Raw genomic sequence first — 72089 nt, forward strand, 5'->3', positions numbered from 1 at the left:
TGGACGACTATATTCGGATATCGGAAAGGTTCCGAGTGATTCGGGTATTTTTCGGAGTACTGGAGAGTTACGGGAATTCGCCGGGGAGTATATGGGCCTTATTGGGCTTTAGGGGAAAGAGAGAGGAGAGACTGTGCGCCACCCAAGGCCTAGTCCGAATTGGACTAGGGGGAGGGGCTGCGCCCCCTCCTTCCTTTTCTTCTCTTTCCCCTTTCCTTGACTCCTACTCCTACTACTTGGAAGGGGGGGGATCCTACTCCCGGTGGGAGTAGGACTCCTCCTAGGGCACGCCATAGAGAGGGCCGGCCCTCCCCCTCCTCCACTCCTTTATATACGGGGAGGGGGGCACCCCTTGGAGACACAACAATTGATCGTTTGATCTTTTAGCCGTGTGCGGTGCCCCCCTCCACCATAGTCCACCTCGATAATACTGTAGCGGTGCTTAGGCGAAGCCCTGGGTTGGTAGAACATCATCATCGTCACCACGTCGTCGTGCTGACGAAACTCTCCCTCAACACTCGGCTGGATTGGAGTTCGAGGGACGTCATCGGGCTGAACGTGTGCTGAACTCGGAGGTGCGGTGCGTTCGGTACTTGATCGGTCGGATCAGGAACACGTACGACTACATCAACCGCGTTGTGCTAACGCTTCCGCTTTCGGTCTACGAGGGTACGTGGACAACACTCTCCCCTCTCGTTGCTATGCATCACCATGATCTTGCTTGTGCGTAGGATTTTTTTTGAAATTACTACGTTCCCCAACAGTGGCATCCGAGCCTGGTTTTATGCGTTGATGTTATATGCACGAGTAGAACACAAGTGAGTTGTGGGCGATATAAGTCATACTGCTTACCAGCATGTCATACTTTGGTTCGGCGATATTGTTGGATGAAGCGGCCCGGACAGACATTACGCGTACGCTTACGCGAGACTGGTTCTTCCGACGTGATTTGCACAGAGGTGGCTGGCGGGTGTCAGTTTCTCCAACTTTAGTTGAACCGAGTGTGGCTACGCCCGGTCCTTGCGAAGGTTAAAACAACACCAACTTGACAAACTATCGTTGTGGTTTTGATGCGTAGGTAAGAACGGTTCTTGCTCAGCCCATAGCAGTCACGTAAAACTTGCAACAACAACATAGAGGACGTCTAACTTGTTTTTGCAGGGCATGTTGTGATGTGATATGGTCAAGATGTGATGAGATATAAGTTGTTGTATGAGATGATCATGTTTTGTTGAAGTTATCGGCAACTGGCAAAAGTTTTATGGTTTGTCTCTTTATTGCATAAGATCCAAGCGCCAAATAATTGCTTTACTTTATCGCTATGCGATAGCAATAGTTGCAAGAGCAATAGTTGGCGAGACGACCATGTGACGACACATTGATATAGATCAAGATGATGGAGATCATGGTGTCATGCCGGTGACGATGGAGATCATGACGATGCTTTGGAGATGGAGATCAAAGGCACACGATGATGATGGCCATATCATGTCACATATTATGATTGCATGTGATGTTTATCTTTTATACATCTTATCTTGCTTTGATTGACGTAGCATTATAAGATGATCTCTCACTAAATTATCAAGGTATAAGTGTTCTCCCTGAGTATGCACCGTTGCGAAAGTACTTCGTGCTGAGACACCACGTGATGATCGGGTGTGATAGGCTCTACGCTCAAATACAGCGGGTGCAAAACAGTTGCACGCGCGGAATACTCAGGTTAAACTTGACGAGCCTAGCATATAACAGATATGGCCTCGGAACACTGAGACCGAAAGGTCGAGCGTGAGTCATATAGTAGATATGATCAACATAAATGATGTTCACCATTGAAACTACTCCATCTCACGTGATGATCGGACATGGTTTAGTTGATATGGATCACGTGATCACTTAGATGATTAGAGGGATGTCTATCTAAGTGGGAGTTCTTAAGTAATATGATTAATTGAACTTTAATTTATCATGAACTTAGTCCTGGTAGTATTAGCATATCTATGTTGTAGATCAATAGCTCGCGATGTTGCTCCCCGTTTAATTTTTATATGTTCCTAGAGAAAACTAAGTTGAACGATGTTAGTAGCAATGATGCGGATTGGATCCGTGATCTGAGGTTTATCCTCATTGCTGCACAGAAGAATTATGTCCTTGATGCACTGCTAGGTGACAGACCTATTGCAGGAGTAGATGCAGACGTTATGAACGTTTGGCTAGCTCAATATGACGACTACTTGATAGTTTAGTGCACCAAGCTTAACGGCTTAGAATCGGGACTTCAAAGATGTTTTGAACATCATGGACCATATGAGATGTTCCAGGAGTTGAAGTTAATATTTCAAGCAAATACCCGAGTTGAGAGATATGAAGTCTCCAACAAGTTCTATAGCTAAAAGATGGAGGAGAATAGCTCAAGTAGTGAGCATGTGCTCAGATTGTCTGGGTACTACAATCGCTTGAATCAAGTGGGAGTTAATCTTCCAGATAAAATAGTGATTGACAGAATTCTCTAGTCACCATCACCAAGTTAGTAGAACTTCATGATGAACTATAATATGCAAGGGATGACGAAAGTAATTCCCGAGCTCTTCGCGATGCTGAGATCGGCGAAGGTAGAAATCAAGAAAAGAGCATCAAGTGTTGATGGTTAACAAGACCACTAGTTTCAAGAAAAGGGCAAAGGGAAGAAGGGGAACTTCAAGAAGAACGGCAAGCAAGTTGCTGCTCAAGTGAAGAAGCCCAAGTCTGGACCTAAGCCTGAGACTGAGTGCTTCTACTGCAAAGGAACTAGTCGCTGGAAGCGGAACTACCCCAAGTATTTGGCGGATAAGAAGGATGGCAAGGTGAACAAAGGTATATTTGATATACAGATTATTGATGTGTATTTTACTAGTGTTCATAGAAACCCCTCGGTATTTGATACTGGTCCAGTTGCTAAAAAGTAGTAACTCGAAACGGGAGTTGCATAATGAACAGAAACTAGTTAAGGATGAAGTGACGATGTGAGTTGGAAGTGGTTCCAAGATTGATATGATCATCATCGCACACTCCCTATACTTTCGGGATAAGTGTTGAACCTAAATAAGTGTTATTTGGTGTTTGCGTTGAGCATGAATATGATTTGGTCATGTTTATTGCAATACGGTTATTCATTAAAGTCAGAGAATAATTGTTGTTCTATTTACATGAATAAAACCTTATATGGTTACACACCCAATGAAAATGGTTCGTTGGATCTCGATCGTAGTGATACACATATTCATAATATTGAAGCCAAAAGAAGCAAAGTTAATAATGATAGTGCAACTTATTTGTGGCACTGCCGTTTAGGTCATATTGGTGTAAAGCGCATGAAGAAACTCTATGCTGATGGGATTTTGGAATCACTTGATTATGAATCACTTGATGCTTGCGAACCATGCCTTATGGGAAAGATGACTAAAACTCCGTTCTCCGGAACAATGGAGCAAGCAACTGGCTTATTGGAAATAATACATACTGATGTATGCGATCCGATGAGTGTTGAGGCTCGCGGCGGGTATCGTTATTTTCTGACCTTCACAGATGATTTGAGCAGATATGGGTATATCTACTTGATGAAACATAAGTCTGAAACATTTTAAAAGTTCAAAGAATTTCAGAGTGAAGTGGAAAATCATCGTGACAAGAAAATAAAGTTTCTATGATCTGATCGCGGAGACAAATATTTGAGTTACGAGTTTGGTCTTCAATTAAAACAATGTGGAATAGTTTCACAAATTCGTGCCACCTGGAACACCACAGCATAATGGTGTGTCCGAACGTCATAACCGTACTTTATTGGATATAGTGCAATCTATGATGTCTCTTACCGATTTACCACTATCGTTCTGGGGTTATGCATTAGAGACAGCTGCATTCACATTAAATAGGGCACCGTCTAATCCGTTGAGACGACACCGTGTGAACTATGGTTTGGCAAGAAACCTAAGCTGTCATTTCTTAAAGTTTGGGGTTGCGATGCTTATGTGAAAAAGTTTCATCCTGATAAGCTCAAACCCAAATCGGAAAAGTGTGTCTTCATAGGATACCCAAAAGTTACTGTTGGGTACACCTTCTATCACAGATCCGAAGGCAAGATATTCGTTGCTAAGAATGGATCCTTTCTAGAGAAGGAGTTTCTCTCGAAAGAAGTGAGTGGGAGGAAAGTACAACTTGATGAGGTAACTGTACCTGCTCCCTTATTGGAAAGTAGTTCATAACAGAAATCTGTTCCTGTGACTCCTACACCAATTAGTGAGGAAGCTAATGATGATGATCATGTAACTTCAGATCAAGTTACTACCGAACCTCGTAGGCCAACCAGAGTACGATCCGCCCCAGAGTGATACGGTAATCCTGTTCTGGAAGTCATGTTACTAGGCCATGATGAACCTACGAACTATGAGGAAGCGATGATGAGCCCAGATTCCGCAAAATGGTTTGAGGCCATGAAATCTGAGATGGGATCCATGTATGAGAACAAATTATGGACTTTGATTGACTTGACCAATGATCGGCAAGCCATTGAGATTAAATGGATCTTCGAGAGGAAGACGAACACTTATAGTAGTGTTACTATCTACAAAGCTAGAATTGTCGCAAAAGGTTTTCGACAAGTTCAAGGTGTTGACTACGATGAGAGTTTCTCACTCGTATCTATGCTTAAGTCTGTCCGAATCATGTTAGCAATTGCCGCATTTTATGAAATCTGGCAAATGGATAAACAAAACTGCATTCCTTAATGGATTTATTAAAGAAGAGTTGTATATGATGCAACCAGAAGGTTTTTTCGATCCTAAAGGTGTTAACAAAATGTGCAAGCTCCAGCGATCCATCTATGGACTGGTGCAAGCATCTCGGAGTTGGAATATACGCTTTGATGAGTTGATCAAAGCATATAGTTTTATACAGAATTGCGGTGAAGCCTGTATTTACAAGAAAGTGAGTGGGAGCACTACAACATTTCTGATAAGTATATGTGAATGATATATTGTTGATCGGAAATAATGTAGAATTATTCTGCAAAGCATAAAGGGGTGTTTGAAAGGAGTTTTTCGAAGAAAGACCTCGGTGAAGCTGCTTACATATTGAGCATCAAGATCTATAGAGATAGATCAAAACGCTTGATAAGTTTTTTCAATGAGTACATACCTTGAAAAGATTTTGAAGTAGTTCAAAATGGAACAGTCAAAGAAAGAGTTCTTGCCTGTGTTACAAGGTGTGAAATTGAGTAAGACTCAAAACCCGACCACGGCAGAAGATAGAAAGATAATGAAAGTCATTCCCTATGCCTCAACCATAGGTTCTACAAAGTATGCCATGCTGTGTACCAGATCTATTGTATACCCTACCACTGAGTTTGGCAAGGGAGTACAATAGTGATCTAGGTGTAGATCACTGGACAACGGTCAAAATTATCCTTAGTGGAATAAGGATATGTTTCTCGATTATGGAGGTGACAAAAGGTTCATCATAAAGGGTTACGTCGATGCATGTTTTTGACACTGATCTAGATGACTCTAAGTCTCAATCTAGATACATATTGAAAGTGGGAGCTATTAGCTAGAGTAGCTCCGTGCAGAGCATTGTAGACATAGAATTTGCAAAATACTTATGGATCTGAATGTGACATACCCGTTGACTAAAATTATCTCACAAGCAAAACATAATCACACCTTAGTACTCTTTGGGTGTTAATCACATAGCGATGTGAACTAGATTATTGACTCTAGTAAACCCTTTGGGTGTTGGTCACATGACGATGTGAACTATGGGTGTTAATCACATGGTGATGTGAATTATTGGTGTTAAATCATATGGCGATGTGAACTAGATTATTGACTCTAGTGCAAGTGGGAGACTGAAGGAAATATGCCCTAGAGGCAATAATAAAGTTATTATTTATTTCCTTATATCATGATAAATGGTTATTATTCATGCTAGAATTGTATTAACCGGAAACATGATACATGTGTGAATACATAGACAAACAGAGTGTCACTAGTATGCCTCTACTTCACTAGCTCGTTAATTAAAGATGGTTATGTTTCCTAACCATAGACATGAGTTGTCATTTGATTAATGGGATCACATCATTAGGAGAATGATGTGATTGACTTGACCCATTCCGTTAGCTTAGCACTTGATCGTTTAGTATGTTGCTATTGCTTTCTTCATGACTTATACATGTTCCTATGACTATGAGATTATGCAACTCCCGTTTACCGGAGGAACACTTTGTGTGCTACCAAACGTCACAACGTAACTGGGTGATTATAAAGGTGCTCTACAGGTGTCTCGAAGGTACTTGTTGGGTTGGCGTATTTCGAGATTAGGGTTTGTCACTCTGATTGTCGGAGAGCTATCTCTGGGCCCACTCAGTAATGCACATCACTATAAGCCTTGCAAGCATTGTAACTAATGAGTTAGTTGTGGGATGATGTACTACGGAACGAGTAAAGAGACTTGCCGGTAACGAGATTGAACTAGGTATTGAGATACCGACGATCGAATCTCAGGCAAGTAACATACCGATGACAAAGGGAACAACGTATGTTGTTATGCGGTTTGACCGATAAAGATCTTCGTAGAATATGTGGGAGCCAATATGAGCATCCAGGTTCCGCTATTGGTTATTGACCGGAGACGTGTCTCGGTCATGTCTACATAGTTCTCGAACCCGTAGGGTCCGCACGCTTAAAGTTCGATGACGGTTATATTATGAGTTTATGTGTTTTGATGTACCGAAGGTAGTTCGGAGTCCCGGATGAGATCAGGGACATGACGAGGAGTCTCGAAATGGTCGATACGTAAAGATCGATATATTGGACGACTATATTCGGACATCGGAAAGGTTCCAAGTGATTCGGGTATTTTTCGGAGTACCGGAGAGTTACGGGAATTCGCCGGGGAGTATATGGGCCTTATTGGGCTTTAGGGGAAAGAGAGAGGAGAGGCTGCACGCCCCCCAAGGCCTAGTCCGAATTGGACTAGGGGGAGGGGCTGCACCCCCTCCTTCCTTCTCTTCTCTTTCCCCTTTCCTTGACTCCTACTCCTACTACTTGGAAGGGGGGGGGAATCCTACTCCCGGTGGGAGTAGGACTCCTCCTAGGGCGCGCCATAGAGAGGGCCGGCCCTCCCCCTCCTCCACTCCTTTATATACGGGGAGGGGGGCACCCCTTGGAGACATAACAATTGATCGTTTGATCTTTTAGCCGTGTGCGGTGCCCCCCTCCACCATAGTCCACCTCGATAATACTATAGCGGTGCTTAGGCGAAGCCCTGCGTCGGTAGAACATCATCATCGTCACCACGCCGTCGTGCTGACGAAACTCTCCCTCAACACTCGGCTGGATCGGAGTTCGAGGGACATCATCGGGCGGAACGTGTGCTGAACTCGGAGGTGCCGTGCATTCGGTACTTGATCGGTCGGATCATGAAGACGTACGACTATATCAACCGCGTTGTGCTAACGCTTCCGCTTTCGGTCTACGAGGGTACGTGGACAACACTCTCCCCTCTCGTTGCTATGCATCACCATGATCTTGCGTGTGCGTAGGATTTTTTTTGAAATTACTACGTTCCCCAACATCTAATTGGCCAAACCAAACCGATAGTTCGAAGAGAAATAGAAAGATATCTTAATCATGCATAAAAGAGTTCAGAGAAGACTCAAATAATATTCGTAGATAATCTGATCATAAATCCACAATTCATCGGATCTCAACAAACACACTGTAAAAAAGTATTACATCGAATAGATCTCCAAGAACATCGAGGAGATCATTTTATTGAAGATCAAAGAGAGAGAAGAAGCCATCTAGCTACTAGCTATGGACCTGTAGGTCTGTGGTAAACTACTCATGCATCATCGGAAGGGCAACAAGGTTGATGTAGAGGCCCTCCGTGACCGAATCCCCCTTCGGCAAATCATCGAAAAAAGCCCCAAGATGGGATCTCACCGGAATAGAGGCTTGCGACGGCGGAAAAGTAATTTAGTGGATGCCTCTGTTGGTTTGGGAATATTTGGGAATTTATAGTGCAAAGATTAGGGTTGGGAGACCTCCGAGGGGCACACAAGCCCTCAGGGCGCGCCTGGCAGGCTTGTGGCCTCCTCAGGAACCTTCTGGCCCTCTCTCCAAGTCACGTATGTGTCTTCTGGTCCAAGAAAAATCACCGCAAAAGTTTTATTCCGCTTGGACTCCGTTTGGTATTCCTTTTCTGTAAACTCAAAAACAAGGAAAAAACAGAAACTGACACTGGGCTCTAGGTTAATAGATTAGTCTGAAAAATAATATAAAATAGCATATAAAACATCCAAAACAGATAATATAATAGCATGGAACAATCAAAAATTATAGATACATTGGAGACATATCACAAATCCAATGCGCCGACCCAAACGGACAGCGATTTTGTCCCTTTGGGTTGGCGGCCCGCTCGGCGTCCGCCCTGTTTACGTTTTGGGTCGGCGGTGCGCCCAACGCGCCGACCCATATTTACCGGCGTGGCCGGCTGGCCGCCATTTTTCAACAAATATGCACATATTTTGCATAGTTTCACAAGTAAACAAAAATAGCATAGCTTTTCACAACCAAATAAAGCATAGTTTCACAACCAAATAAATTTAGCATAGTTTTACAAGCCGAATAAAAATTAAATTGTCTCAAATACATTTGAAAAAAATACATCTATTGGTTGCCAACATGAGCCCACATATGTTCAACCAAATCATTTTGCAGCTGCATGTGGGTTTCCCAATCATGCATTTCATGATGAAATTGGTGAACTGTGCAAACGTTGCTGCTCCTCCATGCTCAGGCACAATATTCTCACCCTGAAATTAAAACCCTTGATCGTAGATATGTTCCGGGTGCCCATCCTCTACGATCATATTGTGCATGATCACACAGGTAGTCATCACCTCCCACAACTTCTTGGTGCTCCAAGTCCTAGCAGGATACCAAACGATGCCCCGTCGATATTGCAGAACACCAAAGGCATGCTCGACATCCTTCCTAGCATTCTCTTGCTCTTGGGAAAATCTTTTTCTCTTCTCTCGGACAGGGTTGGGGATTGTCCTCACAATATTGGTCCATTGAGGATAGATACCGTCACCTAGGTAGTATCCTTTGTCGTAGTTGTGACCGTTGATGGTAACATTCACTGGCGGGCTGTTACCTTTGGCAAGCCTTGCAAAGACCGGCGAGCATAGAAGCACGTTGATATCATTGTGCGATCCGGCCTTGCCAAAGAAAGATTGCCTGATCCAAAGATCTTGTGAGGCCACAGCCTCAAGTATGACAGGGCAAACCCTGACATGGCCCTTATACCGCCCTTGCCAAGCAGAAGGGTAGTTCTTCCACTCCCAGTGCATGCAGTCTATGTTGCCAAGCATCCCTGGGAAGCCCCTGCTAGCACCCATCGCCAACAAACGGGCCGTGTCTTGAGCAGTCGGCTCTCTCAAGTACTCAGGGCCAAACGCAGCAATCACAGCCTTGCAGAACCTATACATGGAGTCTAGGCATGTAGACTCGCTCATACAGACGTACTCATCAATGAGATCACCGGACACTCCGTATGCAAGCATCCGGATGGGTGCAGTGCATTTCTAATAAGATGAGAAGCCAATCTTTCCAAGGGCATCCTCTTTGCACTCAAAATAATTGTCGTATCTGACAACCCCCCCTCTAATATGGTTGAAAAGATGCCTACCCATACGAAAATGCCGCCGGAATTTCTGATGTTTGAACAACGGGTTGGTTGTGTCAAAGTAGTCCTTCCAAAGAAGGAAATGGCCGCTCTCTCGGTTGCGATTCAACGCCGGAAGGTGCCCCGGGATCGAGCCACGGAACAACGGCCGCTGCGCGTTAAGGTGGTGATGGGCCAACACGACAGCCAAGATCTCTTCCTCATCATCGGACGAGGAATCGTCAGAGTCGCAAAGGAAATTGTGGAAAAAGAACTCGTCAGCGGAGTCCATTTTGTACCTTGGCAAATTGTCGACCAACTTGCGGGCATCGACGAAGAAGCTGGCCGACAAAGAGACGCGCGCCTCCCTTGGGCCAGGTGGCTAGCCTAGTGGCGTCCGATGAGCGTGCTGGCGTCAGGACAACGGGCGTTGTCGGACGAAGGAGCTGTTCGGGGCGGGGAGCCGGCTTTCTGCTCACAGCCACGTCGGGGGGTGGGGGTGAGAAGCTCCGGTGCCCCGGCGGCGAGGCAGTGGTGGCGGCGACGTGGGAGGTGGCAGCATTGGGGGGAGGTGTGTCGACACCGCCTGCTAGCAGAGGCACCGAAAATGGGCGGCGGCAGCGGCGATGGGGCGGAGGCGGGCGAGGGTTCGCTGTCGATATGAGGTGGGAGAGGATGGCCAATGTGCCACCGACTGGCGGGCCAGGAGGAGGAGTAGGGGCGCCGCGTGCATCCGCTTGGAATCCGCGCTGACGCAAATGAGGCTCAAAATTGGGCTGGGAATGGGTCGGCAGGCGGACGAAAAGCGGACGTGCGTTCGTTTGGGTCGGCGCGTTGGGCCGACTTTTTCTGTCCGTTGCGACCCAAACGGACGCGCGCGGACGGAATGGGTCGGCTTGTTGGAGTTGCTCTTAGTTATGCCAAAATTTATATTCGATCTGGACAACTGTTCTGGGACGTGCAGAGTGGTCAAAAAACTCTTTCCCTTTTTCCGCCAAGGAACATGCAAAAAAATGCTCCAAACAACAAGTCAAAAAGTAGGAAACCACTGGAAAGATTGTGCCGAGAACTTTTTTTTTAAAGGAGGTGCTTGCCTGGCCTTAAAATGAGACCCTTACAAATCCGACAGTCTTGCCCAGCGGCCAGGACCAAAGTACCAAAGTACAAAGCGAAACAAACAAGTGCCAATGCGAGAAAAAGGGTACAAGACCGTAGACGGATACATAGCGGCGCATCGCTAGTAAAGGCTAAGTGACCAACGTTTGCTCTCGAGGTAGCAGGGGCGCCATGCAGAAGTCTGGCATCTGTGCCCTATGATGCGCATCGAAGCTCAGTGCACCTTGCCCGCACCCTTCTGACGAGATCCTCCACGAGCCCTTTATCCCGTCGCTTTGCCAGAATCTTCCATAGCTGCAGGAAAGACACCATTTTATATAACATATTAGCCGGATGTCTGATAAAAACTCCCTCTATTAGTGCTTTATTTCGGGTGGTCCAAAGAGACCATGATAGGGCCCCAAATCCTAGCCATGTCATCCTCTTATCCCTCCCGGAAGTTGAGTCCGCGAGCCAGTAAAATTTTGAGAACCCACTTGGGTTCCACGTGGAACCAGTTGCCGAGCGCACTGCACTCCACATAAATCGAGCCATAATGCAGCGGAAAAGAATATGATCCCGGTCTTCACTCTCGCCACACCACACACATCTGCCATCTCCCGGGCCATGTCGTTTTTGGACCTGATCCCAGCTTGTGATTTTGTTACGGGCGACTTTCCATAAGAAGATCTTGATTTTGGATGGCAATCATGCTCCCACAACCCCGACATGTCGCATGGGGTTGAATTTTGAAAATCTCCTTGTACAAGGACCCTGTGGAGAATTGACCCGGTGACTCGAGTCGCCAAACGACCTCATCCTTTTCATGACTCACGTTGTACCCTCTCAGCTTATTCCGCAGCTCTTCCCACTCAGGATTTTCTGTGTTTCCTAATGGACGCCGAAAACGTGGAGACCATTGTCCCTGCCGCCAACATTCTGCCACTTTGGCATTCTGGTTTTCAGCAATCGCAAATAGTGCCGGAAAGCCATCCCGGAGACGCCTATCCTCACACCAGATGTCCAACCAAAAGGACGTGGCCTTGCCATTGTGCACATGAAATTTAGTCCCTAGCCTAAGAAGAGGCTAACGCCTCTTTCTTGATTGTCCATTAGCAAATTTTTTATGGCGGACTGTTCACATAGCTTTTAATATTACTCCTCCGAACACTATCAACACGTTATTTGGGATGTGGCTTGACGGGATAGATTCCGAAACAGCGAGACACATTCGTGTAGGAGTATGTGTTTTATTATGGGCAGTCTGGAACTGCAGAAATGATTTGGTTTTTAACAGAACAACAAATACTCATTTTTTGCAGGTTATCTTCCGAGCCACTGCGTTGATCCGTATGTGGTCGCTACTCACTCCGACGAAGGCCAGGGAGCGTGTGGTTACTGGATCTATCCGATGGAAGATGGTAGCTCGGACTATTTTCAACCGGTTTGGATGACGGTTATGTAATAGGATAGGCAATTAGTTTTCCTATCTTTCTTTTGCCAGCCGGTTGTGGCTTTACTTTTACTTTTCTGCTCTTTGTGAGCATTTTTGGTTCGTTTGTTTGAGACTTCAAGACCTGTGTCGAACTTATTTGCTTATTCATAAATGTGACCGTATGCATCGTTCTGATGTAGAGGCCAGAGATCTCCTCCTTTTTGAAAAAAAAGCCTAAAAAGAGGTTGTACTTTCTTAACATCCCTCACGAATTGTGACAGTTTAGTGTTCCTCCTAAATTCCACCCCTTCTTCATCCATGTACTTTTGTCTGAATATATCTAACCAAAGGCCACCCTGGCCGGTTAGAATTTTTCACGCCCACTTAGTCACGAGGCACCAGTTCATTACTTTAGAGTTACAGCCACTCCCGAGAACTCCGAAAACACAAACATCCATCTCATACTCCACATCATTCGCAGCTTGATCAGTAGGAGCCGAGTTGGGTGATCTTGCCGCCGAGCTGCCTCTGCGCGTAGGCGAAGAGCCGGCCGGCCTCCTCCCTGCCGACGGCGCCGTCGCGGTTGGCGTCCGCGGCCTGCACCCCTTCCCGCGCCTTCCAGGACGCGAACCACAGGTTGAGGCTCCGCAGGGCGCGCTGCAGCTCCTCCCGGCTGATCCGGCCGTCGTGGTCCGCGTCGAACTGCCCCAGCCACGCCCAGAACTCCTCCGCCGTCACCTCTCCCTGCGGCAGCGCACGGTACCGCATGAACGCCATCGATCCTCCTCCCGCCGGAACCGGGCACGATGTGCTAGCCTTGGTCGATTAGCTGCCCTGGTTGCTGCTTCTCTCTGTGTGAGTGCGAGTGTGAGGCTGTGAGCTGGGTGATGACTGATGAGGATGTTGAGCGGCCGCTCACGGTGCTATATATACGGTGGAGCCTGAACAGTTACCGCACGTTTTTCACAACTCCATGGACGCGCCTTGTAGTTGTCGTTGTGCTTCACTTGGGTGATTTGGGGTTTAAGAAATGAGTGGATCAGTACAGGGGATTTGGCTGGGGAATAATCAGCGGTGTAGCTTAAAAGTTTATTCTTTAGAGAACGGTTAGGCGAGTGGCACATTGTTAATCTGGAACTGTGGGAGCTAAGGGGTTGTACGATCAAATGTTGAGAATCGACATAACACTTGCCAAAAATATAGCAAGCATACTTGGACGTTGGCTATACTTTCTGGGATGCCCAATTCGATGGGGCTACAAACATCTGAAAAATAAGAGTTGAACACTTCAACCTGCTTGGCTAAACCCTTTTCAAACTTCAATCGGTAATGTAAAAGAGAACTTTTCGCGTTCAGTACTTAATTTAAGAAAGTACTACTTGTTAGAACACTAAAAGGTTAATTGAGCATATTTTCTTGGAGAAGGACACGGACATAGTTTTGTGACAAGTTTTTTGTTGTTGTTGCGAAAAATGCCCATAGAAAGAGGTTGCTTGTTTCCTAGCTAAATTATCATGTGTAAGGATGGGCGAAATTTCAGGTGACCGTTTGATTGATTGTCACAGTTATGTGTTGCCACACTTCTCTACTCAAAACTTGGCTTTTTGGCAAAGTTATAGCTTTGAACCAACCATGCCATAAAAGCTGAGTAGAAGCGTACTTGAGCTATAGGTGGCAGCTGGAAACAGAACATTAAATTTAATGGTCAGCAACCTCAAATATTTTAGGCAATCCACTTATCTCTAGTCATAAGGCAGCTAAGATATAGATAGCTTTTATGAGAAATGATAGGTTATGATAAATTCATTTAGATAGCTCAAGGCTCATGTCTTCCCCGAGAAGATAGTCTTTCTCTTCTGAATTATATGCATAATTATTCGCAAAAAAATAAATTATTTGCATAATAAAAAGTAATATATAAGTATCAAGAAGATACCAACTAATCAAATATTTACGACAACATGATATCAAGAGCTCGTCAAGGCATCGAGGATGCATACATGATTAGTATCACGCTTGCATCACCCGCAAAAAAAGTATTACTCTTGCATCGCAAGAGAAGCCAGACACGGGAGACATTCTTTTTTTTGTTAGATATTGGAATATCTCCATCTTCTGTTTCCATTTTCTGAGTGGCCAAAATTTGCTTGCAATTATATTGGTTTTTACAATTTCAGGAAACAAAGGGCAAAAACGTTCCTGAAACCAGTTAGTCCAACATAATCTTCGGCACCTATTTTGACCACAAGTTGCCCCTGGGATTAATATTGCATGGTCATCGTGATCTGCGCTTTGTTCTTCGATGAATCTACATATGCTTTTCCTTTAAGCCCCCGTCTACAAAATATTCACTGGCATAGTGGTGGTAGCACAATATCTTACGTTATTAGGGAGAATAATGGGAGTATTCTAAGAAAAGTGAGGCCTTAGCACGAGAATTTTTCGACCATCTACTATAGCAAGTTTGGCCCAGGTCCAATGAGGGAGGGGCGATGACGGCGACGCGCCATCGGCTTGCTCCAGTGCTTGTAGTCGTCGCTAGGTGGTTTACGGATATTGATGTAATTTTTGTTATTTCTATGTCCATGGTACTACCATGGCATGATGATGAACAGATCAAAAGTTTCCTCGAAAGAAAAAAAAAGTTTGTGCCATAGCATATGTAACGCCCGGATAATCATGCTACAGTAGTTAAATCCCACGTTGGTTCAAATCAATCCAAAATTCAGATTTGAAATAAAGGCAAACATCAAAAGTTTTCAAACTTTAAAACTAACATGTTCGGTTTGTGACTAATAAATCGCAAGTAATTGCGGTGAAGAAACCCCACATTTATAAAATGATTAAATACTCTAAGGTGAATAAAACAGTAGCAAAAACCAATATTAAATGCTTTTATAATTAATAAAAAACGAAACTAAATGGTTTTGGGGTAAAACCTTTTGGTTGCAGTGGGTTTTGTGTTATTACTAATTTAGGGATCATTTTAAATATTAAGTAAAAACTAAACAGAAAAGAAAGTATAATTAAAAATAAATAAATAAAAGGAATAGAACAAAACAGGAAATGAATAAAAGGAAACCCCCCACTGGGCCATACGGCCCAGCCGGCCAGCCCAACTGGCCCCAACCGGCCCGCTGCCCCCTGCTTAACCCCCCTCCCCCAACTCCCACCGAACCCTAGCCCACGTTCCCCACTCCCCCACTCACGGTCCACTCCCTCCCGATCTAGATCGGCACCGCGCCAGCCGCCGACGTCGCCCCGACGTCGCCCCGACGCCGCCTCGCCGTCGCTGCCCCGTCCTCGACCTCCTCCTCACCAGAGCCACCCCCTCGTCTACCTCCACCTCGTCAGACGCCTTGTCATCATCTCGTCCCCGCCGCCCGAAGCTCATCCGCCCCGACCCGACGCCGTTGACCGTCGTCGCCGGACCACCTCGCCGGACAGCCTCCGTCGCACGTCCCCGACCTCCTCCCCGCACCCCACTGCCACTCCCCTACACCGTGTGGTGAGACCTCGCGCGCCCGTGTCCTCGCTCCTCTCTGCATGTCGCCGATGCGTCGTCCGCGCTCACCGCAGCCTCGCCCCGCCCGGCGTGCCCCTGTACACGCGCCCGGGTGTGCTCCGATGCCTCGCCTCCCCCGTACGCGCTCACCTCGTGCTGCCGCTACGGCACTCGCACCCCTATCGCCCGGGCCTCCAACGCCCCCCTGCGCTCCGGCCGGCCTCGCCTGAGCACGCCGCGTCCGCCCCTGACCCCGTTGGCCGCGCCCTGCTCCCGCTTCAGCCGCCCTGGCCACTGGCTTGGCCCCGCCGCACTCCCTACGGGCGAGCGCCCGCCCAGGCGCCCGTTAGCCCGCCCCGCTGTGGCCCCTAGGGCCAATGACATGTGGGGCCCAGTCCCTGGAACGCAATAAAAAGGATATAAAAAAGAATTAAAAATAAATAAATAAAACAAATATTAATTAATTAATTAACTAAATTAATTAAGTTAATTAAATCTTGATTAGTTGACTAGTTTAATCTACTTAACCTGCTAATTAAACTAAGTAACTGTTAATTAGTTATCAGTTTATGACAGAATGGACCCACGCGTCAGTTTGACCAAGTCAAATAACTGCTGACATCACCCTGATGTCATGCGAAGCTGACATCATAATGGCATTTCCTAATTAATTTAATTCTGTTAATTCTAAAAATGAATTAAAACTTTGAAAAATAATGTAAAATAAACCGTAGCTCGGATAAAAAAACTTTGTACATGAAAGTTGCTCAGAACGACGAGACGAATCCGGATAGGCAGCCCGTTTGTCCGCCACACACCCCTAACATATCGAACACGCAACTTTCCCCCTTCGGTTCATCTCTCCGAAAACGCGAAACACCGGGAATACTTTCCCGGATGTTTTCCCCCTTCGCCGGTATCACCTACTACCGCGATTGGGCACCCCTAGCAACGCTCATTGTCATGTCATGCATCGCATGCATATGTTTGCATTATATTTATTGTTTCTTCCTCCTCTTCTCTCGCTAGACTACGAGACCGACGCCGCTGCTGGTGCCCCGACCGACTACGCTGTTGACGACCCCTCCTTCTTGCCAGAGCAACCAGGCAAGCCCCCCCCTTGATCACCAGATATCGCCTATTCTTCTCTATACTGCTTGCATTAGAAGAGTGTAGCATGTTACTGCTTTCGGTTAATCCTATTCTGCTGCATAGCCTATCATTGTTGCTACAGTTGTTACCCTTACCTGCTATCCTACTGCTTAGTATAGGATGCTAGTGTTCCATCAGTGGCCCTACACTCTTGTCCGTCTGCCATGCTATACTACTGGGTCGTGATCACTTCGGGAGGTGATCACGGGTATATACTATATACTTTATATACATGACACATGTGGTGACTAAAGTCGGGTCAGCTCGTTGAGTACCCGCAAGTGATTCTGATGAGGGGGCTGAAAGGACAGGTGGCTCCATCCCGATAGAGGTGGGCCTGGGTTCCTGACGGCCCCCGACTGTTACTTTGTGGCGGAGCGACATGGCAGGTTGAGACCACCTAGGAGTGAGATGGGCCTGGCCCTGGTCGGTGTTTGCGGATACTTAACACGCTTTACGAGATCTTGGTATTTGATCTGAGTCTAGCCATTTGGTCTATACGCACTAACCAACTACGCGGGAACAATTATGGGCACTCGACGTCGTGGTATCAGCCGAAGCCTTCGTGACGTCAGCGACGGAGCGGCGCGCGCCGGATTGGACCGGAACGCCTGCTAGGCTAGGTTTGCTTCCGGTCGCGTACGCAACGTGCAGGTGTGCAATGGGCGATGGGCCCAGACCCCTGCGCGCATAGGATTTAGACCGGCGTGCTGACCTCTCTGTTGAGTCTAGGTGGGGCTGCGACGTGTTGATCTTCCGCGGCCGGGCATGACCCAGAAAAGTGTGTGCGGCCAAATGGGATCGAGCGTGTTGGGTTATGTGGTGCACCCCTGCAGGGAAGGTTATCTATTCGAATAGCCGCGTCCCTCGGTAAAAGGACGACCCCGAGTTGTACCTTGACCTTATGACAACTAGAACCGGATACTTAATAAACACACCCTTCCAAGTGCCAGATATAACCCGGTGTTCGCTCTCTAACAGGGCGACGAGGAGGGGATCGCCGGGTAGGATTATGCTATACGATGCTACTTGGTGAACTTACCATCTACTCTCTTCTACATGCTGCAAGATGGAGGTGGCCAGAAGCATAGTCTTCGATAGGATTAGCTATCCCCCTCTTATTCTGGCATTCTGCACTTCAGTCCACCGATATGCCCCTTTACACATATACCCATGCATATGTAGTGTAGCTCCTTGCTTGCGAGTACTTTGGATGAGTACTCACGGTTGCTTTTCTCCCTCTTTCCCCCCTTTCCCTTCTACCTGGTTGTCGCAACCAGATGCTGGAGCCCAGAAGCCAGACACCACCGTCGACGACGACTCCTACTACACCGGAGGTGCCTACTACTACGTGCCGGCCGCTGACGACGACCAGGAGTAGTTAGGAGGAACCCAGGCAGGAGGCCTGTGCCTCTTTCGATCTGTATCCCAGTTTGTGCTAGCCATCTTATGGCAACTTGTTTAACTTATGTCTGTACTCAGATATTGTTGCTTCCGCTCACTCATCTATGATCGAGCACTTGTATTCGAGCCCTCGAGGCCCCTGGCTTGTATTATGATGCTTGTATGACTTATTTTTATTTTTAGAGTTGTGTTGTGATATCTTCCCGTGAGTCCCTGATCTTGATCGTACACGTTGCGTGTATGATTAGTGTACGGTCAAATCGGGGGCGTCACAGCATTAGTAGGAGTCATTTTACCCCGTCAAATATTATCAATGGTCCCGCACAGGTTAGAAACGTTGTCACTAGCCCTAATACACTAAAACATTGGATGGATGAAGAGCGCTCGGTTAACTGGAAGAAAAGAAAAAACAAGAGTTGCGGTTTTTTGAAACCTTCATCTTGGTTTGTCGTGGTTTCTAAAATTCAGTATTTTCTAAAATTCAGTATGAGATCATATTATGCAAATATTAGAAATAAAAACTCCCTCCCATCTAAATTAATTGACGCAGTCCCTCCAATACAATGTTGTATAGTGGTTGCTCAATTATTTTGGATCGGAAGGAGTAATAAAAATTCGTGCAAAGGATGCATTTATTTATATTTTATACAGGAAATGCACCGATGTATTTGTCAACACTCAACTGGAAAAACATAAGCAAATTAATCAACAGAGCTTGTAGAAACGTCCATCACCTAACAACTCTGCAAATCTCCACAGAATTCACAGTGCTGAAAATACAAAGTAGGAAACGCTTGGAAAATAACTGCAAAGGTTGCCCCAAGAACTCCGAAAACACAAACATCCATCTCATACTCAACATCATTCGAAAAAAAATCTCCATATCATCACAGTTACAACAGCAGATCAACTCATGCCCAGCCTGATCAGTAGGAGCCGAGCTGGGTGATCTTGCTGCCGAGCTGCCTCTGCGCGTAGGCGAAGAGCCGGCCGGCCTCCTCCTTGCCGACGGCGCCGTCGCGGTTGGCATCCGCGGCCTGCACCCTTTCCCGCGCCTTCCATGACGCGAACCACAGGTTGAGGCTCCGCAGCGCGCGCTGCAGCTCCTCCCGGCTGATCCGGCTGTCGTGGTCCGCATCGTACTGCCCCAGCCACGCCCAGAACTCCTCTGCCGTCACTTCCCCCTGCGGCAGCGCACGGTACCGCATGAACGCCCACTAGTAGAAAAAGAGGCTTCCATACGCCCCCATTAGTCCCCAAAATAATCGAACCGCGACAAAAGGGGTTTTTAGTCGCGGTTCGGGAGGAGACCCGCGACCAACTATCTGGGCCCAGCGCGCTCGGTCGACAGCTGGCGGACGGGAGGGGCTTTAGTCCCGGTTGGCCTGGCCAACCGGGACTAGGTCCCCGAAGGCCTTTAGTCGCGGTTGGCCAGGCCAACCGGGACTAAAGGCCCATCCTAGTCGCGGTTGGCGAGGCCAACCGGGACTAAAGGCCCATCCCTATATATAGGACTCAGCTCACTTCACTTCACTCAGCTCACTTCACGATATTCAGAAGGGGGTGGTGGGTTTGCTTTTGGTTCCTCCTATGCACACAAGGTGTTCGATGAAATGCCCGAGAGCCTGAAACAAACATGATATGAAGTGTCCGAGCCACACTTGAGCTTTCTCATTTATTTTTCCTCCGCAATCGCGGTTAGCAACTTGAACCTTTCATGTGTCATTGATAAAATATGCATGTGTGTAGTTCATTGTTTAATTTGTATTATTTCTAGCTAGTTAGTTTAACAAATGCATGATGGTTAATTATATACTTTATATAATAATAATGCAGATGAATCGGCAATGGATGTACGGTCCCCGACTCTCCGGCGAGTTCACTACGGGTTTGAAAGATTTCCTCGTAGTGGCAAATGCGAACAAGCAGCTAGGTTTTATTATCTGTCCATGTGCTGTCTGTAAGAATCAGAAGGGTTACTCCTCCTCAAGAGACGTTCACATGCACCTGCTTCGGCACGGTTTCATGCGAAGCTATAATTGTTGGACCAAGCATGGAGAAAGAGGGGTTAGAATGGAAGAAGATGAATAAGGGGATGATATCGATGACAACTATCATGATCATTTCGGTGATACTTTCATGGAGGATGATGCTGAAGGTGGGGAAGGGTTAGGTGAAGGTGAAGAAGAGGCACATGATGAGCCCGCTGATGATCTTGGTCGGACCATTGCTGATGCACGGAGACGCTGCGAAACTGACAAGGATAGGGAGAATTTGGATCGCATGTTAGAGGATCACAAAAAGTCGTTGTATCCAGGATGCGATAATAGTCTAAAAAAGCTGGGCTGCACACTGTATTTGCTAAAATGGAAGGCACAGGAAGGTGTAGGTGACTCATCATTTGAAAATTTGCTGAAAATGTTGAAGAATATGTTTCCGAAGAATAACGAGTTGCCCGCCAGTACGTACGAAGCAAAGAAGGTTGTCTGCCCTCTAGGTTTAGAGGTTCTGAAGATACATGCATGCATTAACGACTGCATCCTCTACCGCGGTGAATACGAGAATTTGAATGAATGCCCTGTATGCACTGCATTGCGTTATAAGATCAGAGGCGATGACCCTGGTGACGATGTTGAGGGCGAGAAACCCAGGAAGAGGGTTCCCGCCAAGGTGATGTGGTATGCTCCTATAATACCACGGTTGAAACGTCTGTTCAGGAACAAAAAACATGCCAAGTCGTTGCGATGGCACAAAGAGGACCGTAAGTCCGACGGGGAGTTGAGACACACCGCTGATGGAACGCAATGGAGAAAGACCGACAGAGTGTTCAAAGATTTTGCAGCTGACGCAAGGAACATAAGATTTGGTCTAAGTACTGATGGCATGAATCCTTTTGGCGAGCAGAGCTCCAGCCATAGCACCTGGCCCGTGACTCTATGCATCTACAACCTTCCTCCTTGGTTGTGCATGAAGCGGAAGTTCATTATGATGCCAGTGCTCATCCAAGGTCCAAAGCAACCCGGGAACGACATCGATGTGTACCTAAGGCCATTAGTTGATGAACTTATACAGTTGTGGGCCAGACCTGGTGTACGTGTCTGGGATGAGCACAAAGGAGAGGAATTTGACCTACGAGCGTTGCTTTTTGTAACCATCAACGATTGGCCTGCTCTCAGTAACCTTTCAGGACAGACAAATAAGGGATACAATGCATGCACGCACTGCTTCCATGAGACTGAAAGTGTGCGTTTGGTTTATTGTAAGAAGAACGTGTACCTGGGTCATCGTCGATTTCTTCCCCAAAATCTTCACGTAAGAAAGAAAGGCAAGCATTTCAACGGCAAGGCAGATCACCGGCCGAAGCCTGCGGAACGTACTGGTGCTGAGATATTTGATATGGTCAAGGATTTGAAAGTCATCTTTGGAAAGGGTCCTGGCGGACAATCAGTTCCGCAGGGAGTTGACGGGCACGCACCCATGTGGAAGAAGAAATCTATATTTTGGGAGCTAGAATATTGGAAAGTCCTAGATGTCCGCTCTGCAATCGACGTGATGCATGTTACGAAGAATATTTGCGTGAACCTGCTAAGCTTCTTGGGTGTGTATGGGAAGACAAATGATACATAGGAAGCACGACAGGACCAACAACTTTTGAAAGACCCAGATGACCGGCATCCGGAATGGTTTCAAGGTCGTGCTAGCTACGCTCTTACCAAAGAAGAGAAGGTCATTTTTTTTGAATGCCTGAGCAGTATGAAGGTCCCGTCTGGCTTCTCGTCGAATGTAAAGGGAATAATAAACATGGCGGAGAAAAAGTTCCAAAACCTGAAGTCTCACGACTGCCACGTGATTATGACGCAATTGCTTCCGATTGCTTTGAGGGGGCTCCTACCGGAAAATGTTCGAGTAGCCATTGTGAAGCTATGTGCATTCCTCAATGCAATCTCTCAAAAGGTAATCAATCCAGAAGATCTACCACGGTTACAGAACGATGAAGTCCAATGCCTTGTCAGTTTCGAGTTGGTGTTCCCACCACCCTTCTTCGATATTATGACGCACCTCCTGCTCCACCTAGTCGAAGAGATTTCCATTCTCGGTCCTGTATTTCTACACAATATGTTCCCCTTTGAGAGGTTCATGGGAGTATTAAAGAAATATGTTCGTAACCGTGCTAGGCCAGAAGGAAGCATCGTCAAGGGCTATGGAAATGAGGAGGTAATTGAGTTCTGTATTTACTATGTTCCTGACCTTAAGCCGATTGGTATTCCTCAATCGCAACACGAGGGGAGACTAAGTGGAAAAGGCAAGATCGGAAGGAAATCCACGATATGTATGAACGGTCATTCTATGACTGAAGCACACCACACAGTTCTGCAAAATTCCAGCTTGGTGGCTCCGTACTTCGAGCAACACAAGAATATTTTACGCTCGGACAACCCGGGGAAGCCTGAATCCTGGATTAGAAAGGCCCACATGGAGACTTTCGGCAGTTGGTTGCGAAAACATTTAATGAATGACAATGATGATGTTGGAGATCAGCTGTACATGTTGGCCAAGAAACCATCTTCGACTATAACGATTTTCCAAGGGTACGAGATAAATGGGAATACATTTTACACCATCGCCCAAGATAAAAAGAGCACCAACCAAAACAGTGGTGTCCGCTTTGATGCAGCAACCGAGAATGGGCGAAAGGTCACATATTATGGTTACATAGAGGAGATATGGGAACTTGACTATGGACCCTCCTTTAAGGTCCCTTTGTTCCGGTGCAAATGGTTCAAGCTAACAGGAGGTGGGGTAAAGGTGGACGAGCAATACGGAATGACAATGGTGGATTTCAACAATCTTGGTTACCTTGACGAACCATTCGTCCTTGCCAAAGATGTCGCTCAGGTTTTTTATTTGAAGGACATGAGTAGCAAACCGAGGAAACGGAAAGATAAGAAAACGATCGGTACATCATGCGATGATCCAAAGCGCCACATTGTTCTTTCAGGGAAAAGAAACATCGTGGGAGTGGAGGACAAGACAGACATGTCAGAAGATTATAATATGTTTGGTGAAATTCCGCCCTTCAAAGTGAACACTGACCCAAGCATTAAGTTAAATGATGAGGATGCTCCATGGATACGACACAATCGTAAGCAAGCAGGGACACAAGGGAAGAATTGATGTGTAATAATTTATTGTACCAAACTTTGTTGAATGGATCATGTGAATTAAAACGTACGATGGCGAATCCGGATGATTTGTATTTGGTCGATGAACTGAATGATGTATCAAACCTTTTGTCAAACCTTCAAGGGATCGATGAACTGAATTTTTTGATATATTATTTGTATTTTTAAGATTTTAAAATGAATTAGTTTTATTTTTCTGATTTTTTTGATATATTATTTGTATTTTTAAGATTTTAAAATGAATTAGTTTTATTTTTCTGATTTTTTGATATATAATTGTATTTTTAAGATTTTAAAATGAATTAGTTTTATTTTATATGAAAAAGGACCTTTAGTCGCGGTTCATGACACGAACCGCGACTAAAGGCTCTTTCTGCGCGGGAACGAAAGCGGCGCCAAAACCCTTTAGTCCCGGTTGGGGAGGCGGACCGCGACTAAAGGTACCCTTTAGTCGCGGTTGGTGTCCCCAACCGGGACTAAAGGGTACCTTTAGTCGCGGTCCGCCTCCCCAACCGGGACTAAAGCTCTGTCTATATATACAGCACTTAGCATTTTCCGCGGTCCGCCTCCCATTCTCCTCTCGACGCCGAAGCCCTGCCCCGACGCCGATCGACGCCGACGCCACCAGGCTGCTGCCCCGACGCCGATCGACGCCGACGCCCTGCCCCCAGTGAGCTCCGCCGCCCCCCACTTCCCCTGCCCTGCGCGCCGCCGCCCCCGCCCCCAGTGAGCGCCGTCGCCGCCCCTGCCCTGCCCTAGCGCGCCGCCGCCGCCCCTGCCCTACCCTGCCCCTGCCCGCCGCCCCTGGCCCTGGCCCTGCCCGCCGCCCGCCGCCCCTGGCCCTGCCCCTACCCGCCGCCCGCTGCCCCTGCCCGCCGCCCCTGGCCCTGCCCCTGCCCGCCGCCCGCCGCCCGCTGCCCCTGCCTGCCGTCCTCCGCCTCCCGCCGCCGCCTGCCGTCCAGGTATGGAAGAAGAAAGAAACCAAATGAAAACCAAAAAGAAAAAGGAAGAAGAAGAAAGAAACCAAAAAGAAAAAGGAAGAAGAAGAAAGAAAAAGGAAGAAGAAGAAAGAAACCATATGAAAATGTTAAATGTTAAATGTGTTTCAAAAAAAGGAAGAAGAAAGAAACCAAATGAAAACCAAAAAGAAAAACAAAGAAAACAAAACAAAAGAAACCAATGCAAAAGAAACCAAAACAGAAGAAAAGGAAAAACAAAATAAGAAAAGGAAGAAGAAAAGGAAGAAGAAAAGGAAAAAGAAAAGGAAGAAGAAAAGGAAAAACAAAATAAGAAAAGGAAAAAGAAAAGGAAGAAGAAAAGGAAAAAAAAATAAGAAAAGGAAGAAGAAAAGGAAGAAGAAAAGGAAAAAGAAAAGGAAAAAGAAAATACTTGGCAGTGCTCAATAATCTTAGTTTTTAATTCCTCCTCCTCTATGTCCCCTTAATCTTATTTTTTAATTCCTTTATACTTAAAGAATTTTTACTACATGCAGGAGTGACATATGGCGGACGATAGAGCCGAGCCGCTTAGGGATCCGGAGGCTGAACGTTATTTAATGGGCATCATCAACAACGAGATTCCTTATGTGCCGGGCTCAGAATATGAGCAAGAAGAGGATGTAGTCTCTTCTTTTCTGAACCTTGACGGTGGAAGAGACATTGTCTATGATCAAGAAGGTGAAGGAACGGACATTGTCGACGGAGGTCAACCGTCAACAAACGACGATCTCGAATTGCAAGTAGCAACCACCTCCGGCGAGGTATATATATACATTGAGCCTCTCGTGATACAAACTTACTGAAATGTGAATACATATGTATTAACGCGCGCGACTCTCTTTCTTTTTTTAGCCCTCGGCCGGATCGAGTACGACAAAGCATGGCAAATCCAAGGCGATGAAAACAGGAGAAACATATGCCATTGAGTTTGTCAGTGAAACTGGCAAGCCCCTACAGCACACCTCAAAGTTTATCAACCAATGCGGAGTCGTTGTTAGAGACAACGTCCCGATCACCATCCAGGAATGGAAGGAGTCAAAGAAGGCACGTCTTGGTTTCAGTTTTGTCGACAAGAGAACGAAAAAGGATTGCTGGAGAAAGCTTATGGAACATTTCATTCTACCTCCGGAATACAACAAAGTCGATAAATTCGGTAACGAGGTTCCGGGTGGACGTGAGAGGAGGAGGCTAGTTAAAGAGTTTGCTCTTCAGAAGATGGGCGAAGCATTCCGGAACTTCAAGAAAAATTTAACCCGTGACTATGTCAACAAGGGCAAGACTCCGGATTTCAATGGACAACATGAGAAACTGAAAGATGATTGGCCAGAATTTGTGAGGCAAAAGCAATCGGAGCATTTCAAGGAAATATCGAAAAAAATAAGGATAATGCGAGTAAGAAAAAGTTCCATCATATTATGGGGCCAGGAGGATACCGCCTTTCGGAGCCTAGGTGGCAGAAAATGGAGGAGGACCTGAGGGTGCGAGGAATCCCTCTAGGTACAGAGGGATGGGACCCAAGGGCCAAAAGCTGGTGGTACGGGCATGGGGGATCGCTAGACCCGGAGACAGGGGTGTGTGTTCACCGGAAGAAAAAGTTTGCTCCCACCCAAGCCCTTATTGACGCAATGACCCAAGCTCAAGAGGGCTTGATCAAGTTCAACAGAGAGAAAGACGCACTGACAAGAGCCCTCGGGAATGATGAACACGGAGGACGTGTACGAGGCAAAGGCAAAGTTCCGTGGAAAGTAGGGTTTTCCCAGGACAATGGCCCATACTGTTACAGAAGCCGTAAGAGAAAGACGGACCGGGATGCAGATCTTGTGGCGAAGTTTGCATCGGAACTCCATGAGTTGAAGCAGACCGTGCATGAACTAGTAAAAGAAAAATCGGCTGCAGGGCCGCATGAAGATCATGAAGCGGATCGCGGAAGCCAGCAGTGGAGAAGCAGCGTGGCTTCCACGGATGCCCCGCCTGGTGCTAGTGCACCGATGATCGAGATTCGTGCACCGGAGCCTCACTACCCCGTGGATGATGTAAAGGAGATGAAAGAATGTGATCTGCATTATCCCGTGGGGAACGTTTCCACGAAGGTAGCTAGCGGCAGTGCTTTACCCTGTACACCTGGAGCACTCCACCACAACAACCCCATTGCATATGGCTATGCTCGTGTCACGGTGGAAGACATAGTCCAAGGGTTTGAGGACCTGGAGATTGACAAAGCTACACCCGAAGGGGAGAGAAGACTTGGAGATGTCAAGCGCCAGATCATTCTATGAAAAAAGAAGTACATAGTGTTTCCAGGCGAGGCGCCAAGGCTAACAAGTCCACCCCCTCCGATGGTGGTGGTGGTGGCGGTGGTGGCGGTGGTGGTGGTCGTGGTGGTTCACCTACACCTCCTTCACGCCATTCGACGCCGTCCCCCGATCCACAACCTCCGGCGGGTACGACGCCCCCCAATCCTCCTCCGGCGGGTACGACGCCCCCCAATCCACCTCCGGCGAAGAAGCAGAAGCAGGCGGACAGCAAGGAAACCCGCTCCTGGACTATTAACCCGGACCCTTATGTACCTAAGACCACAAGGGTACCGGAGCCATCACTGAAGCCTCTCCTCCCAAGGCCTTGGGAACTTAGTGAAGCTGAAACCAAATTGGCCGCGTCTGCTCATTATGAGAAATGGAAGGCGGATATGAAGGCGATAAAAGAGCCTGAGCCCAAGCAAGTATTCACTGAGAAGCAAAAGAAGTGGGCTAAGGATTTTTTGATGACACCGTCCCAAGCCGAGCTGAATATGCCTGACGACTATGGACATGAACTTCGTAGGCAAGCAAAAATATTGAAGGAGGAGAAAGAAGAAAGTAAAAAAAGCGGGAAACAACTTGACCAGCTCGGGATGCAGAATAAACAATCGATCCCCCCGCTCATAGTGAAAGCCGGTCCGGAAGAGGACCCCGAGATCATAGTAGCTGCGGCAGCACTTGGATTGACTGTAGCGAGTGCCATGAAACAAGCGTCCGAGATGGGTTTGACTCTTCGTGCCTTCTTAGGCCTTGAGGATGCGCCAGTATGTGAGGTAGCATTACAATATGTGCGGAATGGGCCTCTCGTCGAGCCTGCGCGGGAAAAGAGTCTACCACCACAAATGCGAAATCTGCTACGTTGGTACAAGCAATTCATAACATGGGCCGACAAAGAATATGTTTATGCGGATGTTACAGAGGAGCATCACACCAAACGGTACTCTGTACAAGTTCATATGAGTGAATTGTTCCAGCTGTTCAATCTGCGCGACCTCGAAAAATCTATGCTGAGTTGCTACGTTCTGTAAGTGATTTATTTCTACCTCATCTCGTTCTTCATTGCCTGCACTATATATATATATATATATATATATATATATATATATATATATATATATATATTGTCCTAACTATATTGTTGCGTATGCTATTATGCAGATTGAAGATTTGGGAATGCAAAATAAGAAACATCCATGATGTTGGGTTCATTGACCCACATATCGTTAATGGACATGTGTTACAAAATCACCCCGAAGACGTGGAGAAAGACTTGTACAAGTTTCTTAGAAAGCATCAACTCAAAAGTCATATTCTATTTCCTTACCATTTTGGGTGAGTGTTTCTCTCTTGTGCCCATTCTCTTTTGTTTACTCCATGCATGGTATGTCTAATTGATGAGTTATGCATGACTGTGCATGTAACGTGTCCGCAGGTTCCACTGGATTCTGCTAAATATTGAAGTTCACACCTCCAAAGTTCTAATCATGGACTCTATGGATTCGGATCCAAAGCGTTGGGCCGACATGAGAAAAATGCTGCAAAAGTAATTATTTTCAATCATTTGAGCTCTATATCGATCGGTCTCTTTCGTTCATTTCCTAATATCAAGTAACTAATAACTCCCTTGTTCATTTAATTTTCTTTGCCCTGTAGGGTTTGGAGACGGTTCTCAGAAGAAATTGTCGGTGAATTCAAACATGAGCTAGATTTTAGAAGGTTAGTTAATGTGGATAAGCAGCCACCGGGGACCAATCTATGTGGATACTATGTTTGTGAGAACATCCGGAGACACACCTCTGAGCGGAAGGCATCGGATAGCGTGCGCAAGGCGGCGGATAACTTGCGGAGGAGGCTTAGTCCAGAAGCTCGCTTCCGACCAATTCAAGATGAATTAGCAGGATTTTTCATGAGGGAAGTCATCAATCCTAAAGGAGAACACTATACCGAGGACGAAGAAATTTATATGCATACCCGAGATTGAAACTTGTTTGAAGTTGTATATGGTCATCCATCCTAATTGTGTATGGAAACTTGTTCGAAGTTGTATATGGTCACCCGAGATTGAATATATATTATATATTCCTCTTGAATTCTTCTTGTTTGAAATTTCATATGCATGTATATAGTAGCGTAGAATATGTGTACTGAAACTTCATCAAAATTAAAATAAAACACAAAATAAAATATAAAAGAAATAAAACACTACAAATTAAAAAGAAACCAGGTTTAGGGGGGCTAAAACCCTAAACCTGCGGAGGAGGCCTTTAGTCCCGGTTAGCCACGAGAACCGGGACTAAAGGTCCTCCGCCCCGACGGACCCCTGGCGCCCACGTGGACGGGCCTTTAGTCCCGGTTAGCCACAAAAACCGGGACTAAAGCCTTTAGTCGCGGTTCGTAAGAGGCACGACTAAAGGGGGAGGGGTCTTTAGTCGCGCATATTTAGTCCCGGTTGCACAGCCGGGACTAAAGGCCTTTGCGAACCGGGACTAAAGGCCCTTTTTCTACCGGTGGCCATGCCTCCTCCCGACGGAATCGGGCAAGAGATCTGCTAGCCTTGGTCGATTAGCTGCCCTGGCCTGCTGCTTCTCTAATCTCTATGGGTGAGTGCGAGAGTGAGCTAGATGATGACGATGTTGAGTAGCCGCGCACGGTGCTATATATACGGTGGAGCCTGAACAGTTACCGCACGTTTTTCACAACTCCACGGACGCGCCTTGTAGTTGTCGTCGTGTTTCACTTGGGTGATTTGGGGTTCAAGAAATGAGTGGATCAGTAGAGGTGTTGCTTATCAGTAGCGGTGTAGCTTAAAAGTTCATTCTTTAGAGAACGATTAGGCGAGTGGCACATTGTTAATCTGGAAATGTGGGGAGCAAAGGGGTTTTATGATCAAATGCCCGATTCCATGGGGGTACAACACCTGAGAAATAAGAGCCAAACAATTCCATAGGCAAAGGCTGCGGTGGGGGCGGGCCCGACGCCGAAGGAGCCGGGGATCTGGATGCGGTGGCGATCTCCTGGTGTGGCTGGGGCGTGGCCCGGAGGGAGTTGCGCACAACGGACAGGGTGGCGCACCTGGTCGTGCGGCGGCCGCGCTCTCCTCCGATCCATGACCAACGGGATTTGAGGTCTCCGGCGATGTTGAGCGCGGTGGCGGCCGTGGATCTGGTCCCCAACCAGATGCGTCGTCAGTCTTGTCTATGGCCAGCTAGCGGCATGTTGTGGGGCCGGTGAGGGTTGCTGGTTCCCTGCTGGCGTACCAATGGCGGCACACGTTTTCATGGCGTGGTCCCAGACAGCTACGAGATAGCGGCGACGCGGCTTCAGGTGAATATCGCGCCTACTGCGGTCATGGCGGACGATGGCAGCGTCTCTAACGTCATGTCCTTCTTGAGTCATCGTCATTGTAGGTTGCGTCAACACGATCGGGATGTTCCGAGGGAAACCCTAGATCTGGGCCTCCTAGATCGGACGATGGCGGCGCCTTCGGTGTCATTCTCCCTCATGGGGGCATCATTTTGGAGCAGGAGCTGGTTGGAGGGGACAAGAGGAGGAGCGGTGTTACATCTATCGCAAGGCTGCCGACGGGACTTGGCGGCATGATGCAGCGGAGTGCCGTCGACGGGCATTGGTGTTTGGCAGCGCGCAGGCTGGTGGCGCTGTCTGGCGTCATGGTGTTATCGACGGCAGATGGGACTGGCAAATCTATGCAATGGTTCCTCCTGAAGACGGGACATCGGAAGATGGCGACGACGAATCCTAGAGTGTGCGCAGTGGGATGACTAGACCGGTTGGTACTCTCAGCTTGCAAGGCAAGCGGCTTCTTGAGGGCACTGGATTAGATGATTTGTTGATGCGGCCAGGGCACATCTTTATACTTATAGGTGTAGCGACTTTGTTGCACATCTTTATGCTTGTAGGTGTAGCGACTTTGTTTGCCTCTAAGGTGTCTTTGGGTTGATCTTTGTATTTATTTTGTTAGACTCTGATGAATAAATTAATAGAGATGGTTGCATGCATTATTTTGATGCAAAGGCCGGGGGTAATCCTCCTTTTCAGGAAAAAGTCAAACAATTCGACTTGTTTCGCCAAATCCTTTTCGATGCGCAATCGGTAATGTAAAAGAAAACTTTCCACGCCTACATACTTTGTGAATATTGATTTTTTGCATGGTAATACGTGTCTCATTTATATAATAAGATCATAGTACAAGTTACGTACACACCGACCCGACAAAATTAAAAAGACAGCAAAACGTTAACCTTTGCACAAAGGAATAACAACAAAGAAGAAAAAAATACAATCAAGATTGAAGAAACCTATAAACTTGATCTTGCTAACCGCATGCCATGAGGTAACGTTTACGTACTTTGGGTTTTAAGAAAGTATGTACTTGTTACAACGCTTATAAAAGGTTAATTGAGCATATTTTCTTGGAGAAGGACGCGGACATAGTTTTGTTTACAAGTTTCTTTTGTTGCGAAAAATACCCATAGAAAGAGGTTGCTTGTTCCTTAGATAAATTACCACGCGTAAGGATAGGCGCGCCGAAATTTCAGGTGATCGTTTGATTGGTTGTCATAGTGTTATGTGTTGCCACACTTTACTATACAAAACTTGGCTTTTTGGCAAAGTTAGCTTTGAACCAACCATCTAATAAAAGCTACAAGTATAGTAGTACTAGAGCTAGATGGCAGCTGGAGAGCACACTTTAAATTTAATGTGTAGGAGTCTCAAATATCTTTCTTTTTTGTGAATGAAGTCTCAAATATCTTACGCAGTCCACTTCTCCCTAGCCATAAGCCCCCTACTGCTTAGGGAGGGAAAAACGTTCCTGTAGGCCATCTGGTTCAGCTCTTCCTGAAACCACTGAGTCCAATCTTAATCTTCAGCGCCTATTTTGACCACAGGTTACCCCTGGGACTAATTTTGCATGGTCATCGTGATCTTCACTTTGTTCTTGGATGAATCTACATATGCTTTTCCTTTAAGCCCTGGTCTACAAAATATTCACTGGCCTAGTGGTGGTAGGACAATATCTCGTTATTAGGAAGAATGATGGGAGTAGTGGTCTACGAAAAGTGATTGTACCAATCTATCAGAAGCCTCAAAACAAGATTCTTTGTTTCAAAAGACGCAGAAAACCCATTGATTAACGAAGAATCGTATTCTTTTGGTAGGCTTTCCGAGGCACTCGTGGATCAGCGATTGCAGCGCAAAGTGTCAGTTATTTATGCAGTATGCAGTAATTCAGTAACTTTCTTATTCGTCGCTGTAAAGATAAGCATTTATCCTTGTACCTACGGAGCAAGAAAATTGCCGTGGTAGACTAATTCATTTACTTACTCGTAGCTGTAAAGATAAGGACTTATCCTTGTACCAAGGAAGAAAACCGTCGTGGTAGACTGATGTGACAGAACTTGGGTAGCATTTGAAATTTCAGAAACTGAACTGAATATTTTACTTGAGACTTAAGCTACGAGGGTCAGAAGAGAAAATGGGTCCAATGACGTGATTTCGCACCCCATTAAAGAACACATCAGCTTGGTGCATTTTGAAGATCCCATTAAAAAGATAACGCATAAAAACCTTTGTTGAATAACATAAAATCGTCCTTAAAACTTTAGAATTATATATGCCTATGTACTAACTCTGTATCAAAATATAAGACGTTTCTTAAACTAGTTTAGCCAACAAAAACGTCTTATATTTTCTTAGGGGAGAGTACTCATCTAGTTATCTAAGGGCATTTCTAACCGACTCCTAAAAGTTAGTGGAGTAAAAGTTGGAGTAAAGTTAGTGGAGTAAAATTTTACTCCACAACGGTGGCCGCACCTAGCCGGTCCCCTATAGTTTAGGGGAGTAAAATCAAATTTTTGGCCGTTTTGTATACTAGCCGCACAAACACAATCTCTACACAATACATGTCTTAAAATCATTCAAATTAAAGCATGGATAGCAATAATCGTCATAATATAAAGTTTCATCACCGCGTTTTTTTAATTTAAACATGCAAAGTTCACCCAAAAGACATCACTTTAAACACAATGTTTGATTCAAAATCACGACAAACATAGCATGTATATGTTGTGGATCAAGTCAATCTTTGGCATGCACCATCACCCTCTCGGCCACCACCACTCAAACGACGTCCTCACTGATGCCTACTACGCAACTTTATCCTTGTAGACGTTGTTGGGCCTCCAAGTGCAGAGTTTTGTAGGACAGTAGCAAATTTCCCTCAAGTGGATGACCTAAGATTTATCAATCCGTGGGAGGCGTATGATGAAGATGGCCTCTCTCAAACAACCCTGCAACCAAATAACAAGGAGTCTTGTGTCCCCAACACACCCAATACAATGGTAAATTGTATAGGTGCACTAGTTCGGCGAAGAGATGGTGATACAAGTGCAATATGGATAGTAGATATAGGTATTTGTAATCTGAAAATATAAAAACAGCAAGGTAACTAACGGTAAAAGTGAGCGAAAACGGTATGGCAATGCTAGAAAATAAGGCCTAGGGTTTATACTTTCACTAGTGCAAGTTCTCTCAACAATGATAACATAATTAGATCATATAGCAATCCCTCAACATGCAACAAAGAGTCACTCCAAAGTCACTAATAGTGGAGAACAAATGAAGAGATTATTGTAGGGAACGAAACCACCTCAAAGTTATTCTTTCTGATCGATCTATTGGGCTATTCCTATAAGTGTCACAAACAGCCCTAGAGTTCGTACTAAAATAACACCTTAAGACACACATCAACCAAAACTCTAATGTCACCTAGATACTCCAATGTCACCTCAAGTATCCAGGGGTTTGATTATACGATATGCATCACACAATCTCAGATTCATCTATTCAAACCAACACAAAGAACTTCAAAGAGTGCCCAAAGTTTCTACCGGAGAGTTAAGACGAAAACATGTGCCAACCCCTATGCATATGTTCACGAGGCCACAGAACCCGCAAGTTAATCACCAAAACATACATCAAGTAGATCACGTGAATATCCCATTGTCACCACAGATAAGCACATGCAAGGCATACATCAAGTGTTCTCAAATCCTTAAAGACTCAATCCGATAAGATAACTTCAAAGGGAAAACTCAATCCATTACAAGAAGGTAGAGGGGGAAAAACGTCATAAGATCCAACTATAATAGCAAAGCTCGCGGTACATCAAGATCGTGCCAAATCAAGAACATGAGAGAGAGAGAGATCGAACACATAGCTACTGTTACATATCATCAGCCCCGAGGGTGAACTACTCCCTCCTCGTCATGGAGAGCGTCGGAATGATGAAGATGGCCACCGGTGATGGTTTCCCCCTCCAGCAGGGTGCTGGAACGGGCTCCCGATTGGTTTTTGGTGGCTACAGAGGCTTGTGGCGGCAGAACTCCCGATCTAGGTCCTGTTCTGGAGGTTTTGGGATATATAAGAGGTGTTGGCGTCGAGAACAAGTTAGGGGAGTCCACGAGGGTCCCACAAGGTCGGAGGGCGCACCCTGGGGGTAGGGCGCGCCCTCCACCCTTGTGGAGGCCTCGTGGCTCTTCTGGCCCAACTATTTTATTTCGGGGGCTTCTTTTGGTCCAAAAATCATTGTTATAAAGTTTCAGGTCAATTGTACTCCGTTTGATATTCCTTTCCTGCGAAGCTCAAAAACAAGGAAAAAATAGAAACTGGCACTGGGCTCTAGGTTAATATGTCAGTCCCAAAAATCATATAAAATAGCATATAAAACATCCAAGATTGATAATATAATAGCATGGAACAGTAAAAAATTATACATACGTTGGAGACGTATCAAGCATCCCCAAGCTTAATTTCTGCTCGTCCTCGAGTAGGTAAATGATAAAAACAGAATTTTTGATGTGGAATGCTACCTAACATATTTATCTATGTAATTTTCTTTATTGTGGCATGAATGTTCATATCCATAAGATTCAAAATAAAAGTTTAATATTGACATAAAAACAATAATACTTAAAGCATACTAATAAGGCAATTATGTCTTCTCAAAATAACATGACCAAAGAAAGCTTATCCCTACAAAATCATATAGTCTGGCTATGCTCCATCTTTGTCACATAAAACATTCAAATCATGCACAACCCCGATGACAAGCCGAGCAATTGTTTCATACTTTTGATTGTCTCAAACTTCTTTCAAGCCAAGCACTATAGGTGGAATAGATGGTGGTTGTGGAGAAGACAAAAAGAAGGAGATAGTGTCACATCAACTAGGCGTATCAACGGGCTATGGAGATGCCCATCAATAGATATCAATGTGAGTGAGTAGGGATTGCCATGTAACGGATGCACAAGAGCTATAAGTTTATAAAAGCTCAAAAAGAAACTAAGTATGTGCATCCAACTTGCTTGCTCATGAAGACCTAGGGAAATTCGAGGAAGCCCATCGTTGGAATATACAAGCCAAGTTCTATAATGAAAAATTCCCACTAGTATATGAAAGTGACAACATAGGAGACTCTCTATCATGAAGATCATGGTGCTACTTTGAAGCACAAGTGTGGTAAAAGGATAGTAGCATTGCCCCTTCTCCCTTTTTCTATCTTTTTCTTTGTTTTTTTTCGTTTGGGCCTTCTCTTTTTTGGGGCCTTTCCTCTTTTTTTTATTTCCTCACATGGGACAATGCTCTAATAATGAAGGTCATCACACTTTTATTTACTTTATAACTCAAGAATTACAACTCGATACTTAGAACAAAATATGACTCTAGATGAATGCCTCCGGCGGTGTATCGGGATGTGCAATGAATCAAGAGTGACATGTATGAAAGAATTATGAACGGTGGCTTTGCCACAAATACGATGTCAACTACATGCTCATGCAAAGCAATATGACAATAATGGAGCGTGTCATATAAACAGAACGGTGGAAAGTTGCATGGCAATATATCTCGGAATGGCTATGGAAATGCCATAATAGGTAGGTATGGTGGCTGTTTTCAGGAAGGTATATGGTGGGTTTATGGTACCGACGAAAGTTGCGCGGTACTAGAGAGGCTAGCAATGGCGAAAAGGTGAGACTGCATATAATCCATGGACTCAACATTAGTCATAAAGAACTCACATACTTATTGCAAAAATCTATTAGTCATCGAAATAAAGTACTACGCGCATGCTCCTAGGGGGGTAGATTCGTAGGAAAAGACCATCGCTCGTCCCCGACTGCCACTCATAAGGAAGACAATCAAAAAATATCTCATGCTCCAACTTCGTTACATAACGGTTCACCATACGTGCATGCTACGGGACTCACAAATCTTAACACAAGTATTTCTCAAATTCACAACTACTTACTAGCATGACTCTAACATCACCATCTTCATATCTCAAAACAATCATAAGGAATCAAACTTCTCATAGTATTCAATGCACTTTATGTTGGGGAACGCAGTATTTCAAAAATTTTACCTACGATCACGCAAGATCTATCTAGGAAATCCATAGCAACGAGACGGGAGAGTGTGTCCACGTACCCTCGTAGACCGAAAGCGGAAGTGTTTAGTAACACGGTTGATGTAGTCGAACGTCTTCGCGATCAAACCGATCCAGTACCGAACGTACGGCACCTCCGTGTTCAGCACACGTTCAGCACGATGACACCCCTCGAGCTCTTGATCCAGTTGAGGACGAGGGAGAGTTCCGTCAGCACGACGGCGTGGCAACGATGATGATGAAGTTACCAGCGCAGGGCTTCGCCTAAGCACTACGAGAATATGACCGAGGTGTGTAACTGTGTAGGGGGGACACCGCACACGCCTAAGAGAAGACTTGGTGTGTCTTTGGGGTGCTCCCTGCCCACGTATATAAAGGAGGGAGGGAGAGAGGCCGGTGAAGGAAATATGCCCTAGAGGCAACAATAAAGTTATTATTTTATTTCCTTATATCATGATAAATGTTTATTATTCATGCTAGAATTGTATTAACGGGAAACTTGATACATGTGTGAATACATAGACAAAACAAAGTGTCCCTAGTATGCCTTGATACGTCCATTTTGCATCATGCTTTTATATTGATATTTATTTCATTATGGGCTGTTATTACACATTATGTCACAATATTTATACCTATTCTCTCTTATTTTACAAGGTTTACATAAAGAGGGAGAATGCCGGCAACTGGAATTCTGGGCTGGAAAAGAAGCAAATATTAGAGACCTATTCTGCACAACTCGAAAAGTCCTGAAACTCCACGGAAGTTATTTTTGAAAATAATAAAAAATACTGAGCGAAGAAAATACCAGAGGGGGCCCACACCCTGGCCACGAGGGTGGGGGGCGCGCCCTACCCCCCTGGGTGTGCCCCCTGCCTCGTGGGCCCCCTGGTGGCCCTCCGGTACCCATCTTCTACTATATGAAGTCTTTCGTCCGAGAAAAAAAATCATAAGCAAGCTTTCGGGACGAGACTCCGCCGCCACGAGGCGGAACCTTGGCGGAACCAATCTAGGGCTCCGGCAGAGCTGTTCTGCCAGGGACACTTCCCTCCGGGAGGGGGAAATCATCGCCATCATCATCACTAACGATCCTCTCATCCGGAGGGGGGCCATCTTCAAACATCTAGCACCATCTCCTCTCAAACCCTAGTTCATCTCTTGTATTCAATCTTTGTCCCAAAGCCTCAGATTGGTACCTGTGGGTTGCTAGTAGTGTTGATTACTCCTTGTAGTTGATGCTAGTTGGTTTATTTGGTGGAAGATCATATGTTCAGATCCTATATGCATATTAATACCCCTCTGATTATGAACATGAATATGCTTTGTGAGTAGTTACATTTGTTCCTGAGGACATGGGAGAAGTCTTGGTATTAGTAGTCATGTGAATTTGGTATTCGTTCGATATTTTGATGAGATGTATGTTGTCTCTCCTCTAGTGGTGTCATGTGAACGTCGACTACATGACACTTCACCATTGTTTGGGCCTAGAGGAAGGCATTGGGAAGTAATAAGTAGATGATGGGTTGCTAGAGTGACAGAAGCTTAAACCCTAGTTTATGCGTTGCTTCGTAAGGGGCTAATTTGGATCCATATGTTTCATGCTATGGTTAGGTTTACCTTAATACTTCTTTTGTAGTTGCGGATGCTTGCAATAGGAGTTAATCATAAGTGGGATGCTTGTCCAAGTAAGGACAGCACCCAAGCACCGGTCCACCCACATATCAAATTATCAAAGTACCAAACGCGAATCATATGAACGTGATGAAAACTAGCTTGACGATATTTCCCATGTGTCCTCGGGAGCGCTTTTCTCTATATAAGAAATTGTCCAGGCTTGTCCTTTGCTACAAATAGGATTGGGCCATCTTGCTGCACTTTATTTACACTTATTAGTCATTATTCGTTAGCAATTACCAAGGTATTTCTGGCGCCGTTACCGGGGAGTGAAGTGCCTTTGGTAGGTGGAATTTGGTAAGGTAAATTTATATAGTGTGCTCAAATTTACTGTCACTTGTTACTACGGAAAGTAATCCTTTGAGGGGCTTGTTCGGGGTATCTTCACCCCGACCAGTTGAGCAAATAGTTTCTCCTCAACCTACTGAACCTACCGATAATGTTTACTTTGAAATTCCTTCGGGTATGATAGAGAAACTGCTAGCTAATCCTTTTGCAGGAGATGGAACATTACATCCCGATTTACACTTAATCTATGTGGATGAAGTTTGTGGATTATTTAAGCTTGCAGGTATGCCCGATGATGTTATCAAGAAGGTCTTCCCTTTATCTTTGAAGGGAGATGCATTGACATGGTATAGGTTATGTGATGATATGGGATCATGGGACTACAAGCGATTGAAATTGGAATTTCATCACAAGTTTTATCCTATGCATCTTGTTCATCGTGATCGTAATTATATATAATTTTTGGCCTCGCGAAGGAGAAAGCATCGCTCAAGCTTGGGGGAGGCTTAAGTCAATGTTATATTCATGCCCCAATCATGAGCTCTCAAGAGAAATGATTGTTCAAAATTTTTATGCTCGGCTTTCTGACAACAATCGCTCCATGCTCGATACTTCTTGTACTGGTTCTTTTATGATAAAGACTATTGAATTCAAATGGAATTTATTGGAAAGAATTAAATGCAACTCTGAAGATTGGGATCTCGACGAAGGTAAGGAGTCAGGTATAACACCTATGTTTGATTGTGTTAAATCTTTTATGGCTACCCATGTTTTCCGTAAATTTAGCACTAAATATGGACTTGACTCCGAGATAGTAGCTTCTTTTTGTGAATCCTTTGCTACTCATGTTGATCTCCCTAAGGAGAAGTGGTTTAAATATCATCCTCCCATAGAAGTAAAAGTAGTTGAACCTATTAAAGTTGAAGAAAATACTATCACTTATAATGATCCTATTGTTCCTACTGCTTATGTTGAGAAACCACCTTTCCCTGTTAGGATAAAGGATCATGCTAGAGCTTCAACAGTGGTTCGTAAAAGCAATATTAGAACTTATACACCTCCTGAGCAAGTTAAAGTTGAACCTAATATTGCTATTGTTAAAGATCTCTTGGCTGATAATATCGATGGGCATGTTATTTATTTATGTGAGGAAACTACTAGAATTGCTAAACCTGGTGCTAAAGATAAACATAGACCCGTCGTAGGCATGCCTGTTATTTCTGTTAAAATAGGAGATCATTGTTATCATGGCTTGTGTGATATGGGTGCTAGTGCAATACCTATTTCCTTATACAAAGAAATTATGCATGATATTGCACCCGCTGAGTTGGAAGATGTCGATGTTACCATTAAGCTTGCCAATAGAGATACTATTTCACCGATTGGGATTGTTAGAGATGTTGAAGTCTTGTGTGGGAAGGCAAAATATCCTGATGATTTTCTTGTTCTTGGTTCCCCACAAGATAGCTTTTGTCCCATTATATTTGGTAGACCCTTCTTGAACACTGTTAATGCTAAGATAGACTACGAAAAGGATGTTGTTACTATCGGTTTGGATGATATGTCTCATGAGTTTAATTTTTCTAAATTTCGTAGACAACCTCGTGATGAGGAATTGCCTAGTAAAGATGAAATTATTGGTCTTGCTTCTATTGCCGTACCTCCTAGTGATCCTTTAGAACAATATTTGCTAGACCATGAAAATGATATGTTTATGAATGAAAGAAGGGAAATAGATGAAGTATTCTTTAAACAGGGACCTATTCTGAAACACAACTTGCCTATTGAAATCCTAGGGGATCCTCCTCCACCTAAGGGTGATCCCGTGTTTGAGCTTAAACCGTTACCTGATATTCTTAAATATGCTTATCTAGATGAAAAGAAGATATATCCTGTTATTATTAGTGCTAACCTTTGAGAGCATGAAGAAGAAAAATTATTGAAAACTCTGAAGAAGCACCGTGTTGCTATTGGATATACTCTTGATGATCTTAAGGGAATTAGCCCCACTCTATGTCAACACAAAATAAATCTGGAGAAAGACGCCAAACCCGTTATTGATCATCAACGACGGTTAAATCCTAAGATGAAAGAAGTGGTAAGAAAGGAAATATTAAAGCTCCTTGAGGCAGGTATAATTTATCCCGTTGCTGATAGTCAGTGGGTAAGTCCTATTCATTGTGTCCCTAAGAAGGGAGGTATTACTGTCGTTCCTAATGATAAACATGAATTGATTCCGCAAAGAATTATTATAGGTTATAGGATGGTAATTGATTTCCGTAAATTAAATAAAGCTACTAAAAATATCATTACCCCTTGCCTTTCATTGATCAAATGCTAGAAAGATTATCCAAACACACACGTTTCTGCTTTCTAGATGGTTACTCTGGTTTCTCTCAAATACCTGTGTCAGCTGATGATCAAGCAAAGACCACGTTTACTTGCCCTTTCGGTACTTTTGCTTATAGACGTATGCCTTTTGGTTTATGTAATGCACCTGCTACCTTTCAAAGATGCATGATGGCTATATTCTCTGATTTTTGTGAAAAGATTTGTGAGGTTTTCATGGATGATTTCTCCGTTTATGGATCCTCTTTTGATGATTGCTTGAGCAACCTTGATCGAGTTTTGCAGAGATGTGAAGAAACTAATCTTGTCTTGAATTGGGAGAAGTGCCACTTTATGGTTAATGAAGGCATTGTCTTGGGGCATAAAATTTCTGAAAGAGGTATTGAAGTTGATAAAGCTAAAGTTGATGCTATTGAAAAGATGCCATGTCCCAAGGACATCAAAGGTATAAGAAGTTTCCTTGGTCATGCCGGTTTTTATAGGAGGTTCATTAAGGACTTCTCAAAAATTTCTCGGCCTCTGACTAATCTATTACAAAAAGATATACCATTTGTCTTTGATGATGATTGTGTAGAAGCATTTGAAATACTTAAGAAAGCATTGATTTCTGCACCTATCGTTCAGCCACCTGATTGGAATTTACCCTTTGAAATTATGTGTGATGCTAGTGATTATGCTGTAGGTGCTGTTCTAGGGCAAAGAGTTGATAAGAAATTAAATGTTATTCAATATGCTAGTAAAACTCTAGACAATGCCCAGAGAAATTATGCACTACTGAAAAAGAATTCTTAGCAGTTGTATTTGCTTGTGATAAGTTCAGACCTTATATTGTTGATTCTAAAGTAACTATTCACACTGATCATGCTGCTATTAAATATCTTATGGAAAAGAAAGATGCTAAACCTAGACTTATTAGATGGGTTCTCTTGCTACAAGAATTTGATTTGCATATTATTGATAGAAAGGGAGCTGAGAACCCCGTTGCAGACAACTTGTCTAGGTTAGAGAATGTTCTTGATGACCCACTACCTATTGATGATAGCTTTCCTGATGAACAATTAGCTGTCATAAATGCTTCTCGTACTGCTCCATGGTATGCTGATTATGCTAATTACATTGTTGCTAAATTTATACCACCTAGTTTCACATACCAGCAAAAGAAAAAGTTTTTCTATGATTTGAGACATTACTTCTGGGATGACCCACATCTTTATAAAGAAGGAGTAGATGGTGTTATTAGACGTTGTGTACCTGAGCATGAACAGGAACAGATCCTACGCAAGTGTCACTCCGAAGCTTATGGAGGACACCACGCTGGAGATAGAACTGCACATAAGGTATTGCAATCCGGTTTTTATTGGCCTACTCTCTTCAAGGATGTCCGTAAGTTTGTCTTGTCTTGTTATGAATGTCAAAGAATTGGTAATATTAGTAGACGTCAGGAAATGCCTATGAATTATTCACTTGTTATTGAGCCATTTGATGTTTGGGGCTTTGATTATATGGGACCTTTTCCTTCCTCTAATGGGTATACACATATTTTAGTTGCTGTTGATTACGTTACTAAGTGGGTAGAAGCTATTCCAACTAGTAGTGCTGATCATAATACTTCTATTAAGATGCTTAAAGAAGTTATTTTTCCGAGGTTTGGAGTCCCTAGATATTTAATGACTGATGGTGGTTCACATTTTATTCATGGTGCCTTTCGTAAAATGCTTGCCAAGTATGATGTTAATCATAGAATTGCATCTCCTTATCACCCACAGTCTAGTGGTCAAGTAGAATTGAGTAATAGAGAGCTCAAATTAATTTTGCAAAAGACTGTTAATAGATCTAGAAAGAATTGGTCCAAGAAACTTGATGATGCATTATGGGCCTATAGAACTGCATATAAAAATCCTATGGGTATGTCTCCGTATAAAATGGTTTATGGAAAAGCATGTCACTTACCTCTTGAATTAGAACATAAGGCATATTGGGCTATTAAAGAGCTCAATTATGATTTCAAACTTGCTGGTGAGTAGAGGTTATTTGACATTAGCTCACTTGATGAATGGAGAACCCAAGCCTATGAGAATGCCAAGTTGTTTAAAGAAAAAGTTAAAAGATGGCATGACAAAAGGATACAAAAGCGTGAGTTTAATGTAGGTGATTATGTGTTGCTATTCAACTCTCGTTTAAGATTTTTTGCAGGAAACTTCTCTCTAAATGGGAAGGTCCTTACGTTATCGAGGAGGTCTATCGTTCCGGTGCCATAAAAATCAACAACTTCGAAGGCACAAATCCGAAGGTGGTGAACGGTCAAAGAATCAAACATTATATCTCAGGTAATCCTATAAATGTTGAAACTAATATTATTGAAACCGTAACCCCAGAGGAATACATAAGAGACACTTTCCAGAACGTTTCAGACCCCGAAAAGGAATAGGTATGTTGTACGGTAAGTAAACCGACTCCAAAACAGTTCTAATGGTAATTTTTCTCTGTTTTGGAATATTTAGAAAAATAGGAAAATAAGAAGCAGTCCGAGAAGGACACGAGGCTTCCACGAGGGTGGGAGGCGCGCCCTACCCCCTGGGCGCGCCCCCTGCCTCGTGGGCACCTCGTGTGCTCTCCGGACTCCGTTTTCTTGCACGATACTTCTTTCGGTCGGTAAAAATTCATTATATAATCTCCCGAAGGTTTTGACCACCGTATCACGCAATTATCCTCTATTTTTGTTTCGAGCTGTTTCTGTAGCAGATTTGGAGCAAGATGTCATCTCAGGATTCCGACGGAGAGAGCTATGTCTCACACCTCATTGCTGACCCAAAGACCTATGGGGATCTATCTCCTTGTGGTCGAACTACGGATGAGGAGGAGGATGCTCATTTGATGAGGATCAATGATTCAAGTTCGGAGGAGGAGGATGTCCCTCTACCTCAACCTGGGGATATGAACGTGAAGTTCAAGAAATCTAGTCTCCCTAAGAGGGCTAAACTATCTAACAACCGATCTATTCCTTCTCGTTTTTGGGCATAAAAGCAAAGGAGATTTATGTGACAAGATCTTGAAGCTGGAATCGGAGGTCGATGATTTAAAGGAGGAAATTGCTCTTCTCAACTACAGTATGAAGAAGCTAAAGGCACAACTGTCATCATCAACAACTCCACCAGCAAAGGAGATATAATTACATGGGTATGGGCACTCCCCTTGGCAGCTGCCAAGCTTGGGGGAGGTGCCCCGGTATCGTATCACCATCACACTCCTATCTTTACAGTTTTTCTTACTTTGATCCTTTTGGTATATCTTGCTCCAGTAGAATAAAGTTTTTGGTATGATCTAGTTTTGAGTTTTGTTTTATGATCCCTCTATGTAATCGAGTCCATGAGCTATATAATAAAGATTAGTGTTGAGTCAAGGGCTTGATTATCTTGCTATGATTATGAGTGAATAAAAGAAAAAGAAAGAATAAAAAGAGATCATATTGATCTTATGGAGAGTAATGACTTCACATATAAAGAGTATGACGATTAAAAGTTGTTGAGAGTTGACAAACATAGTTTTGGTCATCGTTTCAATTAATAGGAAGTAATAAAGAAAGAGAGGTTTCACATATAAATATACTATCTTGGACATCTTTTATGATTGTGAGCACTCATTAAAATATGACATGCTAAAGAGTTGATGTTGGACAAGGAAGACAACGTAATGGGTCATGTTTTCTTATATCTGAGATAAAGTATATTGTCATGGATCATCCAACATGTTGAGTTTGCCTTTCTCCCTCATGCTAGCCAATTATTTGCACCAAGTAGAAATACTACTTGTGCTTCCAAATACCCTTAAACCCAGTTTTGCCATGAGAGTCCACCATATCTACCTATGGATTGAGTAAGATCCTTCAAGTAAGTTGTCATCGGTGCAAGCAATAAAAATTGCTCTCTAAATATGTATGACTTATTAGTGTGGGAGAAAATAAGCTTTATACGATCTTGTGATGTGGAAGAAATAAAAGTGACGGATTGCATAATAAAGGTCCATATCACAAGTGCCAATATAAAGTGACGTTCTTTCGCATTAAGATTTTGTGCATCCAACCCTGAAAGCGCATGACAACCTCTGCTTCCCTCTGCGAAGGGCCTATCTTTTACTTTTATCTTCTACCTTATGCAAGAGCCATGGTGGTCTTCACCTTTCCTTTTTACATTCTATCCTTTGGCAAGCACATTGTGTTGGAAAGATCCTGATATATATATCTAATTGGATGTAAGTTAGCATGAACTATTATTGTTGACATTACCCTTGAGGTAAAAGGTTGGGAGGCGAAACCATAAGCCCCTATCTTTCTCTGTGCCGATTAAAACTCTGTAGCCACAAGTATTGTGTGAGTGTTAGCAATTGTGAAAGACTAAATGATAGTTGAGTATGTGGACTTGCTGAAAAGCTCTTATATTGACCCTTTCTGATGTTATGATAAATTGCAGTTGCCTCAATGACTGAGATTATAGTTTGTTATTTCTCAATGAAGTTTCTGATTCATACTTTACATTGTGAATAGATTATTACTTGAGCATAAGAAATCATATGACAATATCCATATATGTTGCTGTTATAAGAATGATCATGATGCCCTCATGTCCGTATTTTATTTTATCGACACCTCTTCCTCTAAACATGTGGACATATTTATCGTTATCGGCTTCCGCTTGAGGACAAGCGAGGTCTAAGCTTGGGGGAGTTGATACGTCCATTTTGCATCATGCTTTTATATTGATATTTATTGCATTATGGGCTGTTATTACACATTATGTCACACTATTTATGCCTATTCTCTCTCATTTTACAAGGTTTACATAAAGAGGGAGAATGCCGGCAGCTGGAATTCTGGGCTGGAAAAGGAGCAAATATTAGAGACCTATTCTGCACAACTCCAAAAGTCCTGAAACTCCACGGAAGTTAATTTTGGAAATAATAAAAAATACTAAGCGAAGAAAATACCAGAGGGGGCCCACACCCTGGCCACGAGGGTGGGGGCGCGCCCTACCCCCCTGGGCGCGCCCCCTGCCTCGTGGGCCCCCTGGTGGCCCTCCGGTGCCCATCTTCTACTATATGAAGTCTTTCGTCCGAGAAAAAAATCATAAGCAAGCTTTCAGGACGAGACTCGCCGCCACGAGGCGGAACCTTGGCGGAACCAATCTAGGGCTCCGGCAGAGCTATTCTACCGGGGACACTTCCCTCCGGGAGGGGGAAATCATCGCCATCATCATCACTAACGATCCTCTCATCGGGAGGGGGTCCATCTTCATCAACATCTTCACCAGCACCATCTCCTCTCAAACCCTAGTGCATCTCTTGTATTCAATCTTTGTCCCAAAGCCTCAGATTGGTATGTGTGGGTTGCTAGTAGTGTTGATTACTCATTGTAGTTGATGCTAGTTGGTTTATTTGGTGGAAGATCATATGTTCAGATCCTATATGCATATTAATACCCCTCTGATTATGAACATGAATATGCTTTGTGAGTAGTTACATTTGTGCCTGAGGACATGGGAGAAGTCTTGCTATTAGTAGTCATGTGAATTTGGTATTCGTTCGATATTTTGATGAGATGTATGTTGTCTCTCCTCTAGTGGTGTCATGTGAACATCGACTACATGACACTTCACCATTGTTTGGGCCTAGAGGAAGGCATTGGGAAGTAATAAGTAGATGATGGGTTGCTAGAGTGACAGAAGCTTAAACCCTAGTTTATGCGTTTCTTTGTAAGGGGCTGATTTGGATCCATATGTTTCATGCTATGGTTAGGTTTACCTTAATACTTCTTTTCTAGTTGCGGATGCTTGCAATAGGAGTTAATCATAAGTGGGATGCTTGTCCAAGTAAGGACAGAACCCAAGCATCGGTCCACCCACATATCAAATTATCAAAGTACCGAACGCGAATCATATGAACGTGATGAAAACTAGCTTGACGATAATTCCCATGTGTCCTCGGGAGCGCTTTTCTCTATATAAAAAATTGTCCAGGCTTGTCCTTTGCTACAAAAAGGATTGGGCCATCTTGCTGCACTTCATTTACACTTGTTACTTGTTATTCGTTACCAATTACCTTATCACAAAACTATCTATTACCGATAATTTCAGTGCTTGCAGAGAATACCTTGCTGAAAACCGCTTATCATTTCCTTCTGCTCCTCGTTGGGTTCGACACTCTTACTTATCGAAAGGACTACGATAGATCCCCTATACTTGTGGGTCATCATGCCTCTACTAGACTAGCTCGTTAATCAAAGATGGTTAAGTTTCGTGACCATAGACATGTGTTGTCATTTGATGAACGGGATCACGTCATTAGAGAATGATGTGATGGACAAGACCCATTAGTTAGCTTAGCATTATGATCGTTGAGTTTTATTGCTATTGCTTTCTTCATAACTTATACATGTTCCTATAACTATGAGATTATGCAACTCCCGAATACCGGAGGAACAGTTAGTGTGCTATCAAACGTCACAACGTAAGTGGGTGATTATAAAGATGCTCTACAGGTGTCTCCGATGGTGTTTGTTGAGTTGGCATAGATCGAGATTAGGATTTGTCACTCTGATTGTCAAAGAGGTATCTCTGGGCCCTCTCGGTAATGCACATCACTATAAGCCTTGCAAGAAATGTGACTAATGAGTTAGTTACGGGATGATGCATTACGGTACGAGTAAAGAGACTTGCCGGTAACGAGATTGAACTAGGTATGGTGATACCGACGATTGAATCTCGGGCAAGTAACATACCGATGACAAAGGGAACAACGTATGTTGTTATGTGCTTTGACCGATAAAGATCTTCTGAGCATCCAGGTTCCGCTATTGGTTATTGACCGGAGATGTGTCTCGGTCATGTCTACATAGTTCTCGAACCCGTAGGGTCCGCACGCTTAACGTTCGATGATAATTTGTATTATGAGTTATGTGATTTGGATAAGATCACAGACATGACAAGGAGTCTCAAAATGGTCGAGACGTAAAGATTGATATATTGGAAGGCTATATTCGGACATCGGAAAGGTTCCGAGTGATTCGGGTATTTTTCGGAGTACCGGAGAGTTACGGGAATTCGCCGGGGTAAGTAGTGGGCCTTAATGGGCCATACGGGATAGGAGAGAAGGGCCTCAAGGGGTGGCCGCGCGCCCCCCCATGGCAAGTCCGAATTGGACTAGGGAGGGGGCGGCGCCCCCCTCTCTTTCCTTCTGCCTTTCCTACTCCTTCCATCTCTCCCCTCTTGGAAAAGGAAGGGGCTCCAACTAGGATTGGGAATCCTAGTTGGACTCCCCCTATAGGCGCGCCCCTCATAGGCCGGCCTCCTCTTTCTCCCTCCTTTATATACGTGGCCAGGGGGCACCTCAATAGCACAACAGACAATCTCTTAGCCGTGTGCGGTGCCCCCCCACAGTTAACATCTCAGTCATATCGCCGTAGTGCTTAGGCGAAGCCCTGCACCGGTAATTTCATCATCACTGTCACCATGCCGTCGTGCTGAAGGAACTCTCCCTCGGCCTCAACTGGATCAAGAGTTCGAGGGACGTCACCGAGCTGAACGTGTGCAGATCGCGGAGGTGCCGTACGTTCGGTACTTGGATCGGTTGGATCGGTTGGAACTACATCAACCGCGTTACTAAATGCTTCCGCTTTCGATCTACGAGGGTACGTGGACAACACTCTCGCCTCTCGTTGCTAAGCATCACCTAGATGGATCTTGCGTGTGCGTATGATTTTTTTTGAAATTACTGCGTTCCCCAATAGTGGCATCCGAGCCAGGTCTATGCGTAGATGTTATATGCACAAGTAGAACACAAAGAGTTGTGGGCGATAATAGTCATACTGCTTACCAGCATGTCATACTTTGATTCGGCGGTATTGTTGGATGAAGCGGCTCAGACCGACATTACGCGTACGCTTACGTGAGACTGGTTCTACGACGTGCTTCGCACACAGGTGGCTAGTGGGTGTCTGTTTCTCCAACTTTAGTTGAATCAACTGTGGCTAGCCCGGTCCTTGTGAAGGTTAAAACAACACTAACTTGACGAAATATCATTGTGGTTTTGATGCGTAGATAAGAACGGTTCTTGCTCCGCCCGCCGCAGCCACGTAAAACTTGCAACAACAAAGTAGAGGACGTCTAACTTGTTTTGCAGGGCATGCTGTGATGTGATATGGTCAAGACATGATGCTAAATTTTATTGTATGAGATGATCATGTTTTGTATCCGAGTTATCGGCAACTGGCAGGAGCCATATGGTTGTCATTCTATTGTATGAAATGCAATCGCCATGTAATTGCTTTACTTTATCATTAAGCGGTAGCAATAGTCGTAGAAGCAATAGTTGGCAAGACGACAACGATGCTACGATGGAGATCAAGGTGTCGCGCCGGTGACAATGGTGATCATGACGGTGCTTTGGAGATGGAGATCAAAGGCACAAGATGATGATGGCCATATCATGTCACATATTTTGATTGCATGTGATGTTTATCTTTTATGCATCTTATTTTGCTTAGTTCGGTGGTAGCTTTATAAGATGATCCCTTACTAAATTTCAAGGTATAAGTGTTCTCCCTGAGTATGCATCGTTGCGACAGTTCTTCGTGCTGAGACACCACGTGATGATCGGGTGTGATAAGCTCTACGTTCACATACAACGGGTGCAAGCCAATTTTGCACACGCAGAATACTCGGGTTAAACTTGACGAGCCTAGCATTTGCAGATATGGCCTCGGAATACTGAGATCGGAAGGTCGAGCGTGAATCATATAGTAGATATGATCAACATGGTGATGTTCACCATTGAAAACTACTCCATCTCACGTGATGATCGGACATGGTTTAGTTGATTTGGATCACGTGATCATTTAGATGACTAGAGGGATGTCTATGTAAGTGGGAGTTCTTAAGTAATATGATTAATTGAACTTTAATTTATCATGAACTTAGTCCTGATAGTATTTGCATATCTATGTTGTAGATCAATAGCTTGCGATGTAGCTCCCTGTTTATTTTTTATATGCTCCTAGAGAAAAATAAGTTAAAAGATGATAGTAGAAATAATGCGGACTTGGTCCGTGATCTGAGGATTATCCTCATTGCTGCACAGAAGAATTATGTCCTTGATGCACCGCTAGGTGACAGATCTATTGCAGGAGCAGATGCAGATGTTATGAACATTTGACAAAGCTCAGTATGATGACTACTTGATAGTTTAGTGCACCATGCTTTACGGCTTAGAACCGGGACTTCAAAAACATTTTGAATGCCATGGATCATATGAGATGTTCCAAGAGTTGAAATTGGTATTTCAGACTCATGCCCGTGTTAAGAGGTATGAGACCTCTGACAAAGTATTTTGCCTACAAGATGGAGGAGAATAGCTCAGCTAGTGAGCATGTGCTCAGAATGTCTTAGTACTACAATCACTTGAATCAAGTGGGAGTTAATCTTCCAGATAAGATAGTGATTGACAGAGTTCTCTAGTCACTATCACCAAGTTACTAGAACTTCGTGATGAACTATAATATGCAAGGGTTAACGAAAACGATTCCCAAGCTCTTCATGATGCTGAAATCGGCGAAGGTAGAAATCAAGAAAAGCATCAAGTGTTGATGGTTGACAAGACCACTAGTTTCAAGAAAAGGGCAAAGGAAAGAAGGGAACTTCAAAAGAACGGCAAGCAAGTTGCCACTCCCGTGAAGAAGCCCAAAGCTAGACCCAAGCCTGAAACTAAGTGCTTCTACTGCAAAGGAAATGGTCACTGGAAGTGGAACTGCCCTAGATACTTGCGGATAAGAAGGATGGCAAAGTGAACAAAGGTATATTGGATATACATGTTATTGATGTGTACTTTACTAGTGTTTATAGCAACCCCTCGGCATTTGATACTAATTCAGTTGCTAAGAGTAGTAACTCGAAACGGGAGTTGCAGAATGAACAGAGACTAGTTAAGGGCGAGGTGACGATGTGTGTTGGAAGTAGTTCCAAGATTGATATGATCATCATCGCACACTCCCTATACTTTCAGGATTAGTGTTGAACCTAAATAAGTGTTATTTGGGTGTTTGCGTTGAGCATGAATATGATTTGACCATGTTTATTGCAATACGGTTATTCATTTAAGTTAGAGAATATTGTTGTTCTGTTTACATGAATAAAACCTTCTATGGTCATACACCCAATGAAAATGGTTTGTTGGATCTCGATCATAGTGATACACATATTCATAATATTGAAGCCAAAAGATGCAAAGTTAATAATGATAGTGCAACTTATTTGTGGCACTGCCGTTTAGGTCATATTGGTGTAAAGCACATGAAGAAACTCCATGCTGATGGGATTTTGGAATCACTTGATGCTTGCGAACCATGCCTTATGGGCAAGATGACTAAGACTCCGTTCTCCTGAACAATGGAGCGAGCAACTGACTTATTGGAAATAATGCATACTGATGTATGCGATCCGATGAGTGTTGAGGCTCGCGGCGGGTATCGTTATTTTCTGACCTTCCCGATGATTTGAGCAGATTTGGGTATATCTACTTGATGAAACATAAGTCTGAAACATTTGAAAAGTTCATATAATTTCAGAGTGAAGTGGAAAAATCATCGTAACAAGAAAATAAAGTTTCTACTATCTGATCGTGGAGGAGAATATTTGAGTTACGAGTTTTGTCTTCATTTGAAACAATGTGGAATAGTTTCGCAACTCACGCCACCTGGAGCACCATAGCGTAATGGTGTGTCCGAACATCGTAACCGTACTTTATTAGATATGGTGCAATCTATGATGTCTCTTACCGATTTACCACTATCGTTTTGGGGTTATGCATTAGAGACAACTGCATTCACGTTAAATAGGGCACCATCTAAATCCGTTGAGACGACACCATATGAACTGTGGTTTGGCAAGAAACCAAAGTTGTCGTTTATTAAAGTTTGGGGTTGCGATGCTTATGTGAAAAAGTTTCATCCTGATAAGCTCAAACCCAAATCGGAGAAATGTGTCTTCATAGGATACCCAAAGGAGACAGTTGGGTACACCTTCTATCACAGATCCGAAGGCAAGACATTCGTTGCTAAGAATGGATCCTTTCTAGAGAAGGAGTTTCTCTCGAAAAAAGTGAGTGGGAGGAAAGTAGAACTTGATGAGGTAACTGTACCTGCTCCCTTATTGGAAAGTAGTTCATCACAGAAATCTGTTCCTGCGACTCCTACACCAATTAGTGAGGAAGCTAATGATGATGATCATGTAACTTCAGATCAAGTTACTACCGAACCTCGTAGGTCAACCAGAGTGAGATCCGCACCAGAGTGGTACGGTAATCCTGTTATGGAGGTCATGTTACTTGACCATGACGAACCTTCGAACTATGAGGAAGCGATGATGAGCCCAGATTCCGCGAACTGGCTTGAGGCCATGAAATCTGAGATGGGATCCATGTATGAGAACAAAGTGTGGACTTTGGTTGACTTGCCCGATGATCGGCAAGCCATTGAGAATAAATGGATCTTCAAGAGGAAGACGGACGTTGATATTAGTGTTACTATCTACAATGCTCGACTTGTCGAAAAGGGTTTTTGACAAGTTCAAGATGTTGACTACGATGAGATTTTCTCACTCGTATCGATGCTTAAAGTCTATCTGAATCATGTTAGCAATTGCAACATTTTATGAAATCAGACAAATGGATACCAAAACTGCATTCCTTAATGGATTCATTAAAGAAGAGTTGTACATGATGCAACTAGAAGGTTTTGTCAATCCTAAAGGTGCTAACAAAATGTGCAAGCTCCAGCGATCCATCTATGGACTTGTGCAAGCATCTCGGAGTTGGAATATACTCTTTGATGAGTTGATCAAAGCATATAGTTTTATACAGACTGCGGTGAAGCCTGTATTTACAAGAAAGTGAGTGGGAGCACTACAGCCTTTCTGATAAGTATATGTGAATGACATATTGTTGATCGGAAATGATGTAAAATTTTCTAGAAAGCATAAGGGAGTAATTGAAAGGAGTTTTTTCAAAAGAAATACCTCGGTGAAGCTGCTTACATATTGGGCATCAAGATCAATAGAGATAGATCAAGATGCTTGATAAGATTTTCAATGAGTACATAACTTGACAAGATTTTGATGTAGTTCAAAATGGAACAGTCAAAAAAAGAGTTCTTACTGTGTTGCAAAGGTGTGAAGTAGAGTAAGACTCAAAACCCGACCACGGCAGAAAATAAAAGAGAATGAAAGTCATTCCCTATGCCTCAACCATAGGTTCTATAAAGTATGCCATGCTGTGTGCCATACCTATTGTATACCTTGCCATGAGTCTGGCAAGGGAGTACAATAGTGATCTAGGTGTAGATCACTGGACAAGTATCAAAATTATCCTTAGAGGACGAAATATTTCTCGGTTATGGAGGTGACAAAGAGTTCATCGTAAAGAGTTACGTCGGTGCAAGCTTTTACACCGATCCAGATGACTCTGCGTCTCAATCTGGATACTTATTAAAAGTAGGAGCAATTAGCTAGAGTAGCTCCGTGCAGAGCATTGTAGACATAGAAATTTGCAAAATACTTATGGATCTGAATGTGGCAGACCCGTAGACTAAACTTCTCTCACAAGCAAAACATGATCACTCTTTGGGTGTTAATCACATAGCGATGTGAACTAGATTATTGACTAGTAAACCTTTTGGGTGTTAGTCACATGGCGATGTGAACTAATCACATGGTGATGTGAACTATTGGTGTTAAATCACATGACGATGTGAACTAGATTATTGACTCCAGTACAAGTGAGAGACTGAAGGAAATATGCCCTAGAGGCAATAATAAAGTTATTCTTTATTTCCTTATATCATGATAAATGTTTATTATTCATTCTAGAATTGTATTAACCGGAAACTTGATACATGTGTGAATACATAGACAAAACAAAGTGTCCCTAGTATGCCTCTACTAGACTAGCTCGTTAATCAAAGATGGTTAAGTTTCCTGACCATAGACATGTGTTGTCATTTGATGAACGGGATCACATCATTAGAGAATGATGTGATGGACAAGGCCCATCCGTTAGCTTAGCATTATGATCGTTGAGTTTTATTGCTATTGCTTTCATAACTTATACATGTTCCTCTGACTATGAGATTATGCAACTCCCGAATACCGGAGGAACACTTAGTGTGCTATCAAATGTCACAACGTAACTGGGTGATTATAAATATGCTCTACAGGTGTCTCCGATGGTGTTTATTGAGTTGGCATAGATCGAGATTAGGATTTGTCACTCTGATTGTCGGAGAGGTATCCCTGGGCCCTCTCGGTAATGCACATCACTATAAGCCTTGCAAGCAATGTGACTAATGAGTTAGTTACGGGATGATGCATTACGGAATGAGTAAAGAGACTTGTCGGTAACGAGATTGAACTAGGTATGGTGATGTAACGCCTGGATAATTAGGCTACAGTAAAACTCTCCTGATGATGCCATGTCATCTCTGTTACTGTTGCTAATCAAGTGTTAGTTCAAAACATTTCAAATTCAAAAAAATGAATTAGTGACAGACACCCAAAGTTTTCAAAAGTCAAAACAAAAATGTTCGGTGGGTGCCAAATATTGCAGTGGTAATTATTGTGGAGAAAACATTTTTTTAGAAAGTGCCTAAGTATTTTAAAGTGAAATAAAACAGAAAACAAAAATAAAGAAAAGAAAAGAAAAAGAACCCCCCCCCCCTCACTGGACCAGGCGGCCCAGCTCACAGGCCAGACCGGCCCACCTGGCCCAGCTGGCCAACCGCCGGCCCAGCCCCCATGCCTCGTCTCCCTTCCCTGTTCCCCCGACCCGGGTCGGAACAGGGGCGCATCGCCACCGGACCTCCCTCGCCGGCGTCGAGGAGAGGATAAGGCCGCCACGCCCCCGCCTCCTCGATCCCGCCTCCCACTCGCCCCCACTCTCGCCCTCGGTTCTTGCGCCACTCCCCCTCGTTTCCCCACTGCCCGAGCGTGCTCGCCACCGTTCTCCATCGTCCCCGCTGCCACCGTCATCGCCCTGCACCCCCGACATGCCGTAGGCGTCCGTCGTCGTCCTCCACGCCGACTGGTGCCCGTCGTTGGAGCCGGGAGGCACCACAGCGCCGGATCCACCTCGGCCGCCAGTGATTCCCGTCGACCACGGCCTCCCTCTACGCTCCCGTTCACTCACGGGGCCTCCTTGCGCCCGCACGGTGAGCACCACATGTTCTCCCGCTGCCTCCCACTCGTTCTGCTACGCATAACGTCGCCGCCGTGGACGACCGAACGCAGCTCCGCCGTCTCGCTTCCTTCGATGCCATGGCCGTCCGAGCACACCATCGTGCTCGGGGCACTCCAGTGGTATGGCCTGGCGCTTTAGATTGTTTATGCGCGCGCTAGTTCTTCATTTTCGCCGAGCTACCGTAGACCACCGACGTCGGCGACCTTGCAGCTCCCTGTTCCGGCCTTCTCCGGTCGGTCCAGTGGCACCACTCGACGCGCGGCAGCGTCAGCGTTCGAACGCAGGTGAAAATGCGTGAGTTGGCGCTCTGTAGCGAAGATCCGAGCCTCTTCGGCGAACTCGCCGCCACGGAGAGCTCGCCGGCGCAACTCCAGCGCCGGCCGCCGACGTGGCACACCTGGGGCCACCCCCTATGTCACTGCTAGTGGGCCCCTGGTCCCCTATTGACCAGTTGACCTGGTCAACTGTGCTGACTGGGCAGGCCCCAGCCACTGACCTGCGGGCCCACCGCTTAATCCCTAACGAATGTTTCAATAATTAAAACTGATTAGTTTAGCTAATTAGTCTATGACAGGTGGGCCAGTACCTGCTTAAATATCTTTGTTTAGTTAGTTTAAACTCTGTTATCTCTTGTCTATGACATGGTACTAGACCCACTGGTTAGTTTGACCTGGTCAGCCGCTCTGTTGACTGCTTGAGGTCATCAAGACGTCATGCTGACGTCATATTCCATTTCTGTTAATTTAGAGTAATTCCAGAAAATGATTAAATCTTTAGAAAATCATATAAAATAATCCGTAACTCGGATGAAAATACTTTCTACATGAAAGTTGCTCAGAACGACGAGACGAATCCGGATACGCAGCCCGTTCGTTCACCACACGTCCCTAGCATAGTGAACCTGCAACATTTCACCTCCGGTCCATCTGTCCGAAAACGCGAAACATCGGGAATACTTTCCCGGATGTTCCCCCCTTTGCCGGTATCACCTAGTACCGCGTTGGGCACACCTAGCATCACGCTTTGTCATGTCATGCATCGTCATGCATCTGTTTGCATTGTATTCATTGTTTCTTCCCCCTCTTCTCTCCGGTAGACTACGAGACCGACGCCGCTGCTGGTGCCCCGACCGACTACGCTGTTGACGACCCCTCCTTCTTGCCAGAGCAATCAGGCAAGCCCCCCCTTGATCACCAGATATCGCCTATTCTTCTCTATACTGCTTGCATTAGAGTAGTGTAGCATGTTACTGCTTTCCGTTAATCCTATCCTGATGCATAGCCTGTCCTTGCTACTACTGTTGTTACCTTTACCTGCAATCCTACATGCTTAGTATAGGATGCTAGTTTTCCATCAGTGGCCCTACATTCTTGTCCGTCTGCTGTGCTATACTATCGGGCCGTGATCACTTGGGCGGTGATCACGGGTATATACTTATATACTCTATACATGATACCTGTGGTGACTAAAGTCGGGTCGGCTCGTAGGAGTACCCGCGAGTGGATCTTGTGGCGGAGCGACAGGGCAGGTTGAGACCACCTAGGCGAGAGGTGGGCCTGGCCCTGGACGGCGTCCGCGGTTACTTCAAAATAACACGCTTAACGAGTTCTTGGTATTTGATCTGAGTCTGGCCATTTGGTCTATACGCACTAACCAACTACGCGGGAACAGTTATGGGCACTCGACGTCGTGGTATCAGCCGAAGCCTTCGTGACGTCAGCGACTGAGCGGCGCGCGCCGGATTGGACTGGAACGCCTACTAGGCTAGGTCTGCTTTCGGCCGCCGTCGCAACGTGCAGGTGTGCAATGGGCGATGGGCCCAGACCCCTGCGCCATAGGATTTAGACCGGCGTGCTGACCTCTCTGTTGTGCCTAGGTGGGGCTGCGACGTGTTGATCTTCCGAGGCCGGGCATGACCCAGAAAAGTGTGTCCGGCCAAATGGGATCGAGCGTGTTGGGTTATGTGGTGCACCCCTGCAGGGAAGTTTATCTATTCGAATAGCCGTGTCCCTCGGTAAAAGGACGACCCGGAGTTGTACCTTGACCTTATGACAACTAGAACCGGATACTTAATAAAACACACCCTTCCAAGTGCCAGATACAACCCGGTGATCGCTCTCTAACAGGGCGACGAGGAGGGGATCGCCGGGTAGGATTATGCTATGCGATGCTACTTGGAGGACTTCAATCTACTCTCTTCTACATGCTGCAAGATGGAGGCTGCCAGAAGCGTAGTCTTCGACAGGATTAGCTATCCCCCTTATTCTGGCATTCTGCAGTTCAGTCCACCGATATGGCCCTTTACACATATACCCATGCATATGTAGTGTAGCTCCTTGCTTGCGAGTACTTTGGATGAGTACTCACGGTTGCTTTTCTCCCTCTTTTCCCCCTTTCCTTTCTACCTGGTTGTCGCAACCAGATGCTGGAGCCCAGGAGCCAGACGCCACCGTCGACGACGACTCCTACTACACCGGAGGTGCCTACTACTACGTGCAGCCCGCTGACGACGACCAGGAGTAGTTAGGAGGATCCCAGGCAGGAGGCCTGCGCCTCTTTCGATCTGTATCCCCGTTTGTGCTAGCCTTCTTAAGGCAAACTTGTTTAACTTATGTCTGTACTCAGATATTGTTGCTTCCGCTGACTCGTCTATGATCGAGCACTTGTATTCGAGCCCTCGAGGCCCCTGGCTTGTATTATGATGCTTGTATGACTTATTTATGTTTTAGAGTTGTGTTGTGATATCTTCCCGTGAGTCCCTGATCTTGATCGTACACGTTTGCGTGCATGATTAGTGTACGATTGAATCGGGGGCGTCACAAGTTGGTATCAGAGCCGACTGCCTGTAGGAATCCCCCTTCCACACTCCTTGGCCGAAGTCGAGTCTAGACATTACAAAACTTTTACTAACATGGCTGTGTGTCTTACGGGCCCACGTCGCCATTGGGTGGTACTAGGATCTTTTACTCCTCGACCTTTACTCTGGGACTCTGAACTCTCTTCTACTCGGGTTAAACGAATTTACTAACTCTAACACTAGGATCCCGTGACCACATTCACCCCAAAGTTGGATAAGCCATAGTTATTTCTTAGAATAGTATTTTGAACAATTCCCACACTGTCATTTGACTCCTTTGAAACATCTTTGCTTTCAGATGGAACCCACGAGGCAGGTCGTGCGCCACACGACGGCCATTGGTGCCTCGGGATCACCTGCTGTGCTAGCTGAGATGATGACCTATCTGGGTTATCGCTGGCACCCTGAGTACACCGTCTACGAGGAGTACCAGGACTTTAACCAGGAGCAGTACCGTGCCATCGTCCACCTCTACTCTCGGGAGTATGACTCCACTACTGTGCTGCACACCGCTCATGGTGTTGGAGTGACCATCGATATGGCTGTCCACGATGCTGCTTATGCTGCTCTGACACGTCTTCGTGGAGAGTATCGGGAGTTGGACACCTCCCCTTTCAGGCACATTGCTATCGCATCTGATGTTGGTGCGGAGGGATACTATACTGCTGCCTACTCCACTGTCACCCGAGAGCCCTTCTACCATCAGAACCTGGTTCTGCATGCTGATGGGCTGGATCGAGCTAACCGAGCTCTTCGCCACGAGTTGTACACCACCCGTCAGCACCTTTACCGTGCTCTGACGCTGTTGCACCCCTTTGTCCGATCTAGAGAGCTGCCCCGTTCTGCGATCTACCCAGCCAGGACTGTGATGCCCCAGGGTGTCGGCTGGCCAGATGTGGGAGGCTACTCTCCCGCACTTGGTCCTCTTCTGCCACCTGAGCGTCAGGTTCTGCACCAGAGTATTCGCGGACCCCAGGTTGCTGACGTGGAGTTCCCGATGCGACACTACCAGCTTTCAGGCTACACCTACCTCCACAGTACCTCTTGGGACTGATGTAGGCTTGCTTGTTAGTGTTAGATGCATTCGCCGCGAGCCTGTGTGCCGCCTATGGTGTTTTAGTCTATGTACTGAACTCTGTGTACTGAACTCTATGCATGACCCCTTTTGTAAGTTATGCCGACTACTATGTAGTAGCTATCGTGCTCCTTTCATTATGCATGTTTCATCATGAATGATTCTTGTCTTTGCAAATTTCTCAATGCTGAACTACCCCTGTTATATATTAGCAGGATGGTTAGACCAGGTGGTCGTGGTAGTGGTGGCAATGCCCCACCACCACCTGAGTACATGGCTGGTATGATCCAACAGTTCGAACTGAACCGCCAATTCATGGAAAATATGATGGCTCAGTTTCCTCGCCCCAATATGGACCAGCAGCCAACCCCAGTAACTCTGCAGGATTTCATGCGCCTCAACCCAACTGTGTACCGCAGCTCAACTCAGCCTCTGGATGCTGATGACTGGCTCCGTGACATCACCTATGAGATGGAGTCTGCCGATGTAGCCCCTGCCAGCTATGTCACCTTTGCTTCCTTCTTCCTGAAGGGACCCGCAGCTCAATGGTGGGACAGCCACAGGCGTACTCTGCCAGCTGGAACAATCATCACCTGGCCAGACTTCCAAGCTGCTTTCCGTGCCCGCTTCATTCCTCAGGGAGTCATGGACCGGAAGAAGCGTGAGTTCCGCAACCTCACCCAAGGCAACAAAACTGTTGAAGCTTATCAGCGGGAGTTTCTGGACTTGTCTCGCTATGCTGAAGAGGACATTGCAACTGATGCACGCAGACAGGAGAAGTTCCGTGATGGCCTTCAAGCTGACATCAAGCTCGCACTTCTAGTGCATGACTTTACTGATTTCGCCACCTTGGTGAACAAGGCCATCAATGTCGAAACTGGTCTGCAGGAATACCAGAGCTCTCACAGGCGCAACCGTGACACGGGCTCATCTTCGGGTCCGCCCTCGCAGAAGCGTAAGATATGGATTCCCAACAGCATGTACCAGCCAACTGCACCTGCCCCAAGGCAGACCTATGCTGCACCTCGTCTGCCTACTCCTCCAACTAGGCAGCCAAGGCTTCCAGCACCACCACCCCGAGCTCCTGCTCCCACTCCCAATAATGGTTTGTGCTTCAGGTGTGGTCAACCAGGACACCGTGCTAGAGAATGCAACCAGAACCAGAATCAACTGGCCCTTCCAGCAACTGGCCATGGAAGCAACCAACCCCGCAGCAACAAGGCCAAGTCTTATGGTCGTGTTCATGCCAACCACGTTGATCTCAATGAAGCTCAAGACCAGCCTGCTACTGTGATGGGTACACTCCTCGTAAATTCAGTACCAGCATCCGTTTTATTTGATACAGGTGCATCGCATTCATTCATGTCAGAAGATTTTGCATTCATGCATGGCATTAAAAGCGAAGACATGAATGCTTCACTATTAGTACACACCCCTGCGGGCCAATGTCGAACCTCCATGATTTGCAACGACGTCCCCGTTGAAATCGAAGGACTGGAATTTCTTGTCTCTCCCATCGTACTGAAGTCCTGTAGCATTGATCTCATTCTGGGAATGAATTGGTTAAAAGCGCATACTGCTTCAATCGTTTGCGCCACTAAGACCGTCCATCTGCTACACCCTTCAGATGAAATAGTTACTTACCAAGCTCATCTGGTGCAAAATGCCGAGGCAAGGCTCTATGCATTGAATGCATTGAACGCTGCACCACTCGAGGGCATTGAAAACATTCCCGTCGTGCGTGAATTCCTCGACGTCTTTCCTGAAGAACTTCCAGGGATTCCCCCTGCTAGAGCTGTCGAATTCATCATCGACTTGAAACCAGGCACCACTCCTATAGCCAAGCGACCCTACAAGATGCCGCCGCATGAACTCCTTGAGCTTAAGGAGGAAATCGACAAATCTCTTCGCAAAGGATTCATTCGCCCAAGTTGCTCTCCTTGGGGAGCACCTTCTCTCTTTGTCAAGAAGAAGGATGGGACAAACCGATTAGTTCAAGACTACCGTCCTATAAACCAAGCTACCATTCAGAATAAATATCCTCTTCCTCGGATCAATGATCTGTATGATCAACTGGCGGGTTCATCAGTGTTCTCTAAGCTCGACTTGAGGTTGGGTTACCACCAGATCCGTGTTCGTGAAGAGGATATCCCAAAGACCGCCTTCGTGACTCGATATGGTTCATACGAGTACACCGTCATGTCTTTCGGTTTAACCAATGCTCCAGCCACCTTCTCTCGTCTGATGAACTATATATTCATGGATTACCTCGACAAGTTCGTCGTGGTTTATCTGGATGATATCCTGGTATTTTCCAAGAACGAAGAGGAACATGCTGAACATCTTCGTCTTGTGCTGGAAAAGCTACGAGAGCATCAACTATATGCCAAGTTCTCCAAATGTGAATTCTGGCTACCCGAAGTAACCTATCTTGGGCATGTCATCTCTAAGGATGGTATTGCCGTCAACCCTGAACGAGTCCAGGCTATCCTTGATTGGACTCCTCCCAAGAACGTTAAGCAAGTCAGAAGTTTTCTCGGTCTCGCCAGCTATTGCCGTCGATTCGTCGAGAACTTCTCCAAGATCGCCAGGCCTCTGACTAACCTGTTGCATAAGGGCGTCAAGTTCCAATGGACAGACAAATGTCAGGAAAGTTTCCAGGCACTCAAAGACAAGTTGACTTCTGCCCCAGTTCTAGCTCCACCTGATACTAAGAAGGACTTCGTCATTTACTGCGACGCTTCCCGTCAAGGATTAGGCTGTGTCCTAATGCAAGACCGCAAAGTGATTGCTTATGCCTCTCGGCAATTGCGCCCTCACGAAGAGAACTACCCAGTTCACGACCTCGAACTTGCTGCTGTCATTCATGCGCTGAAGCAGTGGCGACATTACCTTCTCGGTAATCGTTGCGAGATCTTCACTGACCACCAAAGTCTGAAGTATCTGTTTACTCAGCCAGACCTGAACCTCCGTCAGCAGAGATGGATGGAGATTGTTGCAGACTTTGACTTGGGTATTTCCTATACGCCAGGCAAGGCTAATGTAATGGCTGATGCCTTGAGCCGCAAGTCTTACTGCAACCACCTCCAGGTTCACAAAGTTCAGCCCTCGCTTGTTGAAGAATTCAGAAAGCTGAACCTCCATATTGTTCCTCCGGGTGCACTCGCTCCCCCTCCTAAGGAGTTTCGCAAGATGAACCTCCGTGTTGTTTCCCAGGGTTCCCTCAATACCCTGGCTGTCGAACCAGATCTCTTGGACTCCATCAAGAGAATACAGGGATATGACTCTGAAGCCCACAAGATTAAGCGCTACCTCGCAGAAGGAAAGCCCTCATTCTTCACTATTGCTGATGATGGCACTTTGTACTTCAAGGGCCGCCTAGTGGTGCCATGTGCAGAGAAAAACCTGGATATGACTCAGGAAGTTATGAAAGAAGCTCATGATACGCCTCTATGTATCCATCCTGGTAGTACAAAGATGTACCAAGACATCCGTCAGAGATTCTGGTGGTCTAATATGAAGCAAGACATTGCTCGTTATGTTGCTGAGTGTGACGTTTGCCGTCGTATCAAAGCAGAACATCAAAGGCCTGCTGGAACTCTGCAACCTATCTCTATTCCTGAATGGAAATGGGACCATGTTGAGATGGACTTCGTCACTGGATTTCCCAAATCGCAGAAAGGTAATGATGCTATTCTTGTCGTCATTGACCGGCTTTCTAAAGTTGCACATTTTCTGGCGGTCAAAGAAACGATCACTGCTAGTCAGCTGGCAACGCTCTATATGTCCAGGATTGTTTCACTCCACGGTATTCCATTGGTTATCAGCTCAGACCGTGGCAGCTTATTCACTTCAAGATTCTGGGCAAGTTTCCAAGAAGCTATGGGAACTCATCTGTCATTCAGTACTGCGTTTCATCCTCAGTCGCAAGGGCAAGTTGAACGTGTCAACCAAGTTCTCGAAGACATGCTTCGAGCTTGTGTTATTTCCTTCGGCAAGAAATGGGAGGAATCTCTCCCGTATGCTGAGTTCTCTTATAATAATAGCTATCAAGCTAGTCTGAAGATGGCCCCCTTCGAAGTGTTATATGGACGAAAGTGCCGAACCCCTCTGAACTGGTCAGAAACTGGGGAACGTCCACTCTTTGGTCCGGATATTATCCAACATGCCGAAGAACAAGTCCGCATTATTCGTGAGAATCTCAAGACTGCTCAGTCACGTCAGAAGAGTCAGTATGACCGTCATCATAAAGACATGGTCTATCAACCTGGCGAAAAGGCTTATCTTCGAGTCACACCAATGAAGGGTGCTCACCGCTTCGGGATCAAGGGCAAACTAGCTCCTCGCTATATTGGCCCATTCACTATTCTCGAAAGGCGTGGAAAAGTGGCATACCAACTGGAGCTTCCGCCGAACCTTTCTCAGGTTCACGATGTGTTCCACGTGTCACAGCTCCGCCGTTGCTTCAAGGACCCAATCCGAGCAGTGGATCATGAAGTGCTCAAAATGCAGCAGGACCTCTCCTATAAAGAGCATCCGATTCGCATTCTCGACCAAGCTGAACGCCGCACACGTCAGAAGGCGATCAAGTTCCTCAAAGTCCAGTGGTCGCACCATTTTGAAGATGAAGCCACCTGGGAACGCGAGGATCGCCTGCGTGATGAATACCCCGCACTGTTTCCTTCTACCTCCTAAATCTCGGGACGAGATTTCTTGTAGTGGAGGAGATTTGTAACGCCCGGATAATTAGGCTACAGTAAAACTCTCCTGATGATGCCATGTCATCTCTTTTACTGTTGCTAATCAAGTGTTAGTTCAAAACATTTCAAATTCAAAAAATGAATTAGTGACAAACACCCAAAGTTTTCAAAAGTCAAAAGAAAAATGTTCAGTGGGTGCCAAATATTGCACTGGTAATTATTGTGGAGAAAACATTTTTTTAGAAAGTGCCTAAGTATTTTAAAGTGAAATAAAACAGAAAAGAAAAGAAAAAGAAGCCCCCCCCTCACTGGACCAGGCGGCCCAGCTCACAGGCGAGACCGGCCCACCTGGCCCAGCTGGCCAACCGCCGGCCCAGCTCCCCTGCCTCGTCTCCCTTCCCCGTTCCCCCGACCCGGGTCGGAATAGGGGCGCGTCGCCATCGGACCTCCCTCCCCGACGTCGAGGATAAGGCCGCCACGCCCCCGCCTCCTCGATCCCGCCTCCCACTCGCCCCCACTCTCGCCCTCGGTTCTTGCGCCACTCCCCCTCGTTTCCCCACTGCCCGAGCGTGCTCGCCGCCGTTCTCCGTCGTCCCCGCGGCCACCGTCATCGCCCTGCACCCCCGACATGCCGTAGGCGTCCGTCGTTGTCCTCCACGTCGACCGGTGCCCGCCGTTGGAGCCAGGAGGCACCACAGCGCCGGATCCACCTCGTCCCCTTCCGCCTCGGCCGCCGGTGATTCCCGTCGACCGCGGCCTCCCTCTGCGCTCCCGTTCACTCACGGGGCCTCCTTGCGCCCGCACGGTGAGCACCACACGTTCTCCCCCTGCCTCCCCCTCGTTCTGCTGGGCATAACGTCGCCGCCGTGGACGACCGAACGCAGCTCCGCCGTGCCGCTCATCGTCGTCGCTTCCTTCGATGCCATGGCCATCCAAGCACACCATCGTGCTCGGGGCACTCCAGTGGTGCAGCCTGGCACTTTAGATTATTTATGCGCGCGCTAGTTCTTCGTTTTCGCTGAGCTACCGTAGACCACCGACGCCGGCGACCTTGCAGCTCCCTGTTCCGGCCATCTCCGGTCGGTCCAGTGGCACCACTCGACGCGCGGCAGCGTCAGCGTTCGAACGCAGGTGAAAACGTGTGATTTGGCGCTCTGTAGCGAAGCTCCGAGCCTCTCCGGCGAACTCGCCGCCGCGGAGAGCTCGCCGGCGCAACTCCGGCGCCGGCCGCCGACGTGGCACACCTGGGGCCACCCCCTGTGTCACTGCCAGTGGGCCCCATGGTCCGCTGTTGACCAGTTGACCTGGTCAACTGTGCTGTCTGGGCAGGCCCCAGCCACTGACCTGCGGGCCCCACCGCTTAATCCCCTAACGAAAATGTTTCAATAATTAAAACTGATTAGTTTAGCTAATTAGTCTATGACAGGTGGGGCCTACCTGCTAAATATCTTTGTTTAGTTAGTTTTAAAACTCTGTTATCTCTCTGTCTATGACATGTGGGTCCCACTGGAACCACTGGTTAGGTTTGACCTGGTCAGCCGCTCTGTTGACTGTTGAGGTTATCAAGACGTCATGCTGACGTCATATTCCATTTCTGTTAATATAAGTAAAATCAGAAAATGATTAAATCTTTAGAAAATCATATAAAATAATCCGTAACTCGGATGAAAATACTTTCTACATGAAAGTTGCTCAGAACGACGAGACGAATCCGGATACACAGCCCGTTCATCCGCCACACATCCCTAACATATCGAACTCGCAACTTTTCCCCTCCGGTTCATCTGTCCGAAAACGCGAAACACAGGGAACACTTTCCCGGATGTTTCCCCCTTTTGCCGGTATCACCTAGTACCGCGTTGGGAACACCTATGCATCACGTTTTGTCATGTCATGCATCGCCATGCATTTGTTTGCATTGTATTTGTTGTTTCTCCCCCCTCTTCTCTCACTAGACACCGAGACCGACGCCGCTGCCACCCAGTACGACTATGGTGTTGACGACCCCTCCTTCTCGGCTGAGCTTCCAGGCAAGCCCCCCCACTTGATCACCAGATATCGCCTATTCTTCTCTATACTGCTTGCATTAGAGTAGTGTAGCATGTTACTGCTTTCCGTTAATCCTATCCTGATCCATAGCCTGTCCTTGCTACTACTGTTGTTACATTTACCTGCAATCCTACATGCTTAGTATAGGATGCTAGTTTTCCATCAGTAGCCCTACATTCTTGTCCGTCTGCTGTGCTATACTATCGGGCCGTGATCACTTGGGCGGTGATCACGGGTATATACTTATATACTCTATACATGATACCTGTGGTGACTAAAGTCGGGTCGGCTCGTAGGAGTACCCGCGAGTGGATCTTGTGGCGGAGCGACAGGGCAGGTTGAGACCACCTAGGCGAGAGGTGGACCTGGCCCTGGACGGCGTCCGTGGTTACTTCAAAATAACACGCTTAACGAGTTCTTGGTATTTGATCTGAGTCTGGCCATTTGGTCCATACGCACTAACCAACTACGCGGGAACAGTTATGGGCACTCGACGTCGTGGTATCAGCCGAAGCCTTCGTGACGTCAGCGACTGAGCGGCGCGCGCCGGATTGGACTGGAACGCCTGCTAGGCTAGGTCTGCTTCCGGCCGCCCTCGCGACGTGCAGGTGTGCAATGGGCGATGGGCCCAGACCCCTGCGCGCATAGGATTTAGACCGGCGTGCTGACCTCTCTGTTGAGCCTAGGTGGGGCTGCGACGTGTTGATCCTCTGAGGCCGGGCATGACCCAGGAAAGTGTGTCTGGCCAAATGGGATCAAGCATGTTGGGTTTATCTATTCGAATAGCCGTGTCCCTCGGTAAAAGGACGACTCGGAGTTGTACCTTGACCTTATGACAACTAGAACCGGATACTTAATAAAATACACCCTTCCAAGTGCCAGATACAACCCGGTGATCGCTCTCTAACAGGGCGACGAGGAGGGGATCGCCGGGTAGGATTATGCTATGCGATGCTACTTGGAGGACTTCAATCTACTCTCTTCTACATGCTGCAAGATGGAGGCTGCCAGAAGCGTAGTCTTCGACAGGACTAGCTACCCCCCCTTATTCTGGCATTCTGCAGTTCAGTCCACCGATATGGCCCTTTACACATATAACCATGCATATGTAGTGTAGCTCCTTGCTTGCGAGTACTTTGGATGAGTACTCACGGTTTCTTTTCTCCCTCTTTTCCCCCTTTCCTTTCTACCTGGTTGTCGCAACCAGATGCTGGAGCCCAGGAGCCAGACGCCACCGTCGACGACGACTCCTACTACACCGGAGGTGCCTACTACAACGTGCAGCCCGCTGACGACGACCAGGAGTAGTTAGGAGGATCCCAGGCAGGAGGCTTGCACCTCTTTCGATCTGTATCCCCATTTGTGCTAGCCTTCTTAAGGAAAACTTGTATAACTTATGTCTGTACTCAGATATTGTTGCTTCCGCTGACTCGTCTATGATCGAGCACTTGTATTCGAGCCCTCGAGGACCCTGGCTTGTATTATGATGCTTGTATGACTTATTTATGTTTTAGAGTTGTGTTGTGATATCTTCCTGTGAGTCCCTGATCTTGATCGTACATGTTTGCGTGCATGATTAGTGTACGATTGAATCGGGGGCGTCACAGGTGATACCGATGATCGAATCTCGCGCAAGTAACATACCGATGACAAAGGGAACAACGTATGTTGTTATGCGTTTTGACCGGAAGATCTTCGTAGAATATGTAGGAGCCAATATGAGCATCCAGGTTCCGCTATTGGTTATTGACCGGAGATGTGTCTTGGTCATGTCTACATAGTTCTCGAACCCGTAGGGTCCGCATGCTTAACGTTCGATGATGATTTGTATTATGAGTTATGTGATTTGATGTACTGAAGGTTATTCGGAGTCCCGGATAAGATCAGGGACATGACGAGGAGTCTCGAAATGGTTGATATGTAAAGATTGATATTTTGGAAGGCTATATTCGGACATCGGAAAGGTTCTGAGTGATTCGGGTATTTTTCGGAGTACCGGAGAGTTACGGGAATTCGCCGGGGGAAGTAGTGCGCCTGACTGGGCCATACGAGAAAGGAGAGAAGGGCCTCAAGGGGTGGCCGCGCGCCCCCCATTGCAAGTCCGAATTGGACTAGGGAGGGGGCGGCGCCTTTCGTGGTTCTAAGTCTGACAGTAGAATGGGGGGTAGGTATGAGGAGGCAAGATCCTAGCTACGGTGAAGTTGTTCACGCAAGATTTACGAGCTCAGGCCCTTCTCGGAGGAAGTAACAGCCCTACGTCTCAGTGGTCGATTGGATTATGCATGAAGTTACAGGGTGTGCGAACCGTCGGTCGAGTGGGCAGCATCTTGAGGTGATTCCAGTCAGTAGAAGTTGATGTCCTTTGAATGTCTTTGACTGTGAGGCAGTGTCCTTGGGAAGGGTGTTTAGACCCGGTCCATTACCCTACCCTAGGTACACAACATTGTCATTAGCCCCCGAATTGTTTAGGGTCCGAGTGGAAATGGAGTTGAAGATGGTTCCGACCCAGTTTTCACGCTTCGGAAGCGTTCTACTTGGATTGACGGACCACGTAACAACTTCGACTTCATTTTCAGTCGCCTTGATCCATTCCAAAATTGTCGAGTGAACTTTGCTGATAGCTTCGAGTGTTCACATGGTACAAGATCTTTGGCATGATCGACTGCACTTCCATTCCCGGATCTCACGGGATTCGAAATTTGGGGAAGCGCGGGGGACGGAGAGGACCGTAGTAAGCGGAGCGGATTAGGCAGGGGCGCCTCGATTCTCATTCCACCTTTTTTGCCACGTACTGAGCGATGACTGTTGCGGGATTTGACAAGATTGCCTGGGCCCACAAGTCAGTCACTCGGGGAATAGGCCCATATAAGGCGTCTGGGCCGGTGTTTTCTGCACAGTGCGTCCCATTTTCTTTCTTCCTCCTCCGCTTCTCCACTGCGTCCGCCCCCACCCTCGGCGCCGCCACCCAGCTCAAGCGCAACCTGCTGCGATGGCGAAGGACAAGACGGCGGCTCTGGGGCGTGCGAAGAAGGCGACGGTGAAGGCAAAAGGCAAGAAGACGAGCCAAGGAGGGTCGTCGTCGAGATCCGGCCTGCCGCCCGGATGGATCCAGGGCGACTGGATTCGGTCCACGATCCATCAGGGGGATCTGGAGGATCTGGTCGAGGGGGGATTGATTCCCCATGGTTCCTGGCAGCTTCCGGAGGACGAGACGTAGCCGCGGCCGCAGGAGGGTGAGTGTGTCCTTCTTGCGACCCACTTCGACCGCGGTTTTTCTTTGCCTCCCCATCCTTTCTTCCGGGGTTTTTTGAACTTTTTTGGAGCCCAACTTCATCACTTATCTCCCAACACCATCACGTACCTCGCTGCATTCGTGTCCATGTGTGAGAATTTTCTGGGTTGTCGACCGCACTGGGGTCTCTTCAAACACATTTTCACTTGTCGTTCTCAGTCTGTAAAAAAGGCTAATCCGAGTGATGAGAGGACGCACGTGATCCAGATGTGAGGAGGTCTAGGGATCCAGATGAGGGGCAAAAGTACTTTCCCTGCTATGATTCTTCCCGATTCAGTCAGAGGATAGCAGTCGACCTGGTTCTATTGTAAGGACCAACCGGCCCCTGGTCAGTCGACTGGCCTCCCTCCGTTTTCCATGGAGCGAGTTGAGAAGCCCTCTCCCTTGAAAGTGACTCCAGCTAAGAAAGTAGAGGTGAATATGTTGGTTGAGCGAGTAGTCCAACTTGTCCGCAACGGTGTGACTAGCATGGACTTATTAGAGGTGTTTCTCAGTCAACTCATCCATCCACTCCAAGCCCGTGATCATCCAATGTGGATGTACTCGGGTATTGATGACAACACTCGGATCCACCCGGAGGAAGTTGATGAGGAGATGGTGGCGCAGTGGCTGCAGGGCATTACTGGCAACAAGGACAACCCCAGGGGGTCTAGGAGGATTCCTCCACTCGACAACAGCAACGAACCAGACAAGGTTTGACCCTTTTCTTCCGAGTGTCTTTTTGTTCTGACATGTATTTGTTCTCGAAACTGATTGATATCCGCTCGACTCTGTGTGTCGCATATTTATACTGAGATGTATTCCATGCCCAATGGAGAGGAGGAGCAGGAGCATGAGGGAGAGGCAAGCGGAGGTGACAGCGGCGACTGGCATTCTGACGGAGGAGAAGATGAGGAGAGTGAAGACTCAAGCAATGGCGAGGAGGTCGACTCTCCACCCTGCTCAGAAAGACGCTCCAAGCAGAGGCAAGACCCAGCGAGTGTTCATGGAAAGGTGACTGCACCGACTGGACAGACTTCAAAGCGCACTCGAACATCTTCTCCTGTGCCGACTGAGAAAGCTCTGAAGCAGCCCAAAGTCGCATCGTCAAAGCCTCGGAAGGCCTTTCCCAAGATCAAAGTGGCCGTCCCCATCGCTTCTGGGTAATCATTGTGCTCGACCTCTTTGTTTTGCATGATTTGACCTTCGGTCGACTCACTTTCCTGTTTTGACCAAGCGAATTCTGAAATTTGCTGTGTTGCTACCTCTGCGACTTCTATTTATAAAGATGATGATGAGGAGGAGATGGAAGACGCTGTCACCTCCAACGCAGGTATAACTCTTGTCATCTTGTCTTTACCTTATCAGCCACTTTGGCAGTCGGCTGAACTCTTGCGATCGATTCCTTTGCAGCCCCGCCCAATGTTATTGAACTTCCGGACGACGACGAAGATGTGCCACGGAGGCCCACAGGAAGGAGGGGCAGGACTTTGGGCAGGAAGGCATCAGCTAGCAAGATGCCCCAGTCGACGCCGGTGACGGAACCAGTGATTCAGCAGTCCGGGGACCTCAACCGGGCTTCTGTTACTTTTGTCGTTCCATTGTCGAGTGCACACCCTTCAGCATCGACTGCACAAGCTCCTGTTTCATCTGTGCAACCTCATGCCTCAGATTCTCGAGCTACTATATGAAGGAAATATGCCCTAGAGGCAATAATAAAGTATTATTTATTTCCTTATATCATGATAAATGTTTATTATTCATGCTAGAATTGTATTAACCGGAAACATAATACATGTGTGAATACATAGACAAACAGAGTGTCACTAGTATGCCTCTACTTGACTAGCTCGTTAATCAAAGATGGTTATGTTTCCTAGCCATAGACATGAGTTGTCATTTGATTAACGGAATCACCTCATTAGGAGAATGACGTGATTGACATGACCCATTACGTTAGCTTAGCATCCGATCGTTTAGTATGTTGCTATTGCTTTCTTCATGACTTATACATGTTCCTATGACTATGAGATTATGCAACTCCCGTTTACCGGAGGAACACTTTGTGTGCTACCAAACGTCACAACGTAACTGGGTGATTATAAAGGTGCTCTACAGGTATCTCCAAAGGTACTTGTTGGGTTGGCGTATTTTGAGATTAGGATTTGTCACTCCGATTGTCGGAGAGGTATCTCTGGGCCCACTCGGTAATGCACATCACTATAAGCCTTGCAAGCATTGTGACTAATGAGTTAGTTGCGGGATGATGTATTACAGAACGAGTAAAGAGACTTGCCGGTAACGAGATTGAACTAGGTATCGAGATACCGACGATCGAATCTCGGGCAAGTAATATACCGATGACAAAGGGAACAACGTATGTTGTTATGCGGTCTGACCGACAAAGATCTTCGTAGAATATGTGGGAGCCAATATGGGCATCCAGGTCCCGCTATTGGTTATTGACCGGAGAGGTGTCTCGGTCATGTCTACATAGTTCTCGAACCCAAAGGGTCCGCACGCTTAAAGTTACGATGACAGTTATGTTATTAGTTTATGTGATTTGATGTACCGAAGGTTGTTCGGAGTCCCGGATGTGATCACGGACATGACGAGGAGTCTCGAAATGGTCGAGACGTAAAGATTGATATATTGGACGACTATATTCGGACACTGGAAGTGTTCCGGAGAAGTTTCGGATTAAACCGGAGTGCCGGAGGGTTACCGGAACCCCCCGGGGAAGTATTGGGCCTTGGTGGGCCTTGAGGGGAGAGAGAGGGCAGCCGCCATGAGGTGGCGCGCCCCCTCCCAAGGGGAATCCTAGTTGGACTAGGAGAGGGGGGCGCAGCCCCTTTCCCTCTCCCTCTCCCTCTATTTCCTTTCCCCCCTTCTTTCCTAGTAGGACTAGGAAAGGGGAGTCCTACTCCTACTAGGAGGAGGACTCCCCCTCTCTCCTTGGCGCGCCTAGGGCAGCCGGCCTCCCCCTTGCTCCTTTATATACGAGGGCAGGGGGCACCTAAGAACACACTTGATATATGATATTTTAGCCGTGTGCGGTGCCCCCCTCGACCAGATTACACCTCGATAATACCGTCGCGGAGCTTAGGCGAAGCCCTGCGTCGGTGGAACATCATCATCATCACCACGCCGTCGTGCTGACAAAACTCTCCCTCAACACTCGGTTGCATCGGAGTTCGAGGGACGTCATCAAGCTGAACGTGTGTAGAACTTGGAGGTGCCGTACGTTCGGTACTTGATCGGTCGGATCGTGAAGACGTACGACTACATCAACCGCGTTGTGATAACGCT

General features: G+C 46.0%; 2 protein-coding genes across 2 annotated transcripts; both read right to left on the reverse strand.

Annotated features, from left to right (window-relative positions):
* Positions 1-12511: 12511 nt before the first annotated feature.
* Positions 12512-13119, reverse strand: LOC123164049 (probable calcium-binding protein CML17). Its single transcript, XM_044581466.1, has one exon. It carries the CDS (start codon positions 13016-13018, stop codon positions 12728-12730), a length of 291 nt encoding a protein of 96 aa, XP_044437401.1. The 5' UTR covers positions 13019-13119; the 3' UTR covers positions 12512-12727.
* A 6109-nt stretch (positions 13120-19228) lies between these two features.
* On the reverse strand, positions 19229-21587 carry LOC123170960 (uncharacterized). Its single transcript, XM_044588652.1, has 2 exons — positions 21579-21587; positions 19229-19519 (listed from the first exon to the last, which is right to left on the reverse strand). Exons 1-2 carry the CDS (start codon positions 21585-21587, stop codon positions 19229-19231), a joined length of 300 nt encoding a protein of 99 aa, XP_044444587.1.
* Between the last annotated feature and the right edge of the window lie 50502 nt (positions 21588-72089).

The sequence above is a fragment of the Triticum aestivum genome, chromosome 7D (assembly GCF_018294505.1).
Source record: "Triticum aestivum cultivar Chinese Spring chromosome 7D, IWGSC CS RefSeq v2.1, whole genome shotgun sequence".
Classification (NCBI taxonomy): domain Eukaryota; kingdom Viridiplantae; phylum Streptophyta; class Magnoliopsida; order Poales; family Poaceae; genus Triticum; species Triticum aestivum.

Coding starts and splice junctions, on each gene's coding strand:
- LOC123164049 (XM_044581466.1), bottom strand. CDS start 13,018: ATGGCGTTCATGCGGTACCGTGCGCTGCCGCAGGGAGAGGTGACGGCG.